Source organism: Osmerus mordax, chromosome 10, assembly GCF_038355195.1.
Source record: "Osmerus mordax isolate fOsmMor3 chromosome 10, fOsmMor3.pri, whole genome shotgun sequence".
Taxonomy (NCBI): domain Eukaryota; kingdom Metazoa; phylum Chordata; class Actinopteri; order Osmeriformes; family Osmeridae; genus Osmerus; species Osmerus mordax.
Genome location: NC_090059.1, coordinates 15,188,761 through 15,259,302, shown reverse-complemented (window position 1 = coordinate 15,259,302; position 70,542 = coordinate 15,188,761). Strand labels below are relative to the sequence as shown.

General features: G+C 46.2%; 3 protein-coding genes across 5 annotated transcripts; 1 reads left to right on the top strand and 2 right to left on the bottom strand.

The window, feature by feature from the left end:
• The first annotated feature begins 15,270 nt into the window (after positions 1-15,270).
• Positions 15,271-38,868, top strand: etv4 (ETS variant transcription factor 4). 3 transcript variants are annotated; one of them, XM_067244419.1, is made up of 12 exons: positions 15,271-15,412; positions 16,052-16,142; positions 16,348-16,395; positions 21,496-21,549; positions 31,798-31,924; positions 32,284-32,502; positions 32,757-33,130; positions 35,521-35,589; positions 36,282-36,329; positions 36,941-37,113; positions 38,135-38,236; positions 38,356-38,868. In XM_067244419.1, exons 1-12 carry the CDS (start codon positions 15,356-15,358, stop codon positions 38,581-38,583), a joined length of 1,590 nt encoding a protein of 529 aa, XP_067100520.1. In that variant the 5' UTR covers positions 15,271-15,355; the 3' UTR covers positions 38,584-38,868. The 3 variants fall into 3 exon arrangements, with proteins under 3 accessions (XP_067100520.1, XP_067100519.1, XP_067100521.1); XM_067244418.1 differs by having other exon boundaries at positions 31,795-31,924; XM_067244420.1 differs by lacking the exon at positions 15,271-15,412 and adding an exon at positions 15,905-15,951 and having other exon boundaries at positions 31,795-31,924.
• A 921-nt stretch (positions 38,869-39,789) lies between these two features.
• On the bottom strand, positions 39,790-47,513 carry LOC136950226 (ATP-dependent RNA helicase DHX8-like). Its single transcript, XM_067244416.1, has 23 exons — positions 47,387-47,513; positions 47,130-47,215; positions 46,971-47,034; positions 46,800-46,888; positions 46,550-46,644; positions 46,009-46,347; positions 45,758-45,902; positions 45,425-45,628; positions 45,247-45,334; positions 45,060-45,157; positions 44,831-44,978; positions 44,292-44,473; positions 43,960-44,154; positions 43,631-43,816; positions 43,124-43,334; positions 42,824-43,005; positions 42,563-42,703; positions 42,285-42,440; positions 41,982-42,119; positions 41,630-41,758; positions 40,920-41,116; positions 40,535-40,714; positions 39,790-40,328 (listed from the first exon to the last, which is right to left on the bottom strand). Exons 1-23 carry the CDS (start codon positions 47,490-47,492, stop codon positions 40,109-40,111), a joined length of 3,579 nt encoding a protein of 1,192 aa, XP_067100517.1. The 5' UTR covers positions 47,493-47,513; the 3' UTR covers positions 39,790-40,108.
• A 191-nt stretch (positions 47,514-47,704) lies between these two features.
• On the bottom strand, positions 47,705-55,827 carry LOC136950225 (ATP-dependent RNA helicase DHX8). The gene is made up of 23 exons (XM_067244415.1): positions 55,688-55,827; positions 55,463-55,548; positions 55,279-55,351; positions 55,110-55,201; positions 54,910-55,013; positions 54,291-54,668; positions 54,021-54,165; positions 53,693-53,896; positions 53,521-53,608; positions 53,300-53,397; positions 53,004-53,151; positions 52,393-52,574; positions 52,082-52,276; positions 51,786-51,971; positions 51,289-51,499; positions 50,984-51,165; positions 50,682-50,822; positions 50,398-50,553; positions 49,412-49,549; positions 49,108-49,236; positions 48,766-48,962; positions 48,494-48,673; positions 47,705-48,377 (listed from the first exon to the last, which is right to left on the bottom strand). The coding sequence occupies exons 1-23, from the start codon at positions 55,794-55,796 to the stop codon at positions 48,158-48,160; spliced, it is 3,642 nt and encodes a 1,213-aa protein (XP_067100516.1). The 5' UTR covers positions 55,797-55,827; the 3' UTR covers positions 47,705-48,157.
• Positions 55,828-70,542: the final 14,715 nt, after the last annotated feature.

Here is a 70,542-nt window from a genome sequence, read left to right as displayed (position 1 = left end):
GCGTACGCAAAGAACAATACAAGCACAGACTGCCAGACACACAGACACGCACAAAAAATGCATGCTCACACACACACATGCACACACCCTTTACAAAAACACACCGATACGCATTTCAACGCACGCACATTCACATCATACAATGGAACTGATACTCCCTCACACACCACACACAAACACTCACAGACACCGTTTACGGCGCCGCTAAACGCTGATCAGTTTAAAAACCCATCTTAAGACCATCACCTGAAACCTCAGTCCAGCTGTTTCTCCGTCCCCTACCAGACAGCCAGGGACAGGGCCTCTCTCTAAGTTCCCAGGCTGGGAGAGGAGACAGTGATGAGGGGCTGAGCAAAGTGGCCAGATGCCTTCAGGCCTCCATATCACTCAAGGCCCGGTGCTGTCTGTCTTTCCTGTTCCTACCCGTGGCTGTGGCCCTAAACACTGGAGCCCCCCCCGGCTCCCAGCCATGTCACCAATATTGGCAGCACCTTCGCCTGCTCCCCATCCTTCACCCCACACCTCCTGCCAGGGCCCCAGACCCAGACCCATGACCGGGCAGAGGAGTAGACAGGCAGACAGGACGGTGTAACTCCCCCACCCCCCCAAACACACACACACACACACACACACACACGCACACTCACAGAACTATCTCTGGGAAGGCCCAAGCAGTGGAGACCTCCATATCCATTACACCCACCCCTGTCATGTGGGTCTTCACCACACACTACGCCAGGGGCCATTAGGGGATTCTTGCACACTCTGAGGACGTTAGACACCCCCCCCCCCCCATCCCGTCCCGGCCCCCCACCCCTCGCGAACGCCCACGCGACAGGATGAGAATGGACGGGTACACATTCGCCCCTCATCACTCCAAGATGTTTTTCAAAGGAGGTGGGCCTGCTCTCTGAGGGGACTGAGAGCAGAGACCTCCAGACTCTCCTCAGTCAGTCAGCACATGAGACATGAGCACCAGCCTCGATATAAGTGACAAATTAAGAGATGAGAATATATCATGTACTATATGTAATTACAGAAACATAAGTGGGTGGGTGTAGCTCGATGGTTAGAGAATTTGTCTGCAGATCAAATTGTCGCAAATACCCACCGCTTTGGATAAAATAATGCATCAAACGAAGATCCTTTAAACCTTTGTTGTTTGAAAAAAACCTTTAAAAATGATTCAAAATATTTTGGGAAAAAAACGTTTAAAAATGTTTTCTACAGACTTTTTAGATATTTTATAAAGAAACTCGATCAATCATTGTAGGGCCTGTGTCAGTACTGTCACTGTCTGAAGATGTGGTCATGTGACCGGTTATTCGCGCCATAAGTAGCTTCTTGCGCTTCTAGTTTTACCCACTGCAAAGTCGTTCGGATATTGAATGGCATTGATTGCTACAGGACGTATGATCATCATCTGATACCCCTCTTGTGGTTTATTGCTTTAATAATATATCAGTCTCACCACATTATTAGCTCAACAGCGCAAATACTGGCTAAACAAAGCAGATTAATTATTAGCTAACTGCTTGGTATATAGACAGTAGGCTTACTGCAGCTGGCTATCAGCGGTACAGTAGATCCGGTGCTTTGGAGAACTGGAAATCATCTACACAGAAGAACACATCCTTGCTGGCATAACTTAATGTACAATTTTCGGCTGTGCTCCGTTTTGCTCCTAGCTTCAGACCTGACCCCGGGACCGGTAAGTAACTTGTACTACAAGTTGTTGATTAGCTAAGCTAGAGCTACATAAGATGTTATCTCCCTGGCCTGTGCCTTTTCTATTCGCAATTTTAGCTAGCTAGCTATCTAGCCTAACAAGCTACCGAACAGAGTACTGTTCTAGGTAAACGCGCGCAGGTTTGTGACGTTTGTGACTGTAGGTAGCTAGTTAGCTACCGTTAGCTAAAACACCTCTGAAACACACCTCCCTGGAGCAGTAGATGTAAGTGAGCAGAGCCCTACTGCTGTGCGTGGACCTGCTGAACGACGCAGAACTGCACGAGCTACGGGCAGGTGACTCAGCACTAGTGTCCCCGCCAGCCAAATCAGTACAGGATGAACACTGAATATCAGAGTTGCTAACAAATGTTTTTATTGAATAAATCCCTCTGAAAGTGTGCCTGGTTGTTTGAAAACATGCTGAAGCTCATTGAAGGTAGCTCAAAACTGTCTTCCCTCCTCTCACATAATTGAGTTATGTCCCTCCTCTTTTTATCAGCATAATGATACACATTTGTTATTGTGACCTCTCCTGCCAGAGCTGCTGCAGTGCATGCTGGGAGGCATGCAGAGCCACCTGGACTGCAGTGTGGTGGGCGTGAGGCGCATGGTCATGGTGGTGGGAGAGTGTCTGAGCTCACGGATGGATTCAGGCGGTACCAAGCTCAAGTTTGAGGTACAAATGAGACCCTGTTCAATAGCCATGAGTCAGCTCTGTGACAGTCCAACAGGTTGCCTGTCTGATTTGTGAATGTGAAGTGTCTGAGGTGCCCCCGGCAGCACTAGTGGGGGTGTTAGGTTCAACACGTTGCCCCGGAGAAACACAAACACAGCAGAAGAGGAAATGCCTATGAACAAATGGGCCTAAAAGTGAAGAGGCTGCAGTATACAGGGACCTTATCTCCCCACCTGTGACAGGAGGAGGATAGCAGGCCGTGAGGGCCGTTACGTTTAGTTCCGGGCTGTTACTGGGTCAAAGCCCCCTGCAGAGCACAGGCATAAGAAACAAACTTTTGGTACCACACTCCCTAACTCACCCTAAACAAACAAACTTGATTTAGTGAACTACAGTGTACACAAATGTCTCTAGACAAATAAGGGAGTAAACAAACATTGGTCCAGTGGCATATGATACAGTTATTTAAGATGTGGCATTTCAAGACATCATTAGACATGGAACATATGGTTCATTGTAGTAGTTGTTTTCTACCCACAAGTAAATGTCTACTGAGTGTATATGTTTTTTTTATTAGCCAGACTGTCAGTGTTCAGTATTCAAGAGATCAATCTACTGGGCCCTGCCAAGGGAAAATCTTTAAAAAAGAGTCTGGATTTACTGTGCATTCCTAATCTTAAATTCAATATTCCTCTCCATAAATGGAAGACTTTTCACCTATCTAGCAGGAATTTTTGTAAACAATCCTGTCCAATTAAGTTGACTTAAAATTATTCACACTTTTTGGAACAATATGAAAGCAAGTCCTGCACGGTGTTATGTGTCACACCCAGGTTTGACTGACTGCAGTAGGCTGTGTGACTAAATGTTGCCCACATTTACATTGTGTTCTGCTCAGAAAACAAACTATATACAAACTATATACAAACTATAGGAGACAGAATATATATAGAGAGCTGGGCTGTGCAAGAGTGGGCCAGGCTAGGCAGGACTGGGCCGGGCAAGTCTGGGCTAGGAAATGCTAGGCTAAGCAAGGCTAATGTAGGCTAGGTTTGTCTGGGTCAGCCTCAGTGATGCGGGCTGGCCAGGGCCGGGGCCAGGGCCAGGCCAGGGTGGAACAACGCTGGGCCTGTTTACTCAGCTGTGGGGCTCCCCAGGTCCAGGGGAAGAGGATGTGTTCAGGGCCTCATTAATCATGGCCGCTTCGAAGGAGATAAACAGGCCCGGCCCAGCGGGGATGCTGCCGAAGGATGGGGGGATGGGTGGAGGGAGGGGGGGAGGGAGGGGTGGGAGGGAGGGGGGAGGAGGGTTGGGAGGGGGGAGGAGGGGTGGGAGGGAGGGGGGTGGAGGGGTGAGGAGGGGAGGGAGGTGTGGTGGAGGGAGGGAGGGAGTAGGAGGTGTGGGAGGGAGGGAGGGTGGAGGAGGGGTGGGAGTGGTGCATCAATACTGGTGGAGACGCCAAAACACTTGCTGTCCGGTCCCACATCTGCACGGTCGCACGCGCTCGTAAATCAGCATTCCTGCCCAGGACAAACACACTGACGGAGCAGTGCATGTAAACCTGAGAGCATTCTGTTCAAACCCTGCACTCGTACTGCGTGTCTTATGATGACTGGAATTCTTCTGAACTTCCAATTTCAGGTACTCCATTTCAACTGAAGGAAGAAAACGCACGATAGCCCGGCCACCACCTGACTGATTCTCAGTTATATTATCAAACACACCAGCTGATGTAAGATAAGACGAGCCTTTATCAATTCCCAGGCGGGTAAAATGTAGCCAGATTCTGGCTGCACTCACTCCATCTATCCACCTATTCATCAGTCATCCATGTGATACGATACAAACTGTCCATGAGTCAACACAAAATGGGACACCTCCTAAAATCTACCTCTGTACAAACCATGGGTTTATTTGACAGGGATCAGAATTCCTCTCTTGCTCAGATGGTGTTGCGGGCTTTGGAGACTCCATCCTTTACTGTGACTAAGCCTGGAGTGTTCAGGTTATTGATGGAATCAAATGTAGCCTTCAAAAATGTTCCAGGCCTCGGTGAACAGCCGGGATGAAATACAGAATCTGTCATCTGGACGAAACAGCGGGCCAGCACCGTGTTATTCTACACCGCTAGACCCAGAGCCCTCTCCTGGAGGAAGAGAGGGAGAGAGAGAAAGAGAGAGAGAGAGAGAGAGAGAGAAAGAGAGAGAGAGAGAGAGAGAGGGCTCGGGGTTACTGAAACCTGGGGGTTCAGCTCCAAGAAGGCTTCCATTATTACCTGTCAGCCCTGCACCCTTCCAGACCTCTCCAACAGCCTGTGTGTTTCAGACCAGGCAACGTGTCATTCATCTTCCTGCACCAAATCTCCTCAGCAGGAGCAGAGAATAGGGGGGGGGGGGGGGGGAGGGCAGGTAAAGAGACATGACAAACGCAATAAGAGAAATGTTTATTTCATTGCCCCCTCTAAATGTGTTTTAAGATATTGTATTACTCTGTTTATGTAAGCTTATTTCTTAATCACGGTGTGTATGTGCGCGCGTGTGCGTGTATGTGTGTGTTTGTGTACACTGAGCTAATTGGTTCTGATAGCCTTGGAAAACTGACATCATGACTGGCCTCTCTGGATTTCCACCGCCAGTCAAACTGGTGAAAGATTGAAATCCAGCCGCGTGTTGCGGTGAGTGCGGAGACTGCTGCGCTGGTCCACTTCGCAAGACCAGGCATCAGCTCAGAGCTACTGTACATCAGGTCTGAATATGCATCAAGGTCAGCCAAACCTGCCACCACAGGTGTCACTTCAGATACATTTGATAGTGTAAAGTCCTCTTGCTGCCTCTTCCTGCTTTTGAAGCCTACATACAGTTAACGCTTGTACAATCAGGCAGTGATTCACTGAAGCATAATCGAAACTATCTCAGTGTACTTTTCGTTTGAAGTGCATCCTTACTGTCAGGAAACAGAACTGGATAATTCATTAATATACATACAGCTACTCTGTTACTTGATAGGTCGACCGCAGATTTCTTTTTGTTAGAACATGTCTGCCATCTAGTGTTCATGTTGAGTTTGATGCTCACGACAGAAAAACAGTGACTTAAATTAAAAGCAACTGTTTTCATCTGTAATCATCTAAATGTGCTTCTCTGAACACTTAACACTTTTTCTGTAGTGTTGTATTTTCTTGTTTTCTGTAATAGTACAATTATCTGCTAATATTTTAGAGAAACAGCTTCAATGTTTTTAGAAATGTGTTCTTTAAGTGGCCACATGGTGGTGTCTTTGACAACCAAATAAACCTTTGGGGAGGATTTAAGTTAAGGAAAGACAAATGGTCTTTCCCAAGTGCTGGTCATAAAAGAAATATCCAACTGTCGATATTGTGGAAATCTTCAAATGAACAGGTAGATTGATGTGAACATTTCCAATCCTTTATGACAATTGTGCACACTTCTGATTGGCGTGTACCTGCCTGCCCCTCAAACATGACTTCTAATAGCTCTTAATATGTATGTCATGTGACTTCTCACTCGGCCCACCAAAGTATTTACCTTCAACAAACACCCATCCAGGTTTTTATTAAACCTACGTCATGTTGCTGAGTGAAACCTTCCATAAAGCTTATCTGCTCCTCTCAGCTGACTAACTGAACCATCTGTTATTAGTTACATCCTCGGACGTGGTCACATACTAAGATGGAGAGACACACATTCAGATTGATAGCTAGCCTGGGAGTAGATACTAGACTATATTGATTTATCCGTGTGTATTTCACTTATCGTTTCCTCTCGAACGCGGTCCTTTATTGTGACCTGGCCGTGCCACACTGTTTCTTTTATGCTCGGCGATGGACGCGTCATGTGATTTACAGTAAGAGCATCCTACTGACCGCGTTTATAACAAAGACGATGCACGTGCGTTTAATCATCACGAGTTTCCTTTTGGTTTCAAAGGGTCTGGCCTCATGTGACATGATTTGTTTCTGTCTCATAGAGTACCAGAGTCACATTCGGAGGGATATAAGCCAGAGGCCCTGTTAGATATTTAGTTGTTTTTTTACTGCTAAGGTTGCTATATCATTTCAAACCCCTTAGCATTCTCAATTTAGAAGAATTACCATGCAAACCAATAAAAGTTACAGTGGGTGTCTGAAACATCCTAATTAGGTGACAGGGAAAGAGCTTCCAAAACAGGTTGTCTTCAGCGCTGCTTGAATACGTAGAGCATGAATGACCTCTTTAAAGCTGCACATGATTATGCAATGGCATGTGTAACAGGATAGCATAGGGAAAATGTTTTCATTCGCCAGACTCCACCCGTATCAGTGCACTGTGTGTCTCATCGTAGCATGGTCTGCCCCGGGCCACCAGCAGTGCTCTACGCAGAGTCCTCAAGAGGGCTCTGATCTAAACACTCTTGGCAGTCAGGGAAGAAGGGGGGCTTGGATAGGAAGAGGGTTAGAGGGCACACTTTAATCCCTTACCCTCTCTGGCAGGCCACTTGGATGAGTCCTCTTTCAACCCCATGCAGCGGTCAGGGTGGGAGACTCATGCGGTGGTATCTCTGATATCTGTGATCTTAATCAAGCACCCATGAGAAGGTTAAAGGACACATGATATACGCACACTTAAAGCTCAGGGTGATAGCCTTTCATGAGTGTCTGACTGGAATGCGTGGGAACAAGTCACAGCAAAACAACAGCATGACAAACCCTGGGAGCGCAGGTACTGTACCGACCGTGCTGTCAATCGCTTTTCAGAAAATATCGGTGAGCAGTGTTGCATGTGGATGACGTGAGATAGGCGATAATGAATAGTGACTCTTTCATGCAATTTTCATGAGTGAATGAAGAGAAAAACTTTCCATCTTTCGTCACATACTGTTTTTTTTTGCCCTGGTTCGGACTGCCTGCATTCCTTTCGTGGTGTTCACAGTCAGGTGATTACTGGCTATCATTTCCTCTGCTGTGGAGCCTATTTTCTGGGTCAGTGGGCTCCACCAAAGGAGTGATTGAGTCTTAAAGGGGGCTCCTTCAAGCATGCAGCCTCTCCCCTTGTTCCACAGACAAAAGGCCCAACACACCGGTAGAACAACAGCGCCCCTACCAACATCCGGCAAACATTACGTCAATGTCGGGTGCGCGTGTTTTACTAAGTAGCGTTGGACAGGGTCAGAATCAGGTAATGTGTTTTACAAAGTAGTGTTGGACAGGGTCAGAATCAGGTAATGTAGGGGATATATCATCTCTATGTCTTCTTTTTATGACCGCTATCTCCTCCTATCTGTGATCATCAGTGTCATGGATGGAGGTGCTTTCCGGTGGTTTCCGCTCACCTGCTTCTCTTACTCTCTCTTTCTCCCTCTCTCTCTCTTTCTCCCTCTCTCTCTCTCTTTCTCTCTCTCCCTTTCTCCCTCTCTCTCCCCCTCTCTCTCTCTCTTTCTCTCTCTCTCTCTCTCTCTCTGTCTCGTGCTGGTGTCAAGGCAGGAGAAGCAGAGGAGAGCGGAGAGGAAGGGAGGAATCCATTGCTCCCTGTGTAACGAGATTCCCAGCTAATCAGTGACTTTCCTGCCTTATCTCTGCCATCAGAACACTCAGGAGGCTGTGTAACCCAGGACGGGCTGATGTCATGGTGGGATGGCTACGGTGGTAGAGGGAGGGTGTGTGTGTGTTTTTGTGAGATTTGAGTGTGCGTGAGATTTGTGTGTCTGTGCATGAGTGAGATTTAAGTGTGCATGATGTCTGTGTGTGTGTGTGTGTCATCATGTCACTCAGTGAAGCAGAGAGGTTATAGTGAGTAAACCACATATGACTAACTGCTGGTCTCTAGACGATAAAGACATATGGGCCTTGGTTGAGTGCAAATGTGTATGCACGCTTTGTGTGTGTGAGTCTGCAATTGTGTATTCTGTCCAAGGAATTGTTGTGCTGAATTGAGGGTGAGAAAACATTAGCCGGCCCTCGCTGCTCTTGTCTAATGCTCCAGAGCGAAGAGGACCCACAACATCTCCCTGATTGCCAAAGGTGTCCCTTACACTGCCCCACTCTGCAGTCAATGGAAAAATGATCTCACTCCTTCAAACACCACTGACTTCATCCCCTGACGTGAGGCAAAGTAGTGACATCAGTGCCTCCATACCTGAACACAGCAAACAGAGGCTGCAATGAGGGAGAGGCTGTGCGGCTGAGTCCAGGCCCAGTTCTGAATGCTTGATTATTCTATACGGGTTATGTCATGGTGAGGACTCTACAAACAGGTGCGAACATGGGGCTTTAGGCACAACAACAATGTGATGTAACGTCATTCATTATTTAAAAGAAGCTAATTTAACGGTGACGTCCTGTGTGTGCACAACAAAGTCAAAGGATCCTGTGTGGCTAGTACTGGAATTAAACCTACAACTTTGCCCAAGTCACAGATGTGAAGTAACAGATAAATGTCGTCAAAATATTAAGCTCCCTTTCTTTGAATAAAACTCAAATACCAAACCCACTAATATAATTCAAATACTTGGGTTAAAAACATCCATGGAAGTCCAAGGAAAGCACCAGTGAAGCGGTGTTAAAAGCCACTGGCTGTGAGCGAGAGGCCACCTTGTTCTCCCAGAGGACACTATTCATTAAGGAGACACCATATTAAACCCATATGGCATTTCCACCCCTGGGTACATCACCTGTGTTAACGGCTCTGAGCCATGTCCTCACCATTCCTGATCTGCCAGTGCCGCATGCCAGTCTCATCACAAAGGCCATCCGTGGACATACCAGGCCGTGTGGATGTCCAGATGGCACAGTTCGGATCTGGTGCCAGGGGTATGCAGCCCTTCCCCTGGCCACCCACTTCAAAGAGGGAGGAGGAGTGCCAGGCATTCTTTGTATGTGGCCTATAAGATAGAATTTACAGGTGTGAAAGGTCACCTTAATCTGTAGGGTGTGTGTGTGCATGTGCATTGCTGGCAGGTTCTTAGAAAGATCAGACGGGAAGATGTATGGTATATGCAGTCAAACCTAGATAAACCATGTCAACGTAGCGGTAAATTTTGATATTGACATGGGAAGCTTACTATGAACCCTATCAGACTAAGTATAGGAGTTAGTTACTAAATATGGTCATTCAAACCTCACAACTATTGCTGATTGAGATCCACTTTAAGTGAGGAACTACTATACTACTATAAATATATGTGTATATAGAGAGAGGAGAGAGAGATGGATATGTTATATGATATTTGATATCTGATCTGGATGTGAGACATGTTTGGTTTCGGTAAATGTGCGGTCGAGCTAAGTGACCTTGTCTTATCAGGTCGCCCCAACACCGGACAAACTCCAACTAAACACACCGCCCACTTGCGTTCGGCTCCAAACAAGCCCGCTGTGTTGTTCTGATGGAAGATCTGGGGGCATTGTTTACACCCCAGAGTTTACATGGATTACACTCTAATTACAACATGGAATCTGGCTAAATTAGAAAGGCTCTCTTGTGAAAACAAAGCAATATGGTTCAACAAAAACATGAAAACCCCAAAATGTGTCCTTTGAGAAGTAAGGAGTTATTGGCGTAGCTTTGAACTCCGATGCAACACTCCATGTTGGAGTGGATTAATTCCAAGTGTTCCACATTCATACTAAACATCCTTCGATGTGTGTGCCAAACACTGCTATCATCCATGTGTGCCCTTTGATATGACTGAGACAGTTGTGATGAAGTGCAGCCCTTGCCCCAAGGCCAACCCCATTGGTTTTCCCCTGGCTTCAATGATACAGCTGGATCCTTATAGCTGACGCACATGGGATTTTCGTTTTGTCCCCAAATTAGCATGGAAATGAAGTGGAAAACAGGGTATAAATGGATATGTCCGCGAGCCTGACGCAGAAACAATAGAGGGTTTACACAAAACCCCTCCTGTCAGCCACAAGACAGAAACAAGGCTTCTCTGTTCCTCCTTGTTGGAGTGATCCTGTTTTCAGCACCAAACACCAACTCCACAGCAGCTCTCGATCTCCCCATGTACCGCAGCCTGGAGGAGCCAGAGCAGCAGCCTACTTGTGAATCAGGGAAGGTGGGGGAAGGAGGGGAGACAGGGAAGGCAGGGAGAGTTTGCTTTGTGGCTATCTAAGGCTTCAGCTGTGCCAGTACAGCTGTGTGGGGCTTTCTGTCCCAGCATCAGAAACCACTGAAAAGCACCCCCCGTAAACGCAAGCTCTTTTGTGTTCACCTGATTGATCTTTCACTGGACTGAGCAGGCCAGACAGGCTGACTTTGGTGTGGAATAGTCGGCGGACAAACAAGCGAGTCAGTGTGTGTGTTTGTGTGTGCGTGTCTGGGAGCTAAGGCCTCGCAGGTGCTAGGGGCACACTTGGGTTGGCGTGCTAGACCTTCTCAGATGCCAACAGTGACATTTCCTGCCTGTGCCTTTACACAAGCAGGCATCCCAGCAACGGTGCTATGTCCTGAGGGAATGAATAGCAGGGCTCTGGTTCCTACAGAGCATACACACGGGCAGAGAGAGAGAGCACCCACTGAATGCACAGACGCCCATGTCAAATCATTCACCAAAGCACAAACACGCGCGAGTATCAACGCGAGGCAACGCGTAGCCATGTACGCATGCACGCTGGCACCCACACTGTACATGCCTCTCATTTCAACTGACACACACAGAGACACAGACTCTGGGGTTGGGATCTTATTTTTGATATATTTTCACACAATGCTTTTTTTTTAGGTTGTATAGCCTTTTTTCACTCTGGCAGGAGTGAAAAATTGAATGGAAACTGCCAATGGAAACTAGCCTTTTGGCTATAATTGAGTGCATTTACAGTTTAATGTTCATGAATGTATACTGTCCCTCTTGGTCAAATAAATAAATAGTTTGATTGATTGACAAGCGGTCTCCTCTGTTGCTCATCTGTTGCCGTGGAGGAGGCTGGTGCTGGGGTTGTCTGGGCTCTGTGTGAATCGCTCTGCCAGGCATTCCACAGAGGAGGCGGTGGGAAATCAGTTTATGCGTCGTGGTCTAAAAGCAGCAGACAGTGACAATCCCAGGCACAAGCCCCGAGCCAGGGCACATCGTTCAGTCCCTACGCCACACTGTGACTTACAGCCTGTTCATGCCGGCCAAAGTGCGTTGCAAATCATCTTGGCTACCATCTGTGTTGGGGTCAAATATGTTGGCTATTCAGGTGTGCTCATAACAGAACAAGTGTCTGTCAGTTTAAAGATGGCGAGACACAGAGCAGTTGTAAACAGTGGAACTGTTCCCAAGGGTGGGGTTTCAAAACAGTAACCCAACTGTATACTGCAGCATGTAAGGGGCTTCTTTTTCACATTCATATTTAGTTTCTTGTTTGTTGTAAGCATGACTTTGCTTTGTCTAATGTTTCCAGGTAATCATTGTTTGCTTTCCAGGAGGAACGCGTAAGAGTCTTGGTGGATTAAAATCCAGCATGTTGCATTTTCCTCAGGCAGGACACAGGGCAGCCCAGAATCAGGAGTCACATTTGGCAGCCTGGTACAAAAAGGATGTGAGATAAATTGGTAGCCAAACGTGCAGGAACAATTTTTTTTTGTATTTCACTGGAAAATGTTGTGTCTGGAGACACTCAGAGACAAAAAAACCCCACAAAAAAACACAAAAGTCACGCACACTTCATCTCTCTCATACACACACACACACGCTCCATCTTTCTCTCACACACATTGGTTTCACATGAGAGCTGTTTGCACTGGCAATCATCTTCCAGTTCACATGGCACATGAGAGCAAGGGTCCCTTCCTCGAGCGGCCGTCCCCACTCCAAACAAGCACAGCTCCCTGTCTTGTCTGGCCCAGGCCCCCTGTCTGAGAGCATGTCCTGTTTGTTTAAATGGCCCACACAACCCCACCTCCCCCCACCCCTATGGATGAGATGTATGGGTCACACCAGTAGATTTCAGCCCATGGTAGATTAATGGATAAAACATAACTGGAATCCCATTTGGAAAGTGTAATTTTGCAGTTCATCTGGTGGCTTCGCCTGGGATTCAGTCAATGTTTGACGTTACTGATTCAGATATAACTGTAAGGATAATTTTCCTAGAGCCATGATTAAAGGAACACGTTGTCCATTGAATTGTAATCAAAGGAGATATTTATTATATTATGAAGGGGGGATAGAAGATTGCCACTGGTTTTTTTGCAAGCACACAGTGCTTGGTTCTGCAGTGGTCTGTCTTTGTTAGGCCTGACATAGCTTAGCCCTGGAATGGAAGCTCATTACATTCCCTGTAAAGGGACTAAAACACCTCCACTATCCAAGCTGTCTTTTGAATACAATTCAAAACAAAAATGTGGACAAATGTGTGAAGGAAAGAGAAGGGGGTTTGTTTCAGTTGAGAGAAACAATGTTTGACCCAGTTGGAAAAGTAAGCTACAGTTCTGAGATTTTCTTTTGTGGAAAACATTTCGGAAGACCGGGCTAAACTCAAGATTCGATAAAAAAATATGAAGCATATTAAAAGGAGTTTTGCCATAATCCTGTTTGGGTGTATATATCTATACTTTTCCAGGAAGTGAGGCCCTGACTGGGACGTCCTTGTGTTGTCAGAAAGATGTTGGACTTTATCAGTCACCATCTGCCTTATCAGAAGCAGGGAGAAGAGGAAGGCATGTTCACTGATGGAGCTTCAGAGAGAGGAAGGGGGGGAGGGGGGGGACAGAGGTGTTGTGGACGAGCCTTCCACACCTTACCATCCCCCCACCCTTAGACAGATATCACTGTCCTCTCTCTCTTTGTTCTCTCTCTCCCTCTTTCTTTCTTTGATCCTCACTTATTCTTTGACTAGATCTTGTGTATATTTTCTCCTTATAAATATTATTTCTCTCTCCCTCTCTTTCTGTTTTACTTTACATATATCTCCATTCAGCCCTGTGCCTTGCTAACCAGCTGGCCACAACTATAGGACAGAACACATTCACGAGTAGCATTTCACCCTGTGAACACGGCTCACTTTGATCAATAAGCACTCTCAATCTAGCAGGCCCCTTTCTACTGCCTCCCACACCATGCTTTCTCTCTCTCTTTCTCTCTCTCGCTTTCTCTCTCTCGCTAAGTTCTCTGTAGTATGCTGACACAGCTCTCAAACTAAGACAGTTGAAGATGGGTGCTGTTGTATGTGTTTGAGATGAAGCACCATAGATCCACGTTGAATATTGTGCAACCCCAATTTGATTAAGAGCTTAAAAGCCTGCCTTAGCTGCAGGAAGTGCCACAGACAGTGCTGCCACACTTGAGTCCATTTCAGAATCTGTGTCTTTATCTGGTGAATGCTTTTTTCTAACACAATTGCTTATTGATTTTGGTGATAACACAAAAAATGACCATTGTGCTCTTTTAATGAAAATTCTGCAATCATGCAGAGAGAGATTGTGTTTGTATTCAAGTCCCAAAAGAGTTGTTGTGAAGCAGCTGGTACTTAAAGGAAGGGATACGCCCTAGATGCCTTGGTAAACACACACCCGGATGTCTAGTGGCAAAATCATACCTTATCAACACGTTGCGAAAACACGTTGAACGTGTGAGGGGGAGATTGGAGAAAGTGATCCAGTTTTCCTTTGGCTGGAATAAAAGCCCCAAAAAAGTATTTGTCACATGAACTCAGAGGCTGAAGTAGAGGGTATTCCCTAAGTGTGGGAGATAATACCTGGATGTGATTGATAAACATTTAAAGTGTTTTGAATGTGTATTTTCTCGGTTGTTTTACCACGATTTCCGTCATCAAGCAAAGTAGCAAACCTCCCTAGTTAGAAATCACATGAAACATGTCGTCAGCCATTGCTAAAAGAGGGGAAAGGTAATAAAGTAAACACACTTCTTTGAGTATGTCTGGTCTGGAGAAGGAAAACAAGTCTGGACATTCATGCTAGGGCAGGTTTTTATGAATGGATGTTTTTTCTACCACCCCCACCCCCACCTCTCTCAGTCTCCCTTTTTGTGAATGAAAAACAACTGGAAATCTAGAATAAAGCTCACAGAGACTCAAGCTCTTATTGGGGCTTCTTTTCAAACCCCACCCACGGTTGCTAGGGACCCAGACAGTCTCGCACCTGATTGGTTGAAAGGCGAAACCGAGATTTCAGTCATAAGACAGGTCATTCATTAGGACAAAGGCAGAAATTCGAGCTCTTGAAAGAGGAAATCCACCAATCACAAACTTCTCTGGCCGAGCTTGTGGCAGAGAGCAAGAGAGCCAATCCTGCTTTTTCGAAATAACACAGCAAGTCTGGTAAAATACGGATATCGTCTTAATTCAGTGATATCATACGTCTTTGCACATGATGTTTGGACATATTTAACTTTTCTTAAAATTACTCATAACATGCCATACAAGATAGGCTTAACAGTTATTTTGTCGCAGTCCCTCTGACAATTGAGACGAAACATCTGTTTCTTTTCATCGTCTCCACACTTCCTCTTGGAGCGTTGAGGTTAATAAAGTTTTTTCAGTTAGTCTATTTCATCATGTTTTGACTTTAGTTTAAAAAAAATGAATTCACTTACTAATATGTTGGCCTACTGTAGCCTAATTTATTTTAAAAAGTACTTCGACTTTTGACTATGAAAAAGCAAAGTCTACTTCAAACATTTTCAAACCATCGATAAAACTTTAGCCTACTTTAAGCGAAAGAAAAGTGCATGTGTTTAGAGGGACAGGAACAATATAGGTTACAAAAAAGTGTAGTAGGCTATTTCTGAAGGCTGTATGCAGTGGTAGAGGTGGCAGAAGCCTGCGGGGTAATAGCTCGCCATCGCTTCCCTTCTGCATTTTTTGTGAATGGAGCTCATTATGTATGCAGCTTTCTCGCAGCCCCATTCACAACTATCGCTACCCTTGCCTTGTCCCTCTCCCCTCTCTCCCTGCAGGCTGCGTGGATTTCATTCAACTCAGCCTAAATGACCACAAACGGTTAACGGATGGATTATAAGATGGATGGATATCTGGACCAGCAAGTGCCTTACACTTTAGCAAATGTACGTATGGATAAAGCTACGTTATTTTAAAATGCTTTGCACTCTTTTATGGCTTGGCTACCGGGCTTTCTCTTTCGATCGCGCTTGCATGAATTTTGTTCTGTGTGCGCGATGAGAAGTATTTTCAGTTAGATCCACAACTACTTAAAGAGTCTCACGCAATGTGACGCTAACTAAAGTATTTTAAAGTTTATATTATACAGCGTTTATCAACTCTTTAAGCCAGTAGACAACACGTTGGTCGAACACGATGACAGTATGACCAAATGGTAACTACAATTGGAGGGTGCAAATAGAAGCGCTCTGTTTTTCAACAGTGCCGCTTGCTCTTCAGGGAAAGAAGCTGCGTTGTTGTGTTGTGTGTAGCCTAATGTGTGCACTCACTTTGTCATTTTTCCAAAGTGGTTTTTAATAATTTACCTAAATTGAGGTATGATTAAAAAAAAAAACACTTAAGGAGACTAAGGATAATATTACCTATTAATAGAGATACAATACAACCTTTTCAACAATCAATTGCATTGTAGTAATACTAGACTGTAAGTGATTAAGTCATATAGCCTACTGAAAGTGTCTGAATGTGTTTTGTGTTGAAAGGTTGTTTGTTCCAACCTGTGCAATATTTCTGATGTTTTGTAGAAGTCGCAAGGAAATGGGCCCCTAAATAGACTGTTGATGGCGGCAAAAAGGAAATACATGGACACGGAATTGCCCCCTCAGGAATCTGAAGGTGAAGTAGAAACTTTACCTCAAGTCCCTTTACATGACATTGATTTAGACAAATAAGTCCATTCCAACAGCAGATTCAAAACTTTTTAATTGCTAAGAAAATCACACCGTCCAAACTTGAGGTAACCTACATATTTAACCACAGGCAATTTTATGTCATGGATGTAACCACTCTTGTATTCATGACATTTTCTCATTTTTTCCAGACCTCTTTCAGGATTTAAGCCAACTCCAGGAGACCTGGCTCACAGAAGGTGAGACTGAAAGCATCAATTTAATATGTCTATTAGAAAGACGCTGTTGGCTTCACAACACATATGTTTCAATGTTAAAACGCACAATAGCAACATTAAAGGACCAGCCTTGGTCTTTGATTTAATCAACATAAGTAAATTTAAGTTTTGCTTCAGGCAGTATAGTTGTGATGCATACTTAGATGTGACACTTGAATGGTTTACTAAGTATCTACGAGTGAGAACATATGTGTTTGCCTAGGTCGGATATTCTTGTATCATACTGAGTGGTAAAAAATCGAAGAAATGCAATTGGCCTCGACCATACTGATTCATTTGGCTTATCCTGTTTGCCAATGCATCAGCTGCCAGGTTTTGTCAAGAGCATGTTCCAGTGTATGGACTGGGTGGAGCACAGAGGCACTCAGAGTATGAAGACCTTCACCGTTTAGGGAGTCGAGTTAGCAGTAAAAAGATGTGTGGGGAGTAGTGCACACTGATGCAACACACATGGTCGTTAACGATGTCGACAGTGAACACAGACGGGACATTATTAGCTAAAAACATGTCCTATTTTGGCCATGGTTGCATGTCGACGGCATGCCAGTAAGCACAGCCAAAGCAAACAAACACAACGTTAGGTTTGTGCCACTCAGAGCACATAGCGATGAAATGAACCCAGAAGCAATTGTCAGCTTGTAGAGTTTAGGAGTACAGTGTTGATGTGCGCTTCGATGGACTAGTTATGTCAGAGTGAGACAACAACAAGGTATCAGTCATGATGGTGCTTGTCAATGTTTGTTAAACTTGTAGCCTAGAACTGGGAGGATGAAAAGATTTTATTCACAAAATGTAAACTTTCTATTATGAATTAGTCGACCACTTAAATGTAGTATAAAACACAGTGAGAAACATTAACTTTCTAATTCATGGAACAAAATCTTGACAAAACTTAAAAGTTGAATCTAATGGAATCACATTTTTTATTTTATTTTTGCTGTCAAAGAACCATTGACACACAGTATGGTTATCTGTTGTGGTAGAAGTGGATTGATTTCACATTTCAACCAGACATAGACACTGCTAATCTTCAGTTCTCATAGTCGATGTTTAAAGCGACATCCGTTTTATTGGCAGTGAGTCATTCAAGAACAAATCCATAACCAGATCCTCAAGGAAGTTGTGTATTATCAAAAACAAACTAATATAGTAAAATGGAAGTTGACTTGTTTGAGTTGGAGCTGAGCTTGTTGTTTAAACAGGTCTAGATAGCATTTATGATAGCCAGAAAACAATGCTACCTATACCATGTGCTCCTTACCTATTCTCATGCTGTGTCTAACCTTACAAGTTCACACCATGGCTAAACAAAAGCCAAAGCCAATAAAACAGCAACAGTGAGGCCCACTTCAAAGTCTTTGATAGGCATTTATTTGTTTTCAGACAATCTTAAAGATAAGGTGTAAAAAAATATATCTTAGGCAGTGTGCTGCATTAGCAAATTAGGTAGAAGACAGTTGGTGTGTCATAGAGCAAATAAACTGCTAAGTTCAAAGTTGATTTTCCAGTGAGTTATTTCAGATGAAACAGTGGCTTGTCTTTAGCTTTTCTGCTGAAACCTCTCCTTTCCTGTTGCATTAATTAAAGACCTTATCATGACTGATTGTGGTTGCAAGGGATTCACCCGCATTGTAAAAAAACGGGTAGCTGCAGGGAGTTAACAGAGAACGGAAGAGAGAGGAAGAGAGGACAGGAAAAGTTCTCTATGGCTTGAGTTCAGGAGCTTGTCACGTCTTGTCACTGGTCTTTACGTTTATATGAGTGAGAGCCCCCTGGCTCCGCCCAGGATCTACCATTGAGAAGAAAAAAAAAGTCATTCAAGGTGCCTGGAAGAAAAAAGGCAAACATGCGTCTGAGCTCGTATAAACGCACTTTCCTTCTTGTGCTGACTTGCATCTCAAAGCCCTTGACGAGGTGTTCCTGGAAGCAAATCGGATACACAAGCACACGCAGACACACACACACTCTCCGTCTGCCTAAGCACAGGGGTTGTGCTCTTGTCTGTGGGCCAGTCACACTGACGCTCAGACATCCTTAATGCTTTTTTCTGTCTTTACTGAGCTGGATCCAGCGTATTCCATTTTAGACATGTTGAAACTAGTGGAAATGATTTATTGTTTGATCTGGTGGACTAAATATTGGCATCTGTTCTTTCTCATAAAACAGCTTTAGTCTTTTCCTCAGGGCTAAAGACTGTAAAGTTAAAAGGGGATAATAATATTACCGTATAGCAACAGGACGCAACATTATATAAGAAATCAATGTCATTTATCTGAGCAGGCTCCAAAACGGCATCATCCGGTTTCCTCCACACAGGAAGCCGGCACGAAAGTACGCGAAAGTGGATTTGAATTTCTTATTTCCTCTTTTTCTCTCCGTTTTTGGTTTCCGTGCTGCGTTTTATGGTCTGGTGGCTGTTGGATGAAGTGAGAGAAGACCATCGAGGTTGAATGCCCTGCTAAGTCGAGTGTTTTGTGGTGATGTCACTAGCTCCTGGCACACAATCTGACTACGGGGTCTGTGGAGTTGTCCATGTTTACTAGAGAAAACTCTACATTTATGTTATAAGGGGTAACTCCTTCCAGGGGAACGCTTTTCTTCATCCCTCTGTTTATATTTTTTACTTATTCATGTAAATGTAGGCCTAACACCATAGTCTAAATGCCATAACTAGCTGGGTATCCATCATGTGATGCCATTTTGTTATTGTTGGCTATCACAGCCAGATGATTGGGTTCATGATATTTAATGATAGCCATCAACTTTTCCCTAAGATTTTGCTTTTACCATTACGTTAGTACAAGGCACAAGCAATGGAAACTCTAGAACCTAGGAACCTTCAGAGCTGGACCTGGGCCAGCTTGAAAGGTTGCTGGCTTTCACTGTGGAGACTAGGTTTAGGTTAGGCCCCCTCGTGCTGCCTTCGGGTCACATGACCCAAAGGTTCATAACGAACCATCGTTGTGTTTACCCAATTTTACCCAATACAAAAACAAATAAAAATAATTATATTTTAACATTCGCAATGTGGGGGGTCTGAGACAGCCCAACGGTTAAAAGAAAATGCTTAACTTTGTTTTTGTATGCGGTAAAGTTGTCGCAATACGACGGTGGGTCACAATGACTGATGGGTCAGAATGACCCGAAGATAACACAAGGGTTAAGCCACAGACAGAGAATCACATGCCAGTGTGCTCATGGTTCAGTGGGTGAAACTGAACTTTTCAACCCTTGGCAAAATAAACCTGTTTATATGGTTCAGTCTCCAACGTAGGGTAATTGATATTGTAAAGGGATTTTGATATGAAAATCTCAGCTAATGTAATAATATAATAGTGTTCTTCTCCACTTGTATGGGTATGGTTGGTACAATCAAAACAATTCAGCGAAAGCTTGTTCCATTCCATTCTCAAACCATTCATAAGAATTTAGATACCCTACAACAAATACTGCCATTCGTAAGTTTATATAGCAGGTAACTTTATATCACAGTGAACTGTAAATACATTAATATATTGATTTGTCTACATTTTAGATGAGTGTTTACTGTAATCTTACAGTATATTGTTTCTTACTGACATGTATTGTAATCAGGGAATATGTAGTGATCTCTCAAACACGGTATTGTGTATCAGCATATGTTGTAACCGATACAAATTCTTTGACCTCAGAACAAAAATAAGAGTTTATGGTTCCGAATCAGATAATATTCAATACAAAAATAAATACATTCTCAATAAAATGACCTTGGACTGAGATTTAAGTCATGCTAACGTAACTTATACTGAATTTCCCAGTTGCCCTTTTTGTCTTTTCTACCACAGTGTTCTTCCACTTCTACTTTGACAAATCTAGAATATTTTTTCAAATAAGGTTCTTTCAGAATGTCCTGTTAGCTGGGCGCAGGGGAGTTCAGAGGACAGACGCAAGCATTATGTCGTCCTACATAACTGACTTGCTTCCTTGTTTGGATAGGCTTGTTTAGTCTTGTCGGGAATGGAAAAATACACAAGCAAGTAAACAAAATGAAAGTGTCTGACATGCTTCTATCTTACCAACATGTCCACAACTCACGTCAGTGAAGTCTAAAGATATCTCTGGATCTTTGTAAACAATGATGAAAAAATAAAGGTTTGGATTGAGAGAGATTTCAACTGAATATCTGACACGGGATCCCTCTTATGGAGGAAGGAGAGGCGGCGTTTGTTTCTGTATCGATCCGTCATTGGATTAGTTCAATAGATAGTCTGTGTGAGTGACAGTAACCCTGTCTCCACTGTAAGTGCACCTCTTAAGGCCTTAAATCACCTTGGCTTCCCATTGTAATGTGTCAGAACATACCATCGGTCATCACACTTAAAGGCCTAAACAAGACTTCACAGCCAACGAAACGTATTTGATGTAAATGGACACATTTCAGTCATACACAATGCCTATCTGTGACCAACTGCAACCGGTACAGCTATTGTTACCGACGCTTTAGTTCCAAGGTAACCGCAGTATTCATATGTGTTGAACGCTAGATGTGGATCACTACATGGAAATGCTACATGCTTCATAAAACCAAGCTAGCGGTTTACGACTTACTGTGAAGGAGCCTAACATCGTCATTCACTTTGACTATGGGCTATTGATCTGTAGCTCTTGGAAAAGTGCTGGTACTATGAGAAGTTGGGAGGTGAAGGTCGCCTGGCTGGACTGAAGCGAGGAAGTAACTACATTTTCATGATCAAGGAGAGAGTTTGGCTAGTGGTTCCTCACAAAAGCCGTGGCGCTGAGAAGCTATGGCTAGCTAGCACCATGGCTGACGAGCGCCAACTCTATGACTAAGCCTAATATAATGGATGTGCACAATAGGCCTTTAATGACAGAAAACCCATGCTAGCTAGCAGGTTCATTTTGGTTATACTCTACTCATTGACTGATTTTCATGATTTGGTACAGTAAGAGAGATACCGACATATACTCTCCGTCTTACCTTCTGTTTACTTTTTTACTTACGTTTTTATTTGTAAAATAACTTTTGGGGTTTTCACTTCTGTTTTTCCTTTCTGATTTCAGCTCAAGTTCCTGACAGTGACGAGCAGTTTGTTCCCGATTTCCATTCTGAAAACTGTGAGTAAAGAACTTTCAACAACTTCCGTTAACATATTTTGTTTGTGTGTGAGAGAAACACGGTAGAATTTTTTTTTTAAAGGAATTAGAGTTTGGGTTAAGAGTTGGGTTGTGAAACTGCTTGAAGAACGGTTGTGCATGCGTCAATGTTGCAGTAATTTCCTTCGAGACATTGGCATCAGTGACTGACACTTGAGCAACATGACCTAGCTCATTATGAGTGAATTTGGATGACACTATTCTACTCCAGTGTCCATTTGCATGGCTTTGAAATGCTGAATGGGGAGAACCCAGGAAACCAGTAGTAGCAGATCATTCAGAGGCTATGTACAAAGATGCCCCTTTGTCTATATCGGAGGTGTAAAATAGAAAAGCAAATTCCTCTGCAGCTCAACTGTATTTTTGCTATTTGAATGGGTTTCCCTTTTTTGTTGTGTGTTGATACAATAGAACATGTGGACGGGCTGCGCACTTAGCAAACACAGCCCTTGGTGCTCTATTTTAACCCATTCAAACCATGGCTCACGTTTTTAAAATGTCCCCTGAACATCTCTTGAAATAATTCAAACATAATCCAATCAGCAAAAAGTTATTCTAATCCTACCCCCACCGATTTGTGTGTAAACACTCTGGCATGCATCCAGTTCCCAGTCACAACTGTGGTGCCCCTGTGACACATGTCCTCTGAAACGTATTGTTCCTGTCTGTGTGGCAACAATGAGGGAGGAGGAAGTGGAGATGAACCCCGGGGCACCCAGAGGTCATGTCTACTTAACCCCTGCCGTGCCCAGCCAATCGACAGGCGGCGTTCTCCTCGTGGTTGACCCCATTGTGATCCACAGGGTCATCGGGGCTTAAGTTTGACAGGCAGCTCACTTAGGCGTAGTAGAGCCACTCGCAGGTTGACAGACAGTGCCCCTGCTGCTCTCAGTCAATGGACAGTGCTTGGCCCCGGCATCTCTATTCACCATGACTTGATGGGAAACGCAAGTTGACGGGGCGCCATAAACATATTCATCTGCATGTTTGCGGTTTGCTCTGCAGGGAAGCTATTGACGTCTCCAGGGAGTAAATAAATGGCATGTATTTTCCCATACCAAGTATGGGAGTATTCTGTTGAAGGCCGTCCTTCTACCTCATAACATAGCTCCTCAAACAGGTGAGTCAGATGTTTTTGAAACTCAAGAACACAGTCCTTTAAGATGGCAAACAAAGTGCCTAATCCAATGTGACAAAAATAACAGAGACGGTATTGAAAAGGCGCCACAGCAAATCAAACATGGCTTGTTTTGTGACTCGGGATCTTACCTGTACTGGGCGTGGAAGACTGTGGAAAGTATATTTAGGGAGAGAGAGGAAGAGAATAGAGGGGACAAACGGTGAAAACAGATTGCCAGGTTTCGCTGGAATGCCAAATTGAGGAGGTGGGGGGACGGGCGATTGTGCAATACCTGCACATCTGGTATGTGTATCTCATCTCTGCCCTTCACCCCTGGTAACAGCTAACAAGCCGAGTCTTCCTGCACACTTCCACCAAGGGAAGGTTATGTAAACACACAACCTCCACGTCTTTACCCCCACCCCCCCCCCCCCCCCCGACCCACTGTGGGTTTCTGAGGGGTAATTGAGCTATAAATAATTCCGGCCTATGTAGTACATAATGATAGTTCAAGTTATGACGGCCCCTGCACGTATGATGGACTGAAGGCACCAGAAGTGGTCTTTCAGCTCGTGACAGACAGAAAGCAGTGGGGTGTATTTGAGGTTTGCAGGGTTGACGGCTCGTTTGTGGGGTAATCTGATCTGAAATGAGACTGTCAGACAAATTCTATTGTCTTCTTTCCGCCTGCAGTGAGACGTGTCAGTAAAGTGTCAGTCAACGTTTCGCCGCACATGAATGCTGTTTGCTTTGTTTTTACTTGGAAATGGACACGCGGACCCAGTTTGCCAGGGTTAAACGGCTGAATAATACGAAGGTTGGAACTTAAAATGCATGTGGAGCTGCGTCTCCTTTCTCTAAGTATGTTTACACTCGGAGAAACTCGAGAGACGCGACCCATTCATAAATGTTCTTCTCTGCGTAGGAGGAAGTGTGCCTCCCTCCACCCCATCCCCCTCCTCTCCACCACTGTTAGCCTTCATTCATAAAAAGCACTACAGTACTGTCACCCCTCTCCTTTAAGTGGATACTGTGACCCCTCCCTCTTCCTGTCTCTGAACAAACTAAGCCCAATCTTAAATCTGCCCTCCCCCCATTCTGTCTTACTCTCTGTCACACTCTCTCTCTCTCTCTCTCTTCCTCTCTCTCTCGCCCTCTCTGTCTTTGCTCTACACATTGAGTGTTCCAAGATGTGAGCTAATCCACCCCATTTTGAGCTGTGTGGGTCAATTGTTTAGTTTTGTGCCTTGTAGTAATTATATAGGAAGTTGTGGCAATAAATGTGATTCCAGTCTATTTGAGTAAAAAATAAGAAGGAAAGAGAGAGAGAGACTGAGCAATAGGGCTAGAATATAGTGAGGTCTGAACTCACAACAGCTTGACTGTGTTGAAATGTGTTCATCTGTCTTCTGAGAAGTGTTCTGTCCAGTCATGGATTTACTTCATGTTTGTGCTGGTTTTTCTGTGTTGTAAACTCCCTCAGAGTTGGCCCAATCAGACCTCGTAGTCTCATAGTAAAGGAGTAAGGAATTAGTGAACCCCTCCCTCTCTTTTCCTTTCTCTTCCTCTCTTTCCCCTCAAAAGAAATGTGCAGTCTTCTGAACTTTCCAAAATACAGCTGCTATGCAACAAGTCTACAGCAACATCCAGGTGACTGGCAGATCTGCCTGGATACCATTCCCCAAGGGAAGATCATTCCTTCTCCCTGCTTGTGTGTGTGTGTCTGTGTCCATGTCCATCTGTGTGTGTAAAGACGGAAAAAAAAAACACTAGCTAGCACACATGCATTCACCTATACACACACACACACACACACACACACTTCAGCGTAGTTTTATGAATGGGCTGGTTGTGAGAGACTGGCTGAGGCAGCACATTGAGTACAGGGAGGGAATCTCCATTCACAACATAGGGGCCTGTTATTCTACAGCATTACTTAAAACGAGAATAAAAAGGGAATTCGCATTCCTGTCATATACAAATTATGGATTTGTATATGTTTAAATATATACAACATGTAATTAAATTGAGTGTTTTACAATTGTTTCTACCATTACAATGTACTGGCTCTCCAAACCCCTCACATGTGCGGTGATGAAACAGCTTCCGGAGGGAAGTAAACCCAGGGCCTGTCAGTGTTGGTTCAGACCAGTGGTGTTGTCGAGAGACGAGAGGTTTGAGCCAGTCAGATCCAGTCCAGTGTCAGCATGGCTCTCTGAATGGACGGCAGTGTGTTTTATTACAGGACACGGGGGATGTGTGTGTGTGTGTGTGTGTGTGTGTGTAGATGGGGTGTGGGGGTGGTGGTGGTGGTGGGGAGGGGGTTAGAGCAACGGCTGTGCTTTTGACGTTTTCTGCAGCTGGAACGTTCTTTCTTTCAAAAGCGAGCGCAGGACTAGGAGGAACAGATGCACGTAGGCCCCTAAAAATAAAGGACGTTCGACGTCAGGCACCAGGCACGAGGAGTGGGTCAACAAACACATGTTGTCATGAAATGCAATTGGCGTTAACCACTTGTAAGCCAAAACAAAAATTATTGTTTTTTGGTCTAGCTGCCACCCGTCGAATTACTCATCTTAAACGTGTTAGTTACAGTTGGATTGCAGTAGGTTACACACGCACACACATAAACACACTCAGACAAAACAAACAGGACTTTAAGCTTAAGTAGGTGGTAAGACGACAGTGCTAGTAGTAACTTGCTGACACAGGACAGAGCATGTGTGGAGGGCGAGGAGGTGTATGGTCGTTATCGATCCACTAAAGACCCCAGGAGAAAGGGAGGATGAGATGGAACAAGGGAGAAAGATGGATAGATGAAGATAAAGGGTGGATAAATCAGGATGAGGGGCGAATGGAGTGGATGAGGGGGTCAAACAGTGACTCTGGGCATCATGATGTAGATCACAATCAAGGAAGGGTGGGAGGAAGGGAGAGGAGGGAGAGGAGGGAGGGAGAGGAGGGAGGGAGAGGAGGGAGGGAGTGAACGAGAGAGGGAGCGAAGAAGAGAAAGATGGGGCGTGCGATACTGGACATGGCGTGTGCTCCGATAATTAAGAGGAAGGTGTCCGGGCCGTTCTGGGAACGTGATGGAAACTCAATGTTGCCCCTGTTATCTCTGTCTCCGATAAGACAGATCCGTCCCTGTCCCTTCCCCCTTCCCTTCCCTCCCCCTCTCTCACTTCCACACCGGGGAGATATCAGCTCAGCCAGTGGGAGCTCATTATATCATTTCAGTAACAGTGGGGGGAAATCGATAGGTACATTAAACATTAAGAGGGGACAGCTATATTGAGGCCTGAGAGATGGAGAGTGAGGAGTCAATATTGAGTCAGATTAATTACAACCCCTTCACCCCCCTATCTGCGATGGAACGTCCTGCTCGCTGGCTGCGTCCTGGGACAGGGCCTGGATTGTATTGTGCCCACTAAATGGCAGTGAGGGACAAAGATTTATAGATGTTCAATGGACATTTATCAAATCCACTGCAATTCACTGGGGAGACGAGGACAGAGGATAGATTTTGATGGATCCAAATATTAAAGGCAGAAAACTAGATGAAAACGCTCCAGTGTTGTTTGAGGTGTGATTTTACTGACTCAACATCGAGTGTAGTTGTGTGTGCTTTACTTTGCTGTAATTCATTATTCATCTCCATGTATTAGTGACGTGAAAAGCAGCTTCCATCTTCAAACCTGAAGCTCCTGGTTGTCAGAGCTGATACATGGTTCATTCACTGAGAAGATTCAAGGCCAGTGGGGCAAAGCTCTGGTTAAAGAGCTGATTTAGCTAAATCCTCTATCCACTCCTCCCTGACTTGACCTCAGACCATCTCACACACACACACTCCATACCATTTGCGTTCATTAACTTCTATTACAACATATTTTTGGGGGACAATTTGCAAAGTTTGAACCTGTGGATTTTCGAGGAATTAAACATTAAAACCTTATTTTGGCACTTTATTCACAGTCGGTATCACACGATTTTCTGAATCAAGTGAGGAAGAAAGAGAGAAGTGAAATCTGCTGACGTCAGTGTGTGACATGACTGTCCCTCCAGCCCACATCCTCCTCAGCATCACAAACACGGAACACACACCAAATCAGCAGAACCTCTGCGCTCTGTATGACTGTGGTCATGTACCTTTGTACTTAAATCATTAGTGTTCCTAGCCTTAGTAAAAGGCCATGCTGGCGCTCTCACAAAGCTGCATGTCGCAGGAAGCCTGGTTGATACCGTGCTGCCTTCCATCCATCTTGTTAGGCTCGTTTGGCAGGTACCTGACAACAATGCTTTAAATATTCAAGGAAGCCTAGTCACAAGCCATTATCAGATGAAAGCAGGGGTGGTAAATCAGATATACAGGAGACACTAATGGACGAAGCGAAACGGTGTTTGTGAGGAGATACTAAGGCCACTCTGGGGCTCATAAGCTCTATGAGATCCAGAGTTGTAAGATGTTGGTCCCTGTCTCTCACTCCCTGCCCCCCCCCCCCCTCCTCTCACTCTGTCTCTCTCTCTCTCTCTCTCTCTCTCTATCAATCAGTTCCTCTCTCTCTTTGACTCTTACGCTCTCTGTCTCTCTCTCTCTCTGTGCGTCTCTCTCTCTCTCTCTCTCTCTCTCTCTCTCTCTCTCTCTCTCTCTCTCTCTCTCTGTGCGTCTCTCTCTCTCTGATTGTGCTCTGACCTGAGAGGCACACATGTCCAGCACATGTTTCCATCCAGCAGTGGAATGACTGGATTGTCTCTCCAGTCTAAATGGTCTGGAATACACTGAACCGTGATCTTCTTGCTCTCCCGCTGGATTTTCCACTGAGCGCACTGTTAGCCTTGTGTTCAACCGTGTGTGGTTTGACCTCACTTCAAACGCCGGGATTGCTGTTCTATGTATCCACATGGAATATGCTCATTTCGATAAGGATAAAATGTAACTTTGTGACTACTCCAATAGATGGGAAGTTGTTATGAAGTTAAAGAATATTTTGGAATACATTTTATTATTTATTTTTATTTTGGTAGTGTACAGTCAGTGTAGCAGTATATAATTACAAGCTTCTCGGCATGTGATCGGCCCATACTTGGTACCATTGCCAGTGCCCTTGTGCTCATTTCTGCTCCCTTTACAAGCCACCCAGCAGAGACAGAAACATTGTCAGGGAACCCTGAGAATCAATCCTTTCCTTTTTAACCTTTAAAGCCATTGTGACATAATTGGCATCCTGGTTGTTTGATATTGATCGGTCCCCTCTGGGATCAATGGGCCAGTGGGGAGCAGGTGTATATCTCTCTGACTTTACAGAACCCCCTCTAAGGACTGCAGTTTATAGAACACAGAGAAGGTGGAATACCTGTGGAAAGTTGACGTGAAGGTCAATGTAATATGTGTTGATTCCACTGTACGTGTACCTGCTCTCTGCTTTTAGAATGATTCACTCTGCTTGACGTTCTGGCTGTGGTTTAGTTCACCACAATTAGGATGAGTGTCTCTGAAGCTGCCAGGTACAAAAGCTGTCGTGCTGAAAACTTCCAGAGACGGACTTGGCCAACCCAGGGATAAACACCCGATGTAAAGCTCTCCAGAGCCACGCTCCAGTTCCCCTCTGTCTCCTACTGGAGGGCTTTTAATGGTAGGAGATTCTCAGTCTAAATTAGTGGAAGACCCTCACTATTGGGTTTTCCCTTTTGGAATGGGGGAATAGTCCTTTGATCGTTGTTTTTAATCTACCTATGTTTGATACAGCTTTGTAATTTCCAATTAGCCCCAAAAACAAAACGGCCGTTGAGACAGCCCCCCCCCCCCCCCCCCCCTGCTAGATCCCTACCCCTCCTTGATCCTCTATCTTTTCATCTTCTTGTTTTGATTGGAGATCCTGTTTTTGTGGATTCCCTTTGATACGTAGCAGCATGCCTGTGTGGCTGTGCTCCTCGGTCCACGGGCCCTGGTGCTTCATCCTCAGACCAGCGTCCCGCGGGGTCTCTGGTGTCTCCTGGGGACTCCCCAGTGCTACCCCACACGCCCCAGCTGATGAGCCTGCTGTGTGGCCGGGCTGGGGGTGGGGGGGTGGGGGAAAGGGTTTGGTGGATTGAGGTGGAGCCGGGCTGGAGTGGTGGAGAGTAGGGGGGGGGGGGAGATGGCATCCCTGGGTGTGGAGGATTTGTTTGTGGTGGAGAGTGGCTGAATAGCCCCCCACCCCACCCCCCTCCTCCATCCCCTCCCCCCTTAATTATCCCTCGACTTCCTAAAGCACTCAACCATGACCATCACCTTTCACCCCGTGTCCTCCCCCACCACTGCAGAGCCCCCACCATTTACATATGTAAAGTCCCCTCCACACCCCGTCCCTTCACTGGGTCATCCCCATAGACGGCGCTAAGAATGCTCGTGAATGGGAGACTCCAAAGAAAATGCAAAGTCACACAAGTGGAGCCCAATGTATACAAATTGAAGTAGGAAATAATCCCCTGTGACGGACGTCAAATTCGGATGTGTTTCGAAATCCTCCCGGGATTCTGGCAGCCAGCTGTTGGAATCAGACTTGAAGAGAGGACCCCTCATCCGGCGGTATATCAGAATTCACTACTCCTTGTTCCACCGTGTACCTCTTGTGGACCCATTCTGTCCCGGCACATCTAAACACTTCATCCTCGTGTTCCATGTTTTAAGTTCACCAGGCTGCGTTTCTCCCCCTCGACGCAGAGTTGAACTCATGAAATATGAGGACCTTTGAGAAAAGGTAATGTAACCTTGAACACGTTTGTAAAGGATGAAACCAGAGCCTGAGAACTGGAGTTAAATTGCCCCAAATAAAACCCAGAAGAGAGAACTCTATATATTGTATAATACTGACGCTACTGTGTTAACTGCTTTGTGAACTGACAAGATAAAAGATACCTTTAACAGGCCATTTTTTCCCTTCATTGCAAATTCTTTAAAAAAAATCTACATTTTCTTCTACAATTACCTTGATACAGGCATATTTTATGTATTTTGTCGGGGTAAATCTGATCTGCCATGAATCACTTTTACCTTAACCTTTTCTTTGCTATTTTGGCATTTCCACCCAGAGACAAATCAGACCCTGTCCATATCTTCCACACAATCTGAAGCACGTGGTCTCATTTTCCACAGCTCTTTTCATCCTCGGTTTAGGATGCCCTTAGATTAATTAGTTGATTCACTTTGGGATTTGTTAACCAGGACATCAACCAATTCCTGCTAATTGTAAGAGCCTGCCAAGCAACAGCACTCCTCACGCTCGCTCGGAGATGTCCCGCGCTAATTTACCGGGGTAATTAATATGGTAGATTCTGTGACACACCACCACCACCCTGGCCATTCAGCATGGTGTTTCCTTCCCGAGCGACAGGGCCCAGCGCTGGACCTGGTTCAGTACCAGCGGGCCTGTGTTTGACAACCAAACATGCACCGAGGCTGGGGCCGCATCAAAGACGATATGTCTGCCAGTCGCATTAGCGGCTCCTCTTGGCCTCATTGTGAGCGGCCCTGTGAACACACTCACACTCACACACACTCTCACACACACTCTCACACACACTCACACACACACACACACACACACACTCACTCACTCACTCACTCACACTCACACATACTCACACACTCACACACACACACACACACACACACACACACTCTCACACACACACACACACACACACACCATGGATCAAAAGTTTGCCGTTTGTGACCGTCGCCCAGATCAGCGAGTGAGCGTGGCGCTGGGACGTGAGACAAACCCGCAGCACTCCCACGGGGCCGGGCACGCCACCCTGCGTGTTGCCGCTAGAGAGGTTTAGCGGGATGGAATCTCATTGAGTACTTCTGGGGAAATCTGGGTAATCCTGCTGATCCTCGGGAAGCCAACACTTCCTCACCTGCCCAAGTGAGAAAAGACCAAAACAACAGAGTCAGGATATCAGGTCTCTTTCTGTCTCCACTTTAATCTGTTTTCTTTTGGCCGCTGATTGGATCAACAACTTATTTCTGTATCTGGGACTTTGTACCTCCCTCAGCTTTCTACATCTTTTCTTTTATTCTGTCGCGCTCTCTCAGCGGGACTTTTGTCCTTATACAGTCAGTCGATGCATCTTTTGCCCCTCCCTTTTTGTGAATGGGATACAATATGTAATTACCTGGGCTTGGATTTCGGCTGGGGCTGTTCCGTCAGCTCCACACACACACACACACGCATAAACACACACACGCACACACACACACACACACACACACAGGCATAAACACAGGCCTCCCCAGCTGGAAGTGAACAGCTGCTGCTGTTTACCTCTCAGGCCCAGAAAAACATCCTGTACTGTACACTGGGTGCAAACCTCCCCTCACATAATAAACACATCCTCGGCCCAGTTTGAAGCTCTGCTTTAGGGTGGTTTTTTTGTGGCCTTCGGGGCCAAGGTCCCCTCCAGGAGAGGAGTTTGATAGACAGTCGGTTTCTTATTTAGAGAGAAAAGGAGGATTTGGGAAAAGGCTCAGAAGGACGATCCAATAAACAAATCTGGATGGTTATTGTGAATGAAAGTGATGTCTGTGAAGCTCTGAAAATATTCTTATCGGCCCTTGTGACTCATTAGAAGAAAAATGCAAGGACCCGACTCAAGCGAATCACACCCGGACAAATATGAAAGAATCTGTCTCGCACACTGTATTTAATCCTGTCCATTGGCGTTCATCAATTTGAAGACAGCCTCATGGCCAGTGCAGTTGTTTAGATTTGGGTTAAGTTTGAGTCAGGACATTATGATTGCTGTTGTGTCTGGAACACTGACGACCAGTGGGCGAGGACGCGCAGGCCTTCCCACTGACAACAGGAATGTGATCGTGCGTGTCTCCGGGGGTGTGTGTATTTAGATCTGTCTGCGTTCTTTGTTTTTTTTTGTTGTTGTATTGAGAGTCACTTAAGCAGGTTGGTATGTATTGGAGATTCCTGTGTGGACACGAGGGTTTGCTTTGCCTTTAATCACGATGACAGAAAGGGGAGGGAGGGATGAGGGCGGTGAGAAGCCATGCTGTTTGTGTGCCAACCTGTTCCTCTGTCTGGTGTCTTCAGCAGTGGCATTCCACAGCCCTCCTGTCACCATCAAGAAGGAACCTCAGAGCCCAGGCTCCGACCCCAGCCAGTCCTGTAGTCACAAGCAGACCTTCACCTACCCCAATGGAGAACAGTGCCTTTACGCCAGGTAAGATCCTCCGTCTCACGTCCAGCTGGTCCAGCCTGGACAACAGAACAGGACTCTAATGTACCGAACGCACAGGGATTGTTTTCTAGGTCGTTCGAGGGTTGTAAAAAGTCCACTCTGGTCAATTCAGGTCAATTCTCATCTATAAGTCAGGGCAGCACCCGACCGCTGGTTATTGACCACAACCCTCATTGAACACAGGACTCCCGTCCACCTCTGGCCCCAGCCTATGTGGACTTGTGTAACACATGTTAGGCCCTTATATGATTCATGTTAGGAGCTTGTTGGACTGACGTTCAGGGCTAGCACAAACGTCCCGTTGGAAGCGTGTTCGACTGCGTTGTGGGTTTGTGTTCCAGTGCCTACGACCAGAAGAGGGCTGCTGGACCGAAGAGCTCGTGCCCAGGAACGCCCATGTCCCCCCTGCAGCATTACTCCCCCAAGCCTGCGGTGGGAGTGCGCCCTGGGCCCGGGCCCGGCCCCGGCCCTGGCCCTGGTCCTGGTCCTGACCCAGGTTACATTAACTCTCCTGCTGCCTCGCAGCCTCTGCCCAGCCACAACTACCCCATGAACCCAAGGTAACACAGTTACACCGCAAATACACACCCGTGTTACACCTGTACACACACGTTACACCTGTACGGACACGTTACACCTGTACGGACACACACTGCGCAAGCAAACATGTTAATACTTGAACATGTTGAACAATTTGATTCACATATACTCTTGCGTTATCAACGATGGGACGTGGCTCGATACACCCAACCTGAAATACGACAACACTGTCTCGTCTAACAATCCGTCCTCTCCCCATCTCTCTGTCTCCCAGTTCCAGGTACCAGGCCCCCTCAGGAGACATGTGCCCCCAGTTCCCCCCCCAGGGGCAGGCCTACCAGCGGATGCCCTCCGCCCCGGCCGGAGGGGCCGGGGGAGCGGGGGGCGGCGGGGGAGGAGGCCCTGGTGGGGGTGGTGGCGGGGGGTACCATCGGCAGCACTCGGACCCCTGTCTCCCCTACCTCCAGCAGAGCTTCAAGCAGGAGTACCTGGACCCGCTGTACGAGCGAGCAGCCCACATGGCGGGGCCGGGACCTGGGCACGGGCCTCACCCTCACCCTCACCCCCACCCCCACCCTCATCCACACAGGTTCCCCCCTGCTCACATGATGGTCAAGCAGGAGCCAACCGACTACACCTATGAGCCAGGTGAGCAGAGAGAACAGCCTGTAGGCCCACTGTGACCAGGCCTCTGTAGGCCTGTCCACATCCTAGCCCCACTGTTAGAGAGAGAGAGACCTTCCTGATGATAGATCTTCTAGCTAAGGTCATATTCGAAGGCACTGGCAAACTGTGGGCGTTTGTTGTTGTGTAGCTCGACACTGAACCTACAGTAAAATCTCAAGACGAAAAACGTCCGCTGTGTGTCGAACTAACCTTAGAACAAAATGTCCAAAAACACTTCTATACAGTATCTTCTAGACTTTGCCCTTCCTCCCCCTCCTTCTAAAGTCCTCCTTTCAACTCCTTGACACTTTGCCAAAGAAAAAGGGCCTGACAGTTTTTTTCCCTCTCTCCGCCACACTCCTCCCCTCCTCCCTGGTCCCTCCCTCCCTCCGCACGTCTCCGTGTGAGAGTGGGAGCAGAGGAATTTCATTGAGAAAATGGAGGGCACTGGAAAGACTAGAGTCCCCAGCGGAGCTCTGGGGGGTGTCCGGTTGCAGCGGCGGCTTCCTTTTCTGCAGGCAGATGAACTCATAATGGAAAAATGAGCGTGGCCACAGTAACCTGAACCTCTCACTGGCTAGGGTGGGGGGGGGTTTGGGGGTGGTAGGAGAGGATGGGAGGACAGGAGGCAGAGGTGGGGCGGGGGGGGTAGAGTAGCCAGACCAGGGGCCTTGTGCTACAGCTAAGAGCCCCAGCCCTCCCACCACACCAAGCAGCTGCAGCTAGCCTAGCCAGCTAGCCTAGCCAGCTAGCAGCTAGCCTAGCCCCAGGGCCTCTCTCCCCCTGCTAGCTGTGGTGGGATGAAACCCAAGGGGTTTGGAATACAATCCTCCACATGCTATGTCCTCATTTACCTGTGTGTTATGCACTGTTAGCGATACAGCAGTCCGCTGGGAGAAGAGCTGCTCTTTGTTGTGGTTCTCACAGGTCCCGAGGGCATGGCGGGAAACAAGACGGGTACAAAGACAGCCTTCCAGCGCTGAAACCAGCACAGTTCTTTACAACAACACACAGAACGGCGACCTAAATTCCTTCCACTTTCTTCGTGCTTATATTTTTTTTTGGGAGGGGGGGGAGGGTTTGTTTCTTTACTGCTGTATAGCTTTGATAGAGCCGGATAGCGGTGACAAAGTTGATCTTTGTGCGTTAGGAAATCTGACAGCCTTGGAGGAAAGAGGCAACAACAAAAGGGCGGTTGTGTGGGGGATGCCCTGCTGCTAGGGAGGAGCCGGGGCAGGGGCCGAGGGGGGCAGGGGCCGAGGGGGGCAGGGGCCGAGGGGGGCAGGGGCCGAGGGGGGCAGGGGCCGAGGGGGGCAGCCCAGACAGACCTCGTACTGCCCCTGCTACAAGATGTGCCCCCTGCTCACTAACACGCCCTGTGCTCACTAACACCAGCACCAGAAGCCCAGCTCTCTGGTGCTGTGCCCCTGACATTACTGTCGGCCACCGTTGGTGTGCCATCGCTGGGTTCTGTCTCGTTTTTACACGTTCAAATTGCCATTTCCTAACCCTAATCACGGGCTTTGTGAGCTATGAAAGGCAGAAAATGGCCCAACAGCTCGGTGCTCGGTTTACCCTGGCTGTCTCGCTCCGAGTCTGTCTGCCCTCCTCTCCCCAGAGGCAGCCCGCGCTCTCTGGCAGCCCGATTATTTACAGTGTGATAGAGTGCTGGCCCCGGAATGGAGGGTTAGATTTTCCCCAGTGACATCTTATCAGGGCCACAGCACTGCAGCTGCATTCCCCAGGAGTGAGTCATGGGCGAGGGGAGGGGAGATGCACCTTCCACCCACCTCAACCTCTCTCCTGCTAGCGTAGACCATGAACGTGAACATTAATATACAGCGTACACATGTACAGGCACACACTCGTACAGGCACACACACCAGACAAGCAGATCGCAACCAAAATAGAGCAAAGCATCTAAAGATCGAGGGGGGTGGGGGGGTATTTAGTATTTATCATATTTACAACCTGGTTCTGTATTTGTTTGATTGAGTGCTGGTAGAAATCTAAAGAGCCCATCTATTTTCAGCCTGGGTGAGTGAGTCTCAGTGATAGGGCTGTTTGAATGGGCCGAGTTCAGATGGAAGTTTTTCTGGATCTTTCTCTACCTCGCTCAAGCGTCCTGCTGCTGTACAGGAGTTGCTTGCTCATGGCCTAAAAATACCTCGGCAGACAAGTGATATTAGGATGAAGCAGTTTTCTGCCCTTGCAGCCCTAGAGGTGATACCGCCAAAATGTGCACATGATAGGCTCTCTAGTCTGTCCCCATGGATACAGCCCTGGAGTTGGAGATGTTTTAGGATTGAAACCGCATCATTGTACGAAACACTTTACATTTACCTGTTGCTCCCTGTTATGTTTCATTGTAGATGTACCTGGGTGTCCCTCCATGTTCCATCACAATGAGAGCTTCCCCACCCCTCAGCACAGCAACGAAGGTAAACTCCAATTCTTTATTTGACGAGTTCTATACAGAACAGGTTCTGAGTGTGAGAGTTCTGGGGTTAATAGTACCAGCAGTGCAGATGGGAAGTGTGGATCTGGATGTTCCCAATCTCCCTCTCCCATGCTTAATCTAAATGAGGCCAGTACTGGCTGGGCCTTTGCGGTCATTGGCTAACCAGTCCAGGAGCTACGTATTTCCATTGGCTAACCGACGGTGTGTTTCCATTGGCAGAGGTACTAGCCTCACCCCTGCCTCAAGAATCCCTAGATAAATATTACTTCTGGAAAAAGAAGTGTGTTTTTCCTAACGAATAGAAAAACAAGCTTCCTAGGCACCCATTGTTTATCACACCATTTTGGGTCATTCTAGTTGTTCAGCAACATCTACACTCAAAATGCAGACTGGTAATTCTGTGAGAACCGAGGCTTTTCTCATTTTCAACACTACAGAAAGTTGGAGCTAAACTACTGTTATAGCTTTCAATGTGTATGAAGTACCTAAAGCATTCTCAAATGCCCTAAATAATCTTGGTGAAGTAGGAATAAGTGCACACCAATATGAAAAGTGTGCATATTATTTTGTGAAGCTGTTGCTCAAGGTTTGGCAGGATCCCTGAACAAATGAACTTTGAAGAGCTTGATCACTTGAACCGATAATAACCTAGATTGGGTTTTTTGTTCACAGGTTATCTGTTTGAAAACGACTCCAGAGTTGTCCCAGAGAAATTCGAAGGTGAGCCTTGCACCCCTCGTCCAATCCACTAATCTCCAATCAGCTTGAGCTGGAAACCTCACACAGCACAATCCACTTTGCTGGGTGTCAGAGAGAACAGATGGTTATGGATGAGGCCACTCGGGTTGTCAGTTTCTATAGAGAGGGAAACAGAACCCATAGAGTCACATGGCATGGCGTTTGGGATCAAATCCCTATCGCAGCCAATAATCTTGTATCAGTATCAGCACTCTGTGTGCCAAACGTATCAGATAGTGTCACTACACAGTAACGGTTAGAGAGTCTGTGTGTAACTGACAACCACGGTTAGGAGCCTGGTTAGTGGGTTTGGTTTCTCCGCGAGCAGGGATCAGGACAAGGCTCCTGTGTCATGGTGAGCCACTTCAAGTCAGTCGCAGTGAGGTGATTGATGTCAACCAAGAATGATGAGTGGAGAACCCGAGGGTTCCTGCCCTGGTTGAACCGGTGAAGCCCACAGGCTGTTCAAATGTGACTGAACGTGCTGTTCCCTGTTCAGCTCTGGCAATCAGTAAACAAGCTCCGCAGCATTATTGCTGGTTGTCCTCATGCAGTCTCAGACTAACCACCAGACCCTCTCTGTCTGCTCCCAGGCGAGGTGAAGCAGGAGGGGGGTAGTGTGTTTCGTGAGGGCACCCCCTACCAGCGCCGTGGCTCTCTGCAGCTCTGGCAGTTCCTCGTGGCTCTGCTGGACGACCCGGGCAACGCCCACTTCATCGCCTGGACCGGCCGCGGCATGGAGTTCAAGCTCATCGAACCAGAGGAGGTATGTCTCGTCCAACTGTGTTGAAGAGAATATCAAATCCGGTACTGTGTGTCTCATCCTTTGGGAATGGCCTCGTAGTAAATTAGAGTCTGGAGGGTTTGTTTGAAGCTCTATCTTTTGGTAGCAGTGAGACCTCAGTTTGAGGTTGCTCCTCTCACCTCACCGGTGGTCCCTGTGGGTCTACACGCTGGTCCAAACAGCCCATTAGCTTCCATGCATTATTTACCACACGAAACAGTAGATTCACACAAAATGGAGGGCAAGTTCTTCATCCCCAAATACATTCTCACGCAAACACCATTTCGTATATTTTTATTTATTTCAGAAATTTAATTCTACCAGTATCAAAGTCTAGAAAGATTAGTTCGGACAAGAAGACAACTATAGATTGAAAGATCTTGTTTTCTTAAGAGATACACTTTTTCCATTATCTTTTTACTGTACATTAAAAATTCATGCTGGAAGAGTTTTACAAGAGCAATTAAGGCCGAGAGAGAGCTCTCAAAGATCAAACACACGGGTCCAGTTCTGGGACACAGCTAACCCCTAACCCCCGAGATAGAAGCCTGCTAGTCTGCATTCTTCTCCTCCCACTTTCTGACAGCCATCATCATGACCTGGATGTTGGTCAACAGTTAGTCTGCATTCACACATCCCATTTCTGCTTGTTACAAATGCAGAACACTTCTTTTTTTTCTTCCTATGCTGATATTAGTTGTCAAGTCAGTTGGCAGAGTTCAAGCAGGGGTCGTGATGTTTTTTTTCCATGGACTGGACTGTGACAACTAGCCACGACTCTTATTTCACTGCGTACATAGTGGGACTTTGCTGGTTACATTCAAGTGGTTATGGGTTACATAAAAAGGAAGTGAATCCACATGCGAGGACTCGCCCTGATCCTGGCACATCGAGGCCACTGACTCAAGGAGCACCGCGTTGACTTGTCACTGAGGACCCCTAGTGGTTACATCCAGAACTGCAGCTTCTTCTCCTTGACGTGAATGTGCTCCTCTTCTCCCAGGTGGCCAGACTGTGGGGAATGCAGAAGAACCGTCCAGCCATGAACTACGACAAGCTCAGTCGCTCTCTGCGCTATTACTACGAGAAGGGAATTATGCAGAAGGTACAGAATGAAGCTATAAGAAAACATCATTCAATGTTCAGATCCACATTCTGTACTGTGCTATAGAGTGATGGGTAAAGATAATCTCTGAATGCCCTCCTCGCTGTGTGTGTTTCCAGGTGGCAGGGGAGCGCTATGTTTACAAGTTTGTGTGCGAGCCTGAGGCCCTCATCTCCTTGGCCTTCCCTGACAATCAGCGGCCCAGCCTGAAGGCGGAGTTTGAGCGCTACGTCAACGAGGAGGACACCGTGCCCCTGTCCCACCTGGACGAGGGGGTGTCCTACCCCCCCGAACAAGCCCCGCCCAACATGGGACCCCAGTCCTATTCCAAAGGCTACATGTACTAATGCCACCATTCACCCCTCCTCCCCCCCTCCGAGGCCCCCCCCCCTCATGTCATATCCCATCATACCTTGCCATTCCCCTGTGGCCCCCCCTGCACCTCTTGCACATGCCCGCCCCATCCACTTGTATATAAGGCTATGGTGTTTTTTTTTTGTTTTGTTTAAATTAATCTCTTTAGGGATTTTTGAGTTTTTAAGAGCTGCATTCCTCTCACTTCTGAGGCCTATTCAATCCATACACGCGACTGTGGTTAAAGAGATTGCTTAATAAAGACCCAATATTACTACTACCCTGAGTCCAGGCTTTTTCTGTCAGTGGGCAAACTGTGTGTGGTGTCTTGAGAATGGACACAAGCAGAAAGAAATGTTCTCAAATTTGTAGACTGTTTTTTTAAAACTTATAAATAAAACTGATAAAAGGTCAATTTATTTTTTAACTTGTTTGAGCCTTTCCTGGTGGGACAGTTGGGTACCTGGAAAGACAGTTAGGAGAGGGGATCTGGACAGTCAGGGAGTGCGCTGCGGTTACAGGGATCTGGGCCCACGGATGTGTTTGGCACTTTGCTCTGTGCAGGTTTTGAACCCAGGTTGTTGTAGTGTAGGCCTTTGTTCTCAACCCCCTCTAACCCTACACCACAGGGCCTCTTATGAATTATCAATTGGTTTGACCGAGATTTGAACCAGGGGTACCGTGTTTGGCAGTAGACTCGATGGTACACATGCTTACCCACTGAGCCACAGAGGGTTCCTGCAAAGTTACTTTCTACAAGATGGTGTAATTGCCCTTATGACACTACTAAAAAATAATTGTGTGAATCGCTAGAAGACTGAATTGCGATTCATCAAGAATTGATTTTTTCCCCCACCCATAGTACTTAGTGCTGAAGGACATACACTTAGGTTACTAATGTGGTTGCTTTAACTGTAAATTAAATTACTGCTTTTTCAATGACTGAATTAATCGAAAAAACATCAATATTTTTTGGTAGTGCATCGTGTAGGTCTTAAATTTAAATCTTCATGGTCTTAAATTTGACTTACTGAAACCTGCAGGAACCCTGAACTAAAGTGTTTATTTGCCAGTCTGGCCCAGCCTGGAAACTATCCTGTCCCAATGTAGACAGCACCCAAAAGCTGTCTGAATATAAAAACAGCCACACTGTTTTTGTAAGAGTCATCAATAAATAAAGAAAACAATCACTCTTGGTATTATAGTTTTTACTTTAATCTGTTTTAAATGAACATTTTTGAGCAGAGTACATTTAATTAGACGTATCTTGCAAAAGGATTGAAGGCATTGTAATGGACTCTCACCCCTTTAAATTGGTTACGATTTATACAAATGTATGACTAAGAAAACAAACAGTTCAATTCAATGAGTTCCACTGAGCATAAAAACATCACACTACAACTGACATCCATGTCGTCAAGGTGACAACCATGTACACAAAAAGACCGTCAGATGAAAATGCACAATCCATGAAAGCCAGTCTCATGAATGACACGTACCACTGGTGTGTTGGGTTCCTCAGCGCTTTCTGAAGGCCCGAGAGATCCTCCAGGCGTTGGGCTCCTCGTAGCGGTTGTACAGGGGCTCCAGGCGCTCGTGCTTCTTCTGCTTGCTGAGGCGTGTGGGGTCGGCAACCTTGAAGAAGGCTGGTGAGAACTCCACCAGCCAGCGAGGGTCGATGGTGGTCACCTCCCTCATGTACTCCTTGGTGGTCAGCACCAGCTCGTGGTACACCAGCCTGAGGAGGAGGGAGTTGAACGTTCACAAATCAAAGGAGTCCACAGAATATGGGTTGGCCTAAAAGTAACATCACTTTGCAAGTGAACCCATTACTACTACTAAAACAGTATCAAAACAGTACAGAAAACGACCAGAAACAAGACCTAGTATGCAAACGGGGAACTAGCCTTTGCGTTTCCGTGGTTACAACTAGATGGGACTCACCACTCAGGCTGCCGGTTGAACAGGGTGCTGGCTGGGTGGAGGTACACCACCTGCTGGTCGATGAGGGTACGGTAGCCCTCCTTGGGGTCCTTCTTGGCAGAGTTCCGGAAGTAACCGCTGCAGATGGCCTTCTGGACCCGCACTGTAGCCTTCCCACAAGACACCACGTCCAGCTTGTGTCTGAGAAGATGACAGAATGTGTGATATGTGTTACACTGGTACGTACAGCTTTGCTCCAAATGGAGACGTAGGGAAGGCTTCAAGGCTGAAATGTACAGTGGAGAAGCTGGAAGGACCAAGCTTCAATGTGAGTAAGATCTTGACTTGAGATGCTCATAATTAACCGTGTAACAGGTAACCGACAATTTAGCGACTATGTCCATACCTGTCCATGATGCCCATCATCTGTTTGCGGATGTCCTGAGCACGGCGCAGGGAGCGGGCTTGGACAAAGTTTTCAAAGCACCAGGGGTTGGAGAACTTGTTGTTCTTCCAGGAGTTATACACCGCCAGCAGGGTCAGATGGTCTCCCTCGGGCTGGAAGAACTTGGCCTTCTTCTGGTCTGCCATGGTCTGCTTGTCCTGAGTCACATAGAAGGAACATTCTTTTGTAATTTACCACAAAACATTGTATTTTTGGCATACCACTTTTACAAGCTGGCAAACTAGAAGTAAGTAAGTAAGACTTTATTTATATAGCACTTTTCATACAAGAATTGCAGCTCAAAGTGCTTAATTGCAGCTCAAAGTGCTTGGCAACTTTGGCTATTTGAAAGGCATTTTAGTTTCCTTGCTATGTGAAGGCACATGTTTAGGGAGTCAGGTGGCTGAGCGGTGAGGGAGCCGGGCTAGTAATCCGAAGGTTGCCAGTTCGATTCCCGGTCATGTCAACTGACGTTATGTCCTTGGGCAAGGCACTTCACCCTACTCGGGGGAATGTCCCTGTACTTACTGTAAGTCTCTCTGGATAAGAGCGTCTGCTAAATGACTAAATGTAATGTAATGTAGAAGCCTGGTAGATGTTTATACATGTTGATATGTATATTAATATACACAGTATATGGTGAACTACATGGCCCGTGTGGCAGGTCATACCTTGGGCCTGTAGAAGACGTTCTGCACAGACAGCATGGAGACGATGGTGAGCATCTCCTCACTGCAGCCCAGGTGGACAGACATGATCAGCATCTTACACAGCATGGGCTCCAGAGGAAACTCAGCCATCTGAGGAACACAACACAACACGAAGGATATGAAGGCTGAAACCTACTTTCATGTATCCAACTGACAACATTTTCAAAGTATCCAAATGGTATCCATTGGGCCTCAACATCATACCAAGAAAGTCTCTCGTTTAGTTGTGTTTTTACACATAATTAATTCATACGTTTGACCAGGACATGGATAAATAGATGAATGTGAGTAAAACGTCAAGCTGCTGTCTCACCCTTCTCCCCAGGCGTGTGAGTAAGCCCTCATCGTCCAGAGCTCCCAGGGTGTACAGCTGCTCCATGGCTGTGATCAGGGTCTCCATGGGAGGAGCGTCCATGAAGTCAAACGACAGCAGGTCGTTGATGCCCATAGCCTGGGTGAGAGGCGAAGGAGAAGGCAACAAGGTTAAGGAATAAACAATAAGTTAAGTCAAGTAGAAGAGGTCATTGTAAGAAAATAAGAAAAAGGACTGCAGATGCAGCTTTTTACATTTGTTGGAACAGAAAGGTACTTGTTGGTGTGTGGATGAAACCTGTACCTTGAGGGAGAGCACAGTGCTGGCCAGGTCTGTTCTCTGGATCTCAGGCACGTTGGAGGTGAGCATCTCATCTCTGTAGGCTCTCTCAGTGTACAGCCTGTAGCATTTCCCCGGGCCGGTCCTGCCAGCTCTGCCTGATCTCTGCTTGGCTTGGGCCTGAGAAGGAGAGAGGTGGGGGGGGTTAGAATCCACCCGCATCTCCGTCAGCATCCCCATTAAAGCTGTAGGATGTTCCTTCAAAGTATTACTGGGGGACGATCTTTCAGGAGTCGGTTCACCTGTGAGATAGGGGTCACCACCAGTTGATCAATGCCAGACTTGGAGTTGTACACGTTCTGCTTCACAAAGCCAGGGTCCACCACGTAGTAGATACCGTCAATAGTCAGAGACGTCTCAGCAATGTTAGTAGCAATGATCACCTGTAGTGTGACACGGTAGAAACGCAAGAACAAACGTTGGAGAAATGGCAGAGCAAAAAGCTGTTTTTGTATTCAATCTTGCTGGTTAGAGTTGAAAGTGGGCCACCGCTTGGGCTGTACCTTTCTGCTCCCAGCGGGTGTTGGGTCAAAGATCCGGGTCTGCATCTCACTGGGCAGGGCTGAGTAGACAGGTAGGATGATCAGCTCTGGTACTTCAGGCCCCAGCGACTTCATCCTATCGTACAGGATCTCACAGGCTGTGTCGATCTCTTCCTGACCCGTCAAGAACACCAGGACATCGCCTAGAGGAAGCAGGAAACATCATGCAACCTTTAGAGGGACGTCATCGGTGGCATCCAGGGTGGAGGGGCACGGAGGGGAGGCGGTGAGGGCAAGGTCTGACAAGCAGATGAGTGTTACCAGGGGGCTCAGTCAGATGGATCTGCATGACCGTGATGAGGCCGGCATCCAGGTAGTCCGTCTCGGGCTCTTTGCAGTAGAGAACCTCCACTGGGTAGGTTCGGCCAGGGATGGTGAAGATGGGTGCCTCAAAGAAGTACTGGGAGAACTTGACGGCATCCAGGGTGGCGGAGGACACGATGAGCTTCATGTCTTTGCGCTTCATCACCGTCTGAGAGAAGAGAAGAATCATCGTGTCACATTTAGTCATTTAGCAGACGCTCTTATCCAGAGCGACTTACAGTAAGTACAGGGACATTCCCCCCGAGGCAAGTAGGATGAAGTGCCTTGCCCAAGGACACAACGTCATATTGTCTGGCGGGGAATCGAACCCGGCAACGTTCTGATTACTAGCCAGATTCCCTAACCGCTCAGCCACCTGACTCCCTGTCACATGTATTCGTTCAGCAGACCCCAGAGGACCCAATGAAGGGGAGGTGTTCCTCTGCCGGGGGAACCGTGCCTTACCTTCTTCAGCAGGCCGAAGAGCACGTCAGTGTGGATGGTCCTCTCGTGGGCCTCGTCCAGCATGATGAGAGCGTACTGACTCATGTCCGGGTCGATGAGACACTCTCTCTGCAGCATGCCGTGGGTCATGTACTTGATGACAGTCTCGGGGCTGGTGCAGTCCTCAAACCGAATGGTGTACCCCACCTGCAGTGGAAAGAGGGAGGGGATAGGTGAGATGTTTACAGCGAGGATCCCTTCAAAAGCGTTCCACACGCGGACGCTGTATCATGGACATTTTTAGGACTTTTTTTTCAAACTAAAACTTCAGTTTTCTGGATCTCATTCACCTCCTGGCCCAGACAGCAACCGTACTCTTCAGAGACTCTCTTGGCCACAGACATGGCCGCTACACGACGGGGCTGAGTGCAGCCGATCTTCCCCCGTGTTGTGTAGCCGGCCTCAGCCAGATACTGAGTGATCTGGGTGGTCTTTCCAGAACCTGTCTCTCCAACCACAATCAGGATCTGGTTGTCGTGAACAGCCTGCGGGTGAAGAACACGGAAGTAGCCACAAGTAAACATATGACATTATTATGGTTGTGTGGTGACAAAGTCATTCGAGTTACTTGAAACATTGAAAGAAACTTCTAGAACGAGGTCCTTTAGCTGTCAGAATGTACCTGGACCAACTGCTCCTTGAGCTTGTAGATGGGCAGGCCGGCTCTCTGCTCCAGGATGGAGAGCTCCGTCTTCTTCCCGTACGACGCCTGGTTGCCCCCAAAGGCATGTTTCTTCCACTCTGGGATGTCGACGGGCATCATGCCAATGCCTCTCATGTTGGCTGCGATTTGCCTCCCCTCAACTGCAAGAAGGAAAGTCCGTTTTTAATTGAGATGGACTGGCATGACGTTAACCTCCCCTTCGGATAAATGGTGAGTCAGCCCGTCTCTCGTGGTCTGGCAGGAACCATGCCTCCCCCGCATGCCCCTCAGGCCGTGCAAGACACTGCGCAGACATCCACTGTGTTCATCTGCAGCACAACCCTCTTAACCCGGCCTGGGAGCAGATAACCATCTCCAGCCAGCGGTAACTCCGATTGCCCCGGCTTGCAAACACCGGAGGAAGTCTGAGGAAGCTGGGGTCAATTCTGACTCGTCTCTTGTTCTAACGAGCCTCATGTTGCGGTGTCGGTTTAGTGCAGAGGGAATGGAAGCCTCACCATCAGGCAGAGGGTCGATCCAGTGCTTGTTGAGGCCTGTGGGGATGCAGTCCATCTCAGCCATGCGCTGGGCCTGCTTCACCTCCCTCCTCTCCTTCGCCAGAGCACTCTGCATCATCGCAGCCTGGGACAGCGAACCGTCTGGATTCTGAGAAGTCGGGAGAGTGTCATTTTGTTAGTCCAAATCATTGGAGTGAAACGAGGGTTTAGAGAAGAGGCCGGTGTTTACCTTGACGATCTTGACCGGGCTCAGGTTTATACTCTGTCTTGTGTGTCCTCTCAGGAACGGAGGCTCTTCCTCCACCAGCTCAACCTCCAGTTCTTCCTCTGAAGCAGGTTCAGATCAACATCAACGTCAAGGCCACAGTAAGCACATTACACTATTGTTTTCAAGTATGCTAGTTGAGAAGTTGTACCTTCTTCGTCATCGATGTTGGGCAGGATGCCAGTTTCCTCATCAAACTCGGGGAACTCTTCTTTTGAGAGAACGTTAGCGGCAATCATCTAAGAACAGGAACCATGCACGGAACAGGATCGTTTGAGAGGAGAAAACAATGCAATAAGCCTCTGTGCGTGCATGGGTGGATACAATACCTGTTTAATCTCCCACTTTTCGTGGTCTGTGATCTTGTGGAGCCTCTTGCGTTCCACAATGTCGTCCTCCACCTCAGGGACGTGGCCCAGGTTGATCTCGGAGGGGCGGTCAGGGTTCCTCATGGCCGTGTCCTCCCCGCCTTCAGGTAACATGTTCCTCCTCCTGTTGGGGTTCAGATCCTCCCCAGTTTCCTGGTCAACGTCCTGGCAAGGGGGAGGGGGGGGGGGCAAACATTCACAGACACCATTATGGCCATTGCACCAGTGCATGTGCGGCTTGAATGAACGGAATCCATGTTTCTCCAGTCGGTTGGCCACTGCACCTCGTCTTACCTTCATACTGAGGCTGGTCTTGGTGCCGGTGAAAGACAACACTTTAATTTTGACCTTTTGACCTCGGCTGACCACATCAGCCACATTAGCTACGCGTCCCTCTTTCCGCAGCTCTGAAACGTGGACCAGTCCTTCCCAGCGTTTCCTACAACCACAGACACTTGTTAAACCGTGACAAAACAACAGCTGTTGTCACAACGTGTTGGATGACATAAGTCATAAATAATAAGTTATATCTGCCACTTTCTCACCTCAGGCCTTCCAGTTGGACGAAGCAGCCAAACTGCATGGTGCTGGTGATTTTGCCGTTGTAGATGTCCCCCACAGAAGGCTCCTCCGGAGGCGGTCGGTCGACATGTTTATCCTTCCAGCGGTCTTCAACATGCCTGTCCACATCTCGGTCTCTCTCCCGCTCCCTGTCTCTGCTCGGACTGGGAGTGCGGTCGCTCCAGCGGGACGCACGTTTCTTTTTGCGGCGCCGATCCCTTTCCCGGTCTCCGGATCTAGACCGTGAGCGGGACCAGGAACGGTGACTTCTGCCGTCTCTGCCTCGGCTTCGACTTCTGCTCCGCTTGCGCTTCTCTTCCACCCTTGTGACAGAATAGGGTTTAAACCAAAACATGCCAAACATTGACATGCCAACATGCCAAAACTCCTTCACTGCATGTACATGCACACTTGTAAGGTAAGGTTTTATCATGAAGAAAAGGAAGAAAAAAAAATTGACATTGATTATATTTAGTCCATTTTGTATTCAGGGTGCTTCATTAAAACATTTGAATTCTCTCTTACTTTGAGTCACTTCCGCTGACACTGGGCATAAACATCTCCAGCTCCTTCATGGCTTCAGCTGCTACTTTTTCATCATTTTCAATCTGTAGTAGGCTCTAAAAGAATGTGGAACAGGGTGATTTGTCAATAGACTGTAGGCTACACTATGTACAGAGAGCGAGAGTTAGTGAGTAATGGTGCACTATAACAATCGATGTCGACCCAAATGTATTCACTCGCCCAATTTTACCAAATTTAAAGTGAGACGTACCCTGGGAGGAGGATTGTCAGGCTTGCACAATCCAGGGAACATTTCCCTCATTTTATCCTTCTTACTCTTCGGCTTGGCAGGCTCAGTGGCTATGAACAAACCAAGGATCCGTCAGTATGTTACCTACCATACCATCAATTTAGCGCTCAACCAAACCATCATATAACTTACTTTTGATGTTAGCGGATGGCTGCATGGTTTGAATAACTCTAAGCAAATTGCCGATGAGGGAGTCCTGTAGGAGACGTCAAATAAAATGATTTTTAATTTGGTATACAATACAGTAGGATACGTAGGCTACAATGTTGTAAAGTAGGGAAACACTCTTACAGAGAAGTCAGCTCCATTTTTGACCAAAATCCGTTTAAAGCCATCAAATGTTGGTTGCTTTTCTGCTAGGTTGATAACGAACTCAGCTAGAGAGAAAAAACATAATCACAACAAACATTACAAACTAGCTAACGATTAGCATGCTAGCAATGGACACCTTGATCTCTACTGGCAACACTAACGACGTCGCTAGATAGAAATATTGATTTCGTAAATAAATAGGACACTGCGCCCTTTTGAATCACCGTTAAACATACCAAGATCTTTCTCACTAATTCCCAGATGATTTTCCAATTCTGTGCATACTTTAGAAACTAGGGAAAGATATTCGAGACGTTTTAGTTCCTCCATCCCCTCCATCATCTCGGTTTGTTTTGCTCCCGAAATGCGTGAACCCCACTTCCGGCTACGTAATGTTGCTACAGCAGTGTTCATTGGGTCGTCGTGCTCAACCCATTATTTAATTAATGTACTTAACATGAATTACAATAGGTTAACATAAGACACAAACTTAAATTGTAATCATTTTATACTTCTAATTATTTAAGTAAAAAAAATCGAAATCGTCACAATAAGCCAAGAGAATCCAATATTTATTAATGAGAAACATTTTGGGGATTTCACAGTTAAGCAATCTATAAATGTGAAACAAAAATATGCAAGTGAGTCAGATCTATTTTTACCCTATAAAATATAGTTCAAAATATTTTTGATGGAAAGTTGTTGCATATTCCCTGGGTAGTCATAGCAGTCTGAATCATAAAATTGATTTTTCAGAGGCAACATTATTAAACCATCAAAACTAAACTAATCCCGACTCTAATCAATGTATATACAAGTGTGGAAGTCTGAACAAATACATCATTTAGGCAAATTATAAAAAGTAGGTTAAAAATGCAAACAAAATACATTTACAAGTCTAACAACGTCAATGAATGCTTCACCAATAGCATTTTACAGGGAGGAGCAGACAACAGCACATCACAACATTTCCCGATTGTATGAGCGTGTGTTTGAGAAGGAGACTTTTAACGCCTTCTGAAGGCCCGAGAGATCCTCCAGGCGTTGGGCTCCTCGTAGCGGTTGTACAGGGGCTCCAGGCGCTGTTGCTTCTTCTGCTTGCTGAGGCGTGTGGGGTCGGACACCTTGAAGAAGGCTGGTGAGAACTCCACCAGCCAGCGAGGGTCGATGGTGGTCACCTCCCTCATGTACTCCTTGGTGGTCAGCACCAGCTCGTGGTACACCACCCTGGACAAAAAGGAGAAATATTTATGAAAGCACAAAGGATTGATATCCATGTCATTCAATGCATTGGATGGCTAAACAAAAAAAGGGGGGGGGGGGTGAAAAGATGGAGAACTCACCACTCAGGCTGACGGTTAAACAGGGCACTGGAAGGGTGGATGTACACCACCTGTTGGTCGATGAGGGTACGGTAGCCCTCCTGAGGATCCTTCTTGGCCGCGTTCCGGAAGAACCCACTGCAGATGGCCTTCTGGACCCGCACTGTAGCTTTCCCACAAGACACGACGTCCAGCTTGTGTCTGAGAGGATGACAGGACAGTTGCTTAACGAAAAGTACCACAGTGAGTTTGAATGAAAAGGAACTGTGATGATCTCATTTCAGGTTCCATACCTGTCCATGATACCCAGCATCTGTTTGCGGATGTCCTGAGCGCGGCGCAGGGAGCGGGCTTGGATAAAGTTCTCATAGCACCAGGGGTTGGAGAACTTGTTGTTCTTCCAGGAGTTATACACCGCCAGCAGGGTCAGATGGTCTCCCTCAGGCTGATGGAACTTGGCCTTCTTCTGGTCAGCCAAGGCTTGCTTGTCCTGAGTTACAGAGAGTACACAGACTTTCAGAAAATCGTCAACTCGACTACGCAGAGGTGTGCGTGTGGTTAATCTTTGTGAACAGTGAAAAGCTCACTATATCTATCCACCATTAAACTATAATGTTAATGGCCTGTGTACGAACCTTGGGCCTGTAGAAGACGTTCTGCACAGACAGCATGGAGACGATGGTGAGCATCTCCTCACTGCAGCCCAGGTGGACAGACATGATCAGCATCTTACACAGCATGGGCTCCAGAGGAAACTCAGCCATCTGAGGAAGGAAAAGAATTCCTCAATTATTATCATAATAATCCGACTCAATATCTTGAGTCATCTGTCAAGTGACTAATGAAGACACTACCTATCTGAGCATGTATCCATTAAACCCAAGGGTAGGTGATATCCCTGCAAATCCCTTGAAATTCATGTTCCGTACTACAACTCACCCTTCTCCCCAGGCGTGTGAGTAAGCCCTCATCGTCCAGAGCTCCCAGGGTGTACAGCTGCTCCATGGCTGTGATCAGGGTCTCCATGGGAGGAGCGTCCATGAAGTCAAACGACAGCAGGTCGTTGATGCCCATAGCCTGGGTGAAGAAAAAGGAAGGTGACAAAGTTACCACTAATTATAAAACTCAAAATTCCAGTCCTTGATCCTGATCGGCTCACAGCAAACATAAAATACAATATGTACTCTAACACACACACCTGTGACTGCATAACGATTCAATTAGAACGAACGCACCATGAATGTAAAAGTTGACGATGTCAGATTTCATAGTTCATTCTCTATGAATTTGCGAGGCTAAGCAGGGATGAGTGGTTTAAATAGATTTACAGGATCAAACAACTAGAAGACACGCTGAAGTTAATGGCAGAGAAATCGAAGAGCTGGGAAAGTCAAGAAATTAAACCGGGACCGTTGAAACAGACTAATTGGTCTGTTTAGACCTGATGTCAAACACCTCTGTACAGTACCAGAAAAGAGGAGGGCTTTTACGATCAAACATTACTTTCACAATTAATGGCAAAGTCCAGATAACGATAAACATTCCCTCCCCCCCCCCCCCCCCCCCGATTCTTAAAGCCTGACTAGTCATGCTAGCCTGTGTTGCTTGGCAACCATTTTGCTGTCTGAAGGAACTATATTGCTTGGAGGAAGAATGATTATGTTTTTAATAAATGACTGTATTTACGTTGCTGTGTTTTATTTTGTGAAATCTTACTTGGTAGTCAAGAGTAGCCGTTTTATAAAAGCAATAAGCCACTTGAGACAGTGATTTAGTGTTTTTAACCCCCCATAGGCCTTCTGAAAACACAGTAAATTACAACCTTAAGTGATTCACTGCTTGAATAAAGAAGAGTACAAAATAATAAAAACATTGCGTTTGGTTTTATGGATATATTATACAGAGTTTGTGGATGTTGGCTGTACCTTGAGGGAGAGCACAGTGCTGGCCAAGTTGGTCCTCTGGATCTCAGGCACGTTGGTGGTGAGCATCTCATCTCTGTAGGCTCTCTCAGTGTACAGCCTGTAGGTCTTTCCTGGGCCTGTCCTTCCAGCTCTGCCAGCACGCTGTTTGGCTTGGGCCTAAGAACGTGCAATCATTCGTCAGGTGTCAATACATCAACACAGACCCAGGGAAATGTCCTTCAAAACTGTGTAGACAACATAGGAATATGAGAACACCTGGGTACACTGTATCGTTAGATACCAACCTGTGAGATGGGAGTCACCACCAGCTGATCGATGCCTGTCTTGGAGTTGTACACCTTTTGCTTCACAAAGCCAGGGTCCACCACGTAGTAGATACCGTCAATGGTCAGAGACGTCTCAGCAATGTTAGTGGCAATGACCACCTAAAGACAGGGAAATTAAAGCCCCAGATGTCAAACCTTGTATAGTGATTCAAATGAGAATCTTTAAGTTGCTTTGAAACCAAACCGGTGTCCCCCAGGGCTCTGCATTGGGTCCTTTGACATTTTACCAAAGTTCTTTATTTTTTTTAATTAAAGGTTACCTTTCTGCTTCCAGGAGGTGCAGGATCAAAGATTCGGGTCTGCATCTCACTGGGCAGGGCTGAGTAGACAGGTAGGATGATCAGCTCTGGTACATCAGGCCCCAGCGACTTCATCCTCTCATAAAGGATCTCACAGGCTGTGTCGATCTCTTCCTGACCAGTCAAGAACACCAGGACATCGCCTAGGAGGACAGATGAGAAGTTTTTAAACAAAAGGCATTCTCAAAAGGACGACCACATTAGACAACGCTCAAGAAAACACTACACAATGGAAGGGTGCTTAGACCAGGTCCTTCAGGCCATACCAGGGGGCTCAGTCAGGTGGATCTGCATGACCGTGATGAGGCTGGCATCCAGGTAGTCCGTCTCGGGCTCTTTGGTGTAAAGAACCTCCACTGGGTAGGTTCTGCCAGGGATTGTGAAGATGGGTGCTTCGTAGAAGTACTGGGAGAACTTCACGGCATCCAGTGTTGCCGAAGTCACAATGAGCTTCATGTCTTTGCGCTTCATCACCGTCTGAGAGAAGAGAAGAATCATCGTGTCACATTTAGCAGACGCTCTTATCCAGAGTGACTTACAGTAAGTACAGGGACATTCCCCCGAGGCAAGTAGGATGAAGTGCCTTGCCCAAGGACACAGCGTCATTATGTCTGGCGGGGAATCGAACCGGCAACCTTCTGATTACTAGCCCGATTCCCTAACCGCTCAGCCACCTGACTCCCTGTTACATGTATTCGTTCAGCAGACCCCAGAGGACCCAATGAAGGGGAGGTGTTCCTCTGCCGGGGGAACCGTGCCTTACCTTCTTCAGCAGGCCGAAGAGCACGTCAGTGTGGATGGTCCTCTCGTGGGCCTCGTCCAACATGATGATGGCATACTGGCCCAAATCTGGGTCGATGAGACACTCCCTCAACAGCATACCGTCTGTCATGTACTTGATGACAGTCTCGGGGCTGGTGCAGTCTTCAAATCGAATAGTGTACCCCACCTGCAGTGGATAGACACAGGCGAAGACGTCCGTAAATCTTAGTCATTGTGTGCTGTGGCCAGGCGTTTTCCATGAACTGTCAAAAGAAAAACACTGGAAACAACACTGACCTCCTGGCCCAGACAGCAACCGTACTCTTCAGAGACTCTCTTGGCCACAGACATGGCCGCTACACGACGGGGCTGAGTGCAGCCGATCTTCCCCCGTGTTGTGTAGCCGGCCTCAGCCAGATACTGAGTGATCTGGGTGGTTTTTCCAGAACCTGTCTCTCCAATAACGATCAGGATCTGGTTGTCATGAACAGCCTGCGATGGAAGAAGAGCAAAAATAAATGGTCAACGTGTATATATTTATATATATATGTATATCACCCTTTAAGTAACAGTCGTAGCATGTTTTGATTGAAGCTAGCTGCACCGACCTGGATTAACTGCTCCTTGAGCTTGTAGATGGGCAGGCTCTCTCTCTGCTCCAGGATGGAGAGCTGAGTCTTCTTTCCGTACGAGGCCTTGTTGCCCCCAAAGGCATGTTTCTTCCACTCTGGAATATCATTGGGCATCATGCCAATGCCTCTCATGTTGGCTGCGATTTGTCTCCCGTCAACTGTAAGAAGGAAAGTGTTTTTAATTGAGATGGACTGGCATGACGTTAACCCCCCCTTCGGATAAATGGTGAGTCAGCCCGTCTCTCGTGGTCTGGCAGGAACCATGCCTCCCCCACAAGCAGCCCAGGCCCCCTCAGGCCGTGCAGAACAGACTTGCAGCTACGGTCACCCCCTCTATCCGGCCTTTGAGGGGGCTGGAGGAAACACGATAACCGTCTCCAGCCCTGGTCACCCTCAGGGCTCCTGTTACCATAGAGGAAGTCTTGAATCCGCCTGTTTTGATTTTCATGAGTAGCTTTTGCGGAGGGGCATGCTAAAAAAGGTCAGTACTGAAACATTGCACTTATCGGTTAGGCTTTTTGAACATCAGCATCAAGGGTTTACAACTTAATGTCCACTTAACGTGCACACGTGGTCCAAGCCCTCACCATCAGGCAGAGGGTCGACCCAGTGCTTGTTGAGGCCCATGGGGATAGAGTCCATCTCAGCCTCCCTCTGGGCCTGCTTCACCTCCCTCCTCTCCTTCGCCAGAGCACTCTGCATCATGGCAGCCTGGGACAGCGAACCGTCCGGATTCTAATAAACGGAGGGATGAATTAGGGAGCTGGACGTAGAGTGCCAAGTGCTAAGTATTCTGCAGGCAGTAGCAGTAGATTGAGCACACATTTAAAGGAAACAGCATCGTTCAGAAGAAGGTGGTTATGATCAGGGCACGGATACATACTTTTACGATCTTGACAGGGCTCATGTCCATGCTCTGTTTGGTGTGTCCTCGCAGGAACGGAGGCTCTTCCTCCACCAGCTCAATCTCCAGATCTTCATCTGAGACGAGGAAGAAGCATTATGGTCACCTCAAGTAGTACGTTAAAAAAGCCTTCTCCAATAAAAATGCATGGCATGTACATGAAAACTACTGAACCGAAAGAAACATATGTTCAGTTTTACCTTCTTCATCGTCGACTTTGGGAAGGATACCAGTCTCTTCGTCAAAGTCTGGGAACTCCTCTTTAGACAGAACGTTTGCAGCAATCATCTGAGGATGGAATGAAGAGAGGGAGTAAAATGGCATCACATTATACGAGCCAAAGTGCAGTCGTGATCTGGTGTCGACACACACCTGTTTAATCTCCCATTTCTCCGGGTCTGATATTTTGGTGAGTCTCTTGCGCTCCAAAGTGTCGTCCTCCACCTCGGGGGCGTGGCCGAGGTTGAGGTTGGAGGGACGGTCAGGGTTCCTCATGGCCGTCTCCTCGTGGCCGTCAGGGCCAGTGTTCCTCCTCCTGTTGGGGTTCAGATCCTCCCCGGTTTCCTGGTCAACATCCTGGCAAGGACAATTGAAAGATTGTGTTAGCATGAAATCTGTAAGTCCCAAAGTCATACTTCAATATACATGGTAACGTCTGCAACCCCTCAAAACAGTGTCAACCTCATGCTTGTGGTCTTACCTTCATGCTGAGGCTGGTCTTGGACCCGGTGAAAGACAACACTTTAATCTTGACCCTCTGACCTTTGGTGACAACATCGGCCACGTTGGCCACGCGTCCCTCTCTGCGCAGCTCGGAGATGTGAACCAATCCCTCCCAGCGCTTTCTACAGCAGCATAACAGCAGAATCACATCAACATTGGACTTCAACTATCAATTCAAAATTGCGGAAACTGTGTAAAATGATGTGATTGAACTCGTCGTAAGGTATGATGATCCAGGTCTACTGACCTCAGGCCCTCCAGCTGCACGAAGCAGCCAAACTGCATGATGCTGGTGATTTTGCCGTTGTAGATGTCCCCCACAGAAGGCTCCTCCGGAGGCGGTCGGTCGACATGTTTGTCCTTCCAGCGGTCTTCAGAGTGCTTGTCCACATCTCGGTCTCTGTCTCTACGGGGGCTAGGGGTGCGGTCAGCCCAGCGAGACGAGTGCTTCTTGCTGTGGTCTCGGTCCCGGTCTCTCTCCCTGTCCCTGTCCCTGTCTCTGTGGCGGGTGTGGTCCCTAGAACGGGACCTGGAGCGCGAGCGGGAGCGGTGGCGTCTACGCCGGTCTCTGTCCCGGTCCTTGCTACGGCTTCTGCTTCTGCTGTGGCGCCTCTTCCGGTCAGATCTAAAGGTTGAAGATATTTTGTAAACAAGACCATTGAAAATGTCATCCACTGACTACTGTTTTTTTTTACCAAGGTATAAAGTACTACTGTTTATTACTTCTATCTAATCACTCACTATGGCAAAATGGCCCCCATCCACCAATGAACCAACATTACAAATCTCAGGTTACACATAGCTTTGTCCATCCTAGAACTAAACCATATTGCGAAACTGAATGTATGTTGTGTAGATCTCCTTACTTGCTCTTGCTTTTTGAGTCACTTCCACTGACACTTGGCATGAACATCTCCAACTCCTTCATGACATCTGCTGCTATTTTGACATCATCATCATCTAGCATGCCCTGGGAAGGGTTGGTAAAATAACAGGCTATAACAGATGTTTTACATATGTATACAGACAAAGATTCAAGTAAATTAAATCTATCAAGTTAACATACCTTAGGAATCGGCTCATTTGGTCTGCACAAAGCTGGGAACAGCTCTTTCAGCTTGTCCTTCTCATTCTTCTGCTTGACCACAGGCTCTGAGACTGCAAAAAAAGAGGTTAGTTTAGCATTCTCCCAACATTCAATTGAAATCAATGCTAACATCTATCCGTGACATTACCTTTGCTTGAAGACGCCTTAGACGGAGGTCGCATAGTTTGAATAAGTCTGAGCAAATTGCTGACGAGGGAATCCTGTAAGATTCGAAATATTTGAAGATGTTTAGCTTCATCATTCCAAAAATACATGCTAGCTAGCTTCCTAACCAGCAACATGAAGTCAGATAACTAGGCAGATACACTTACTGTAAACTCTGCTCCATTTTTCAACAGTAGTGACTTAAAGCCTTCAAATGTTGGTTGCTTCTCTGCCAGGCTAATAACAAACTCAGCTGTAAAAAAAGAAAAGAATAATAGACAGAATAAAGTATGACCAATTACAGTACCTAGCACAGCATATATGGTCAAAGCTAGCAACCTGAAAGCGTAAGCAGCGGTTATAAGCGATTAGTTAGTTAGCTAGCTACACACCAAGATCTTTGTCGCTTATTCCCAGATGGTTGTCGAGTTCTGTGCATACTTTGGACACCAAAGATAGATACTCGAGCTGTTCAAGGTCTTCTACCCCGATGTCTGCCATTCTCCACGAGATTTGTTTTGTTCAGGCAGCGACGTAGCCAGCAGACATATTTCTTATTCGAAAGGGGTTCGTTTCCGGTATTTCTGTTTCCGGAAAGTTGTGTTTTGAAGTTCCTAGTCTCACCACACGATGGTGTTAAAGCCAAGTAAGTAAGTAAATAAAATTATCCCTCTAAGAAACACAATCAGAACGGTAATGCAGGATAGGAAGAGCCAAAAGGAAACATTACTGTTATAAAGTACCTTTATTAATTTGATAATATTAACCAGGAAATAATCGAGAATAGGCACTACAGTTGATTGCATTACTGCATGATTTTCTAGAAGCTTTTCTACTATCCAGGACAAGTTTCCAACTGACAGTTGCATACCACAGAAAAAGCCTCCTAATTCAATTTAATTAATTTGGTTGAAATAGCTCAGCCCAATGACTTAAATAGAAGCAGGTTATGTGTAAAGAATCTTAAGTGTCCACCGTGCCCATTTTTGTCCAAATTTGTCAATTACCAGTTTGACAGTATGTAGCCATCGTAAACATGTTAATCCCACAGAAGGAACATGTTTATTATAGAGTCAGTGTTTAGGAGGAAAAAAAATAACTACCATGCAATTATGTGAGCACAATGCTAGCCAACATATCATTCCATAAAATGTAAAATGACATTCCTTGGTACTCTAAGTTATTCCAGTGAAATAATGCATGTCCTGTGCTGCCAGACTCCCTTTGCGTGTCTACACACTTTTCAGCGTCTGACCACACTTGGGATTAGCAAACTTTAGAGAGACAACAGAACACCCTTACTAGAAGGTCACCCCCTCTCTATGGTCTGTCATACAGTGATTTTAACCACAGCAGCACTGAATAGGCTAGGTCATGTGTTCTTGGTAGAGCCAGGGCATTATGGGTAAAGGGGAGAGATAAAAGACAAATTAGGTTGCCTATAAATATCCACATACTAGAATATAGATCAATTAGATATGAGCTTTGGATCTCCTGCAGGATTTTTTTTAACTGTTAGGAAGACAGCCTAAGAAGAAAAAGAGGAAGAGTATTGTTGTTACTGAAAGCACTAGAGGGTGTACTAGGGCTTGTCTGTCCTGTTATTCCCAGTGGGACAGACTACTGCGTAATGGATGATCTGTCAAACAGTGTTACAGGTCCTTATATATCACATTCCTAATTCAGTCGTAGCAGAAGATGGGGGGGATGTGGAGTAAAGGAGGAGCCAAGATAAGGTGGAAATGAGATCCAGTCCAACGTCTAGACTAGTTCCATCTTTATTATATACATAGAGTGTAGCCAAATGCCCACTTGCTTTTATTACAACACTTATCCCTTTTGCTGATATAGTTCTGTGTCTCAACCAAAACACCATCCCCTAGACACATTCATTGGTTTCCAGCAATAGCAATATTATCTTTCCAGCATAGAAACAGCTTTAGCATATGAAGAGGTCAGTCATACGTGGTGTATAACTTACGTAATCATACACTAATGAACATCATATTAAAGCATCCCACTGTGTGAGTCTAATTCACAGACATGCCTTCATTACGATTGTGTGACTTCCTAAGCAACATATCAAAGCAACACTTTACAACCTGCATGTGTGACTCAAGTTTCAATAAGCACTTAGTATTCCAACATTAGACAGTGCCATAATGATACCTTCAAGTAATGAATGGTTCTTTAGAATTAGCCATTTGCTAAGCGAGGTATGGTCATGCCAACTAATAAAGTCTAAAAGCACAGATATCCATCATAAAAAAGCATGAATATTCATACACTGTCCTAGTTTTACATTATTAAAATCCATGGGTGCAGTTAGCCTTCTCGTTAAATCACATTATGAGGTTTCTAATGGTTATATGACATTAGGACTTAAAACCTGGATGACACAGTTGCCATGGTATTGCGGTGCACATTTTGAAATACTCCTTAGTAAGAACCATAAATAAAACACTTATCAGCTTTTAAGAGCTAATTAGCTTTCAATTGAGAATGATTTATTTGATCACAGGTTATTTGGTATGCAGAGACCGTTCCCTCTGATTGGCAGTTACAGAACCTTTTCACTCAATTATCAAGTAAAGGCTTATATATGCTTCTGCGTTTTTCGAAAAACGGACACATGGGAACGCCCTCTTCTCCGAGGAACGCCCTCTACGAGCTCTCCGTCAGCCCTCGGAGAGCCCCGGAGAGCTCGACGTGCACCTCCTGAATTTTCTAACTATCCGTCGTTAGCGTCGTTAGCGACGGAGAGCTACGGAGACCCCCTTGGCTGTGATTGGTCAGTATTAAGAATCGCTTGCGTCAGGGGCGGGGTTGCCGGGATAAACAGGACGAACAGAATCCTTTGACCGCCATTGCTGTAAGTTTTCACAATTCATATTTCAGCTAAACAGTACATGTAAATCAGCATCTGAATTAAAATGTGACGAGAAATGGGCAGTGTAGTTGCTGAAAATGTGCGTATTTTATTGATACGCACACACACATGTCCAGTTCTCTCATTCCTCTCTTGATCTAAGCAGACCCCTCTCTCTTGCATTACTAGAGGAAGAGACACGTCTCCGCTACACCGTAACAACATGGAGTTTTCCAATGCTCTTAGCCGGCTAAAAGCATCATGTCAGATAAGAGGGATTCGAAACATGCGACACATGGAGTTAACGTGGATCCCACTTGTGCCCATGCAATGTTGCTAAATTTAGCATGACCCCTGTTACTCTTCAATCTTGGAAGTGGTCCAGGAAGGCTTGGGGGATTCACATCCCTGCTTCCCGTACAGGCCCTTCTCCGATCAGTCTCTCTCGTCAGGGTACTAAGACCCCCCCCGCCAGCACGCTCTGCAGCCGCCACCACCCCCACCAGGTTAACAGGATGTAATTTACCAATAATCTTCAATGTCGCCTATATGTCAAGAAGCAGATGCCCTGCTTAGATTTCGATCCAACCTAATTCGGTTCAAAGGGACAGAGACATGAAACAGAGACATTAACCTTAGCCTCAGCTGGTAATTAGTCATGCAGATAACGACACACAGTTTAAATCTAATGTATTTTTTCAATTTGTTCACAGTACCGGTCTTGGTCCGCAGACTTGAGTGCTGCATTCCCTGAATTTCAAATTATCTGACCTCTGGACCTCTTTTAACATTAAACAATGTTTAATTAACATTAATTTAAAATCTTGATCATGTTTTACATGGTAGCTGTGTGTGTTGACTTTCCCGGTTCTAGAGTTGAATTTTGAACTAACAAAATAACTGTGTTTTAGATCATTAAGTCTAAATACAATTATTTTCCCCTTAAATGGAAGGTCCTGCAGTATGAAGTTTTAATGGAAAGTTTTTGAAAGTTTCTGATGGCCTATGGTGTCATGACATCATGCTGATGAGTTACCTTACAGCCTGTTCACCTCCATTCCTCTACCCTTCAAGGCTCAACCGGCGCAGAACTCATTGATTCAATAATTCATAAGTGGGTAGCATGTAAATGATGAGCGATGTAAGTCACCCTGGATGAATCTTTCTCAGATGAATAATGTAGAACAGAGTAGGATCCCTGACCACCCTGGGAAAAGACATAATGTCCCCTTGACCTGACTCACTCACTCACTCACTCACTCACTCACTCACTCACTCACTCTCTCTCTCTCTCTCTCTCTCTCTCTCTCTCTCTCTCTCTCTCTCTCTCTCTCTCTCTCTCTCTCTCTCTCTCTCTCTCGTCTCTCTTCCTCTATCTACAGCAGCTCACTCTCTCACCCTTGTTCTCTCTCTCTAGCTCTCATTCAATGTGAGGTGGAATTATTCTCTCTGTTTTCTCTCCATCAACCCAGCCTCGTGCTTGTGTGATTCATGAGGAGGCTCAAGGTCTGCTGCTTCTCTCCCGTTGCCTTCACTCACAAGCCGGACAGCGATCGCTGGTCGGGATTAAAAGGTACAGCAGCACCCTGTAAAATGGGTGAGAGTTATAACTCTCACCCATTTTCTCTCTTACCTATAGGTAAGAGAGAAAACAGGCTTGTGCTGCATTTGTTGTTGTAGTTCTCCTCCAGCTGAACCTGTTGGTTGGGTACTCATCTCTACTCATGGCTAACCTTTTCTGACACTCTCCAGGGACGATGGAGAAGCCTACTTTGCTAAAAGACAAGGACAGGAAAAATGCTTGAGGGAAAGAGAAGCACCACTGATAGCCATCTTTACAATTTGTCAAGGCATTCAGTTGGTAGAAGTTTAGTTCCCCCGTACGGCCCCATTTATGGTGCAGGATAAGACTTCTTAGTAATTTGACTTTAATGGAGTTTAGTAACCAATGAGCACAGGAGATTAGCTCATGTTATGACAGCATGGTGGAGTGAAATATTGCTTTCCGATATGACTGATAGGTGTGATCTTATCCGCCAGAATTTTCAATATTTTGTTAAGACTTTATAATTAGACGGGTAGGCTCTGCTTCTCATTTACATTGCTTTTTCATATGACTTCATATTAGTTGGTTATTGCCATGATTATCAAACCAGATCAATCTTAAGAGCTGTTTTCAAAATACAGCCGATTTCTAATTGGAAAGAACAAGGGTCCGAGAAGCCATGCAAAGTCACCAGTGCTACGTTAAAGGTAGCTGATGTTCTTTTGGAATCCATCACCACAACTTTTACGCATTCCAATATGGGTGAAATAGGGGGGAGTGGGGGGGGGGGGGGGGGGGGGGATAGACGTGCGCTCACACGACTATTAGCCTGGCCGCGAGACAGCACCGCAAGGCGATTAGCTGGGATTGGAAGAAGAGTGGCCCGTTCATTTCCCTGGCATACATCACCAGGACATGCCCGGGCCCAGAACTTGCATTCGCAGTCCCATTAAAGAGGCCCCCTCAGTCATATTTCTCTGGGCTGGGCCGGGGGATCGATGGCTGCAGATGGACTCGCTGACAGGTCACTGGTGTCTGAGTGGGCCTGGGGCTTTCTGCTAAGGCGTGTGTGTGTATGTGTGTGTAGAGGTTGAGGGGGACCGTTTTGTGCACTCTGTCTAACGGGAAAAGGTTGATTCGGTTGAGACCATTGGGTAATTAGTCATTTACCCAAGCTGGATATTGATCGTCTGCTCTATGTTGACAGGTATTATATCTCCATCCTCGTTAAGTGGACTCTTCGTGCGTCTGGGCTGGTCATTTACATGGGAATGATGATATCTGAGGTGGACACTGGTCTGCTGGACACATTTGTTAGGATAACGTCATTCGAAGGCGCGCTACTGACTAACTAGGGTTCACAAAGGTCACATGGGCAGGTACATTCATTACGTCGTGTTTGAATCGTCTCGGAGCTAAACATGTGCTGGTCGTTATGGATGGTTTGTGCTTTCTCGGTGTGTGTGTGTGTGTGTGTGTGTGTGTGTGTGTGGGCGGTGTGTGTACGTGTGTGCGGTTGTGCTGAAGTGTACGCGAGCTTTCTGCCTGCATGTTCACTTTGTGAATGCAGGTGCTGCTACAGCGAGACTGGTTCGTGTTCAGCATGAGTCTGATAAACCGCCCTGCGCCTGTGTACCAATCAGCACACATCCACATATTTTGCACATTTGTACCGAAGATCCCGAGTCACCTGACAGGGTGCTCTGACTGCAGGGAAAGAGCAGGCAGATAAGAGGTCAGGGCCAGCCTCTCAATGCAGATAGCTGCAGTGACGATGTGTAGCAGATAAGGCTCGTCTCCACAGATGCTCTTTCAAGTTTTCTCCGTCGATCAGGTCGCCTTGGTTTTTCCTGATTGATGAGCCCGAGGTCTTGTTTGGCACGACCTTTCAGAATGGTAAATCTGAAATGCCTGGCAGTGCTGATCTGGCGTCCAATCAGAGTGAGGGTGGTGGTAAGTGTCTCATGTTCGGTCATGTGTTCAGAAGGACAACCTTTAAACCTGGCCTCTTTTCAAGCTTCACTGGGCTGTCATTTGGCCCAAGCTTTCTTCTTCACAGACTGAGTTCTCTTTGTGTGTATGTTTGTGTGTGTGTTCTCGATGCCGTATGTGTGTGTGTGTGTTCTCTAGGCTGAGGTCATACATGCAATAACTGAGAGGCCAAGAAATATGACAGGAATATGACACACCACACAAAGAGGTCCAGAGCTTCTCTTTGGGCATTGTAGCAGGCTTTATTTCCTGAACTGGGGTCACTCTGGGTCTGTGCCAGATCGAAAAGACTCATAAAGTAGACATATTGAACACATTGAGGCGTAGATGGTTGTGCAATGTGTTGTGTCAGGAGATGTATCAGATGTCTGGCAGTGTTCTCTGGGACATACGAGCATCCTGCCCTTCCACTTGTTTACCGTCCTCCATTTCTGGACAATCTCACAGTACCTGGAATACTCTTGGACTTGACTCTTGTCCAGTTTACTGTTCATTAGGTACTTTAAAAGATTAATCGTGCTATAGATATAAACTAAATTAAGTGCTACATTGAAAATGTGTGCTGTTGCCAAGGGTTGCTATCTTTACCTTGGTATTTTAAACATTTTACTGTCCCTCTTGGGCCTGTCAGAGCGCAGTGTGGAGATGGCCAGATCAGAATTCCTCCGTGGCCTTCCTTGGCGCCATTAGAGAGAGGAGGTTTTAACTAATGCAACATCATGGTCTATTTCCAGATAAGACGGTTAAAGCTTGTGACATGGAAAGATGCATGGTTCTTAGAAAAGTAGTCCTAGGAATATACGTCTTCATGTCTAATTCAACTAATGTTCAAAGGAAAACTCCTACGAATTAAGAATGAATCCTTGTTTTGACCTGAGTCTGATGTAAAGATAGAGTAGTTGCATTTGAGATAAGTGCCCTGGTTAAGGTCAACCTGCAAGACAGTGATGTATACCAACACTAACCAATCTGCAGTTATGAATAACATCATTTGCCCCCTCCCCGTTAACAGAGTAAGAGTGTTTTCGGTGCATCTGTGGGGGCAGTGACGACACACACACATGCTCACCATCACACAAACACACCTACTCAGACTTCTCCGTCCAGCTATCCACGCAGATAATCCCATGAGTGTTTGTACAAGGGCAACTCCTCCACCTGCTAGTGCAACCCACAGCCAAGAGAGAGAGAGAGAGAGAGAGAGAGAGAGAGAGAGAGAGAGAGAGAGAGAGAGAGAGAGAGAGAGAGAGAGAGAGAGAGAGAGAGAGAGAGAGAGAGAGAGAGGGGGGGAGAGAGAGAGAGAGGGAGACGGAGACGGAGAGAAAGAGAAAAGCAGTTTAAGTGCTTATTCCCGTTTATTTCTCTCACACTCACCTCCTATTCTCACAGTTGTTGTCACTGTCACTGTCTCTCAAACTCTTTAGCTTTCTCTCTCAACCAGGCTGTCTATCTTCTTCCCTGCTCAGGGGATACAATTCTCACACATCAACTCTCCTTGCCTATGTGATCCTCAGTCTCCTGCAGTCATCATTTGAATATCCCTTAAACCCTGTCAGTCTCTTCTTTCATCCTATTTTATTTGAAGTTCCTCATGGTGTCACGGTGACACTGCCGATGAGGGCAGATGGATCCTGTAGAAGACGACCAACAAGAGAGGTCTGTTGGAAGGCACCCCCTCACAGACTTCTCTGCCACTTCCAGCATGTGGTCTTATGTGCATACTGGACACCCCACTTTCTGCCAGAGGGGCTTTCCATGTGTGAAGAGAGCAGACAAGGCTGAGCAGATATCGCCTACATGGAAGCCAACACGCTGAGGCTCCACTGCCAGGTCATCCATGAGGGGTCGGTTTTTATACGGTTTCAGCTCCAGCCATGGTTAAAGGTCACGGTCAGATGGAGGACACACAAACACATGCACCACAGTGATGTCACGTCAGCAATAAAAAGGTCATAACAACTTGCATTACGTAAATATCCAAGTACTGTACAGAAAGTGAGGGAAATTGAATTTGTGCACCTTGTTATGGAGGAAAAAGCCTGTCATTGTGATATTTATACTGTTCATGGCCGTAATCATAGTATATATTGGGGGGGAAACATCCCCCCAATATATACTTTTAAGAGTCAATACAGTCTGACTAAAGACATTTAGGGCAAAGAAGTCCTTATATAATATTCTATCTTTGAGTTTTAAACCATTTTCACATCTGGCCTCTCTCACCAACAGACACGGCCATTCCCGCCAGACAGTAGGCTAAATTAACAGGCCAGTAAATCACTGTTTACAATCTAATGCTATCTAATCCAGTTTAGTTAATAGTCATCTGGAAAAATAATACTTGCGTAATTTCCAGGCATGTTTAGTATTAACTTCATCAGACCTTGGGTGCATAATCACAACCAGGAAATTTGTTTTGTAGCTGTGGTAAACTGTCTCACGATGCAGAGATGAGATACGCCTTCACAGGACGACCGTTTATTTACGTTCATTACACAACCGACAGTTACATTAGGACGCACAGGGGAGACTCACAATGAGATTGAGACAAACAGGCTGCCGTATAGCGCGAGCAAAACATTTCGGAAGAAGGAAATGGAGGCAGAGATCAGAGCAGGGCCTGTTTTAGCCTGAGAAGAGCAAAGCTTGAATAGTCTGTACCCCAGGGTCCTCCGCGAGGCCACAGACACATTTTGCAGGGGCCGTTGAGGGAGGACGCAGCAGCAGGCCTGCACTGCTTGATGTAGCCTACTCTTTGATGGGGTTTGCATTTTTAAATGTGTTTTCCAAAAGTGGGCCTCTAGATCCATTCCGAGGTTTTGCCCAGCTACTGTATAAAATATTAGCCCCTGAAGATAGTGGCGCGAGTTTCACAGGAAATCTCATTCCAACTTGCATGACAGTTAGAGGGTTGGATGATAAATGTATTGACATGCGCACCACGCCGTGCTCGTTTGAATGTGCAGCGATTCACGCACACACCTCTCTCTCCCTCTATCTCTGTCTCTCTCTCTGTCTCCCTCTCTCTGTCTCTTTCTGTCTCCCTCTCTCTGTCTCTCTCTCTGTCTCTCTCTCTCTCTCTCTCTCTCTGTCTGTCATTTTCAAACACACACAGCTCCACGCCAACCCCACACACACTTTGAAACCACACACACACATTGGTATTCTCCAGCAGATGCCATTATGATGATTACATTTATCATTCCCTTTCTGCAGCTGTCCTGACATGTTCCTGCCTCTCCGGGCCTTTTCCTCCAGCTGTTGCTTTGATATTAGCTTTATGAAATTTGCGTGAACGCCATATACCCCCTTAATCTGCTCTGCTTCCAGCATTTCCTTCATTACATTCTCTTTCCCACCCTCTTGCGCTCCACCTCATCTCTCTCTCTCTCTCCCTCTCTCTCCTCTCAGTGTCCTCTCCCTCTCTCTCCTCTCAGTGTCCTCTCTCTCTCTCTCTCCTCTCAGTCTCTCTCTCTCTCCACCCTCTCTCATTTTAATATGCTTTTTTCTCTGCTCTCCATTGCTGAATGGGAACAAGACAGGCAGTGAGGCTTGATGGTGTGCAGGGGTCTCTGAGTCCCTAGCTGTGTCGGTTTAATTGAGTTTCCTGCAGGTGTCTTGACTGGACTATCTGTCCCCTCCTCACCTCAGGTAAACTGAGGGCACATGGCCTTTCATACCAGACGTTTTTCAGAGCAATGAAAGTCAGTCAAAAGTAAAATATGTGATTTTAATGTTGGGTCATCTAATGTTTCCCAGAAAGCTAAATATCTACAGAACTGTTACTGATGATCAGCTTGATGTTAAGTAGAGATGATGAGACATTGTAAATAGAACAAATCGATGGTTGTCATTATCGTGTGTGCCTAGACAACGCATGCTGAAACAAGCCTCATTGATTCCAAGTGTAAATATTAGACGGTCTCCTCACCACTCTGCTCAAGTGACCTTCGGGAACTGCTTTGGCGTAGCGATGCATTGTAAACGTACGTTCTTGACGCTAGGGACACATAGCATGCTTCTAAAAAAGTGGGTTTGCGATTTGTTGGTCTCTATGTGTCCCCATTCCCACCCAGTCTGGCTCATCCATCAGCTAATGCATATCCACATAACATCTGTATGCAGTGTGTGGGCCTTCCAGTCTGTGGGCTGTTTCTCCATTATTTACATTACAGTGACCTTCCATTGCCTCCCAGTGCTGTGCTGTGCTGTGGCACTGTGCCAGTTCCACATAGTTAGAATATGGTTGGGAATTATCATCGTCCTCCAACTGAAACAAAATTCAGCTGGGAGCAGAGTATAAGCAGCAGCTAAAATAAACACCACGTGCTCTTCAGACTCCTGCTTTCTCAAGAGTCTTGTCTACTTTTCCTGCCGTTCTGAGAAGGCGGTTTAAACCTTGCCCTTTGAAAGAGAAAGGATGCACCACTAGAAAAACCTGGCAACTGGAAACCACTTTCCCTTTACTCCTTTTGAACTTTCCCCTCGTTTCTCGCGTTGTGTTTTGGTTACAGAGGCTCACACTGTCACGCCCTCCACTTCCTGATTCCAGGCTCCAGTATTCCAGACCATCTTTTCCATCTTACCCGTCAAACCTACACACCTGCCATCCATCACTTCATCAACCCAACAGTATTTCAATCCAGGTGTTCCTTCCACTCACCGCCAGATCGTCTGCTCTGTTTACATCCGCCAGCGCCATTTATGATTGCCTGCCTTGTCCTTCATTGTTCCTCCAGTCTTGTTTCAATAAACCCCCCCCTGAACCTTTACGCCTTGTGTCGTACGCTTGGGTCCACCAGCCAGCCCTAACACACACAGTCTCGGTGCTCTAAGAGAACACTGTAGGCCTACTCCAGGTAGCTCAAAACAGTGACCTCCGATTGTGCCTATTTGGAAGGGACAAACAATCTAAAGGTTGATTAATAATCATGATAATGGATTTTATTTGTATAGCACACTATACACAAATACAAAGAGGTCTCAAGGTGCTTAACATGATATAGACAAACACAACAATAGTACAAAGTAATAGAAGTGCTTATGAAGTGCAGAAAATAGGATAATATCAAATACAAAAAGATAATAAATTGGAAACAATTAATAAGATTATTATGAGATCAAATAATATGTATTTAAAAACAGTAAATACATGTTATGTATTTAATTTCGGACAGAGCAATTAAAACAATGCATTCAAAAAACAACACAGAAAAGAAACAAAAACAGTAACCAGGACTTTAGGTGAAGGCAGAGATAAATAAGTGGGTTTTGAGGTGTGATTTAAAAGCAGCGAGGGAATCTAAGGCCCTAATGATCTCCGTGAGCTCGTTCCAGAGTCGTGGCCCCAGCGAGGAGAAGGCACGATCTCCATTTTAGTCAATTTTGTCCGGGGAACTGCAAGGAGGCTTGAGTTTCCGGCCCTAAGTGTCCTAGATGTGAAATGAGACGTGAGGAGGTCCTGGAGATAGGTTGGACCGGTTGTGTTTAGGACTGTAGGTGCGTGAAAGTGGGCCGCGCCGAAAGTGTCTGGGGTTCATTTCCGTCTAAATTGCATATTTTCTCGTGGGCCTTAAGAGGAAGAGCAGAGTGTCACATTCACAGCCAGTAGGATCACAGTGCTTTTTTCTACCACCAATTAAATTCACATCCTTCCATTACATACTACCTGCTGGCCCCAACGGTGGGTACCTCAGTGACCAATGACTTTGCCTGTAGGGCGTATTATTGTTGAGACATCTTGACAGAAGTCAAGCAGAGCTGTACGGGTTCATTTTTGATAAATGAGTGACAACGGAGCCCTCCAGGTCATCCTATGCTGATCAAAATGTCTCAGGACACTTTGATCATTGCAGGGACGCGTCCCATGCAATGTTCCCTTGGTAACGAGCAGGGGTCCATCGGAAATCAGGCCTGAATCCCGCAGGACAGAAACGAGGTGGCGTAGCCTTCTGTGGAACACAGCACGAAAACACCAAAGACACGGAATAGTCTTGATGGAAAAATCGAGTCGCCTACTTGATGTCTGAGTAGACAGGAGAGTTGAAAAGTGTTAGGTGTGATAAAGAGTGACATGACTTGGCAAATGCAGAGCAAGGAAAAACAGGCTCGAGGCAGAGAGCATGACGAAAGAGGCCACAAACCAGAGAAGAGACAGAATAAACACGTTGTTTCAGAGTAAGGATGGATGATTATGATTTGGGAGGGGTGGAGAGAGAGAGGCAGGGAGGGAGGGAGGGAGGGAGGGAGGGAGGGAGGGAGGGAGGGAGGGAGGGAGGGAGGGAGGGAGGGAGGGAGGCAGGGAGGGAGGCAGGGAGGCAGGGAGGGAGGGAGGGAGGGAGGGAGGGAGGGAGGGAGGGAGGGAGGGAGGGAGGGAGGGAGGGAGGGGTGGAGAGAGAGAGGCAGGGAGGCAGGGAGGGAGGGAGGGAATATTGGCTGGCTTTAATTTGGTGAATGCGTTTCAAGTCTGGGGATATATCAACCTTGATCTGGGAGCAAATTCAGATCCATTTAGACTGTCTGTGGATTAGCATGATATACACCATGCATACCATGCCTTTATCAAGTTATCTGCAGCTTCTCTAGTACACTTATATAACCTCATGATGGATCATTGGGGTGAATGGGAGCACAGATTTGAACATGGGACGTGTGCACACATACACACACCACACAGACAGACACACACCATATACACACACACACACACACTCACATACACACCACACAGACAGACACACACCATATACACACACACACACTCACATACACACACCACACAGACAGACACACACCATATACACACACACACACTCACACACATACACACACCACACAGACAGACACACACCATATACCCACACACACACACACACACACTCACTCACATACACACACCACACAAACAGACACACACCATATACACACACACACACACGCACACACACTCACACACATACACACACCACACAGACAGACACACACCATATACCCACACACACACACACACTCACTCACATACACACACCACACAAACAGACACACACCATATACACACACACACACACTCACACACACACACACACACGCACATGCACATGCTACATACACACACACACACCAGGAAACAGCATATTGTTTCTATTTATGTATTCGCTGAAAATGCTAGCCAGCTGTCCTCGTTGTGCTGTTGGTCTAAGTGCAAACATAAGGGTATTAAAACAAGTACAGTGTAAAAGATGGATCAGGGAGGGGAAAATGAGCATGACAGGACAAAGGAGGGAGAGAAATGGTAAAGAGAGGAATGAGGAGAAGAGACAGAGAATAAATGAGAAAGGGAGAGACCAGTGACTGAATAGAGATAAAAAGTGGGAGAGAGACACAGAAAGGCGATGATAAGTGCACGAGGCAGCCATAAAATGAAGCCTGTAACTTTAAAGTGAACCCACCAAACAGCAAGTGTGTTCGGAAATCTATATCCTGATGTATCATATTCACACAGGAAGCATTTAGCCTCCGCCTGCCCTATCACCCACTCTATATCCCGTCTCATGTCCACTAAATGGCCAAGACTTTAACATGCCGCTACATTCGTTTGAAGGAATTATATCATTATCACATCTTTACTCATGTCCCGTTTAATCCTTTGGACATCTCTAAGGAGGGATGGAAGACAGACTGCAGTACATCCAACCTCGCCTCTAATTATTTCTGTTGAGGGAAGACATCTTTATCTTAACATCATCTCATCTTTGTCTTCTCACAGGCAGCTAGTTGAGCCAGGAGAACATTAGACGCCAGAACATTAAAGCCCTGTGTTATTTGAGACTACAAAATACAATGGTCATGGTTTTGTTTATCTAGTTGGTTATGGAAGGTATTCATCTATTCATTCTAATATCCTTCAGCTCTTAATAACATACTTCTAACAAGTTCCCTGTTTACCTTGCCTTTTTTCACTCTGTCTTTCCCTATCATTCCCTTCTGTTTCTTTCAATCCTTCCCTCCGCCATTTCATGATCACTTTTTTTCTTTACACAGAGGTTGTGAGGTCCTTGTCTGACAACCTCTGTGTGACCAGAATAACCAGGTAGTCAAAGTCAGCCAAGGCCTTTCCAGATATTATTTTTTAATTATATTATAAGTATATTAGCTCACACACGATTAGCATTAATTACATTTACATAAGGATTAGGATTAAATTGTATTTTTTTACCATATAGGATTTAGGCTAAACCGTAACAAAACAATTGAGAGGAGCAGGCTCAATCATTTTAATGTGTCTGAGCTTGTACTTATTACAAACTGAAAAGAAACCTGAAACTTGAAACATGGGATGAAATGTTGTTAAAAAGTGATGACTCTTAAGTGAGAAGTGGTGCAATCTCAATAGTGATTACTCTCTTAGACAAACGCAGCACGTGTTCAATCAAATTACATCTCATTTAATTTTTGTTACAAGCAATGTCACCACACCCATAAAACTGCACTGAAACCAACCCAAAACCCTCAAGAAAGAATGTAAAGGCTTGAAGGACATGAACCTGAAGACTGGGGATAAAGTGGGGTTCTTGGGGCGTCCTCGCTTCCGAGACTACCATGTATGTCAGACATACTCAGATAGAAGAAGTGAAGGGAATCAGTCTGGCATGAAAGCTATAACGCTTTCATGCTTTCCTTCGTCGTCCATAGTCTGAGTGAAATGGAAACCTCCCTCTGGGCTCAGGGCATGCTGAGGTCATGCCTCTGGGCTCAGGGCAGGCTGAGGTCATGCCTCTGGGCTCAGGGCAGGCTGAGGTCATGCCTCTATGCTCAGGGCAGGCTGAGGTCATCCCTCTGGG

Excerpts from the sequence above, each read along its gene's own strand:
- etv4 (XM_067244418.1), top strand. The coding sequence starts at position 15,356 with ATGGATTATAAGATGGATGGATATCTGGACCAGCAAGTGCCTTACACT. Across the intron at positions 33,131-35,520 it reads CGACTACACCTATGAGCCAG|ATGTACCTGGGTGTCCCTCC; the intron begins GTGAGCAGAGAG and ends GTTTCATTGTAG. Across the intron at positions 38,237-38,355 it reads AGAAGGGAATTATGCAGAAG|GTGGCAGGGGAGCGCTATGT; the intron begins GTACAGAATGAA and ends GTGTGTTTCCAG.
- LOC136950226 (XM_067244416.1), bottom strand. The coding sequence starts at position 47,492 with ATGATGGAGGGGATGGAGGAACTAAAACGTCTCGAATATCTTTCCCTA. Across the intron at positions 47,035-47,129 it reads AAAATGGAGCTGACTTCTCT|GACTCCCTCATCGGCAATTT; the intron begins GTAAGAGTGTTT and ends CGTCTCCTACAG. Across the intron at positions 41,759-41,981 it reads TCACACGCCTGGGGAGAAGG|ATGGCTGAGTTTCCTCTGGA; the intron begins GTGAGACAGCAG and ends TGTGTTCCTCAG.
- LOC136950225 (XM_067244415.1), bottom strand. The coding sequence starts at position 55,796 with ATGGCAGACATCGGGGTAGAAGACCTTGAACAGCTCGAGTATCTATCT. Across the intron at positions 50,823-50,983 it reads CACCTCCTGGAAGCAGAAAG|GTGGTCATTGCCACTAACAT; the intron begins GTAACCTTTAAT and ends CCCTGTCTTTAG. Across the intron at positions 49,237-49,411 it reads TCACACGCCTGGGGAGAAGG|ATGGCTGAGTTTCCTCTGGA; the intron begins GTGAGTTGTAGT and ends TTCCTTCCTCAG.